Below are 50682 nucleotides of genomic sequence, written 5' to 3' on the forward strand. Positions count from 1 at the left end.
AGGACATCTCATCTGAAGCACAGAGATCTTCAGTGTTTTGGAGAAGGATGCATTAGAGCATTTCATAGATTCATAGATTTCTAGGTTGGAAAAGACCTTAGAGATCATCGAGTAATTTACACCTCATTTCTTTTTGTAGAAGTGTCTGAAATATTTTTGCTGAAATTTCTGATGGCAAAGGGATGGCACAGAGGGTAAATACCCATCAAAGAAAACATCAGCCTCAGCGGTCAACTTATGCCATGTTTTCACAAGCACCTGGAAACTGAATTGACTTAAGGGGACATGTTAAGCAATGTCAGACTAATATATCTACAGCAAAATATACAAGATGGAAAATTCTGGTCTAGAGGAGGTATTGCCTTCTACAGCCAATGTCATCAATAACTAGGAAATGGAGGCGTTTTCAGAAATTTTCTCAAGCAGATGAGGTTAGTTATTGGCTTTGGGAGAGTCCTACAAGAACTGTGGCTTTTCAATGAAAAACTTGTGATGATCATTGGATATTCCCCTCTTCGATCCACTTATTAAAAACATGCAAAAACTGCATAGTAGACTTCAGATATTTAATTATGGGATATTTACTCTCATTTAAATCTAACCTCTTAATATCAGGAAAATCTATGTGGCGCACTCTTGACACAAATGTGTTTGCCACACCACTTTCCAGTGGGCAGAAGATGGGTGGAAGCGGCAAGGGGCCAGCGGCTGCACAGAGCTGATGGGAGCTGGTTTCTACCCGACATGTGGTGTGAGTGGCCTCAGCCTTTGGCTGGGCTGCAACATCAAACTGCCGAGCCCCTGGGCCGCGGAGTCCTGCTAAGTGAAAGCACTTTTTAATGGAGATGTAATGGAACTCGTTAGTGTCTGCTGTTTTATTACGTGGGTTGAAAATTACTTACCAGAGTGAATGCATTCAATCTTCATGCTGATCGTTCATATGCTTTGCCAGAAGGGTCCAAGTGCATTTATCTTAGAGCCAGGGAGCATCTTCCATCTCTTCGGATCACACGGCTGCAGATAGAAAAAGCCTACGGGATTGTCCATGAGCACTCGGTGCATCCTCATCCCCTTGCCCCAGCAGAAGTGAAGAGTTTGCTGCTCTGGCTGCATGTAATGCTTTTGTGCATGATCCCTCTTCCCAGAGCAGGGGCACAAGCTCTGGGGTTAAAAACCCAGAGTAAGGAGAGGTTAAAAGCTGGGTTAAAGAAGGAGACCTTGGAGGAAATATCTCCAGCAGAAACTTGCAGAATGGGTACTTTAGTCTGGTTCTGAGCTAAAGCAGGTTGAAATACCAGTATTTGGGGTAGTAGAACAAAAGGATTGAGGTATTTCTTTTAAAAAGTACTCGAGTCCTTTGTGATGGCCACAATGTGCCACTAGTAGGTGTTTGCTGGTTTTGGGAGGCACCTGCCATGGCAGGGTGACAGGGGCTTGCTGGCAGGGAAACTGTCAGGTTTTCTGAAATTGAAAATGCCCAGTTAGATTTGAGGGTTTTAGCTGGTGGCCTGGAGAGACCTGGGAATGTTTCTGCACCAGCGTGCCACTCTATGACGTTTCTCTTCTAGAAATGAGTTCTGGATGTCCTTTGAAAAGCTTTTTCTCCCATGGATGCCAGAAGTAGCCCTGCAATTTGGTCGGTTGGGCTGCATTTGCAAGTCCCTCAGGAGCAGGACAACTATGACACCTCTCTGGAGCATCTGGGTTGGCTGGAGGGTGGCACTGCAGGGCTGCTGCAGGAGAATTTGCCCAACCTCAAGTGCATCATCCCTGAGAGTGTTCCTGCCTGGCAGGATTCATGGGCAGTAACAACTACATAAATAAGTCAAAGCATATGACTCAGGATAGGAAGTTTGGGCTTTCCTTGGCAAAATCCCCTTTCTCTTTTGCAAAGCATTAAAGGTGCCTGAGCCTTAATATTCTACCGCCTATGTGTAAAGCTTGGGCTTTACTCAGCTCACCAGGGAACAGCACAACCAGCAGTGCTGTCCAGCCATCCAGTCTGGATGTGCTGGGGAATGAGGAGAAGATTCCCTTCAGAAGCACACTCCTGCTCCGAGCTGACGGCGAGGTCAGCACAGCCCCTGGATGCAGGAAAAGAGATGTGACCAAGTGTGCACTACACCTGCTGGTGGGCATTCAGTCCTCAGGACCAGGCTAGAACCAAAAACTTGAGGAAACATGGGTGATGGTGATGGTGATCCCCTGTCCCCAGTCCCTCTGCTACCTGCTGATGTAGCCGCTGTCATTATAAGACCTGTGTTGCCTAGCTGGGCCCAGCTCTGGTTTTCACATTGCTGCTGTCGGGAATGAGGGTGGGAAAGATGTTTCTTTTTTTTTTATTCCTCTTTTTTTTAATGCTAGTTATTTATAAACACAACTCATTCAGGAGAAAAACACTCCAGGTTTGGCCACACATAACCCCAGGAGTGTTGATACTTCCTTAAATACCAGCCAGTTCAGAAACTGTTATCACAAAGGTGTTTATTTAAAGCACCTGAGCTAAAAGCTGAAGTGTATCCATAGCTCTGTGTAAACCAGCAGCCACCTCGCTGGCTTGTTACCGTCCTGCTCTGGGCTTTATGAGGACTGGGCCAAAATGCATTGGGCTGAAGGGGAAGAGCTCAAACTGTCCCGCTCAGGTCACAACCACACGTGGTGCTTGCGTGAACAGAGACAAAATCGGGTAAGTGGGACCCAAGAAAGGGACTGAGCTGCCATCCAAGCAGGATGGTGGAGCCAAAGGGTATATCAGTCACATCGGCTGCTTTGTGCTTCCCCTCCACGCACACCCCTCACTCCAGGCCACCGAATTAAAGCTGTTCCCAAAGGGAGGGTAAGAACCCCAGGTGAGGTCGCTAGCCTGGCAGAAACAAAACTGAGGCTATTCAGGGCCAGGAGAGACCCAGAGATGCTCAGAGAGGTTAACAGCCACCATGAAAGCATCTTTAAACCTCCAGGCCACCATCAAAGCAGCCAGGCATCTGTGATAAATATGCAAGCCACGCTTCAGTCAGGGAGAAATAAGTGAGCTGTTGTACACGGAGCAAGGGAGGTGGGGAGCTCCTGCCCAAATCACTGCTCAGCGGCTGCTGATGCTGGCAGAAGGGTTTCCCCGGAGACTGCTTCCTCGGAGCCTGCGCAGGGCCAGCATAGGGCTGTGAGGCAGCACCCGGAGCCGCTCGGCGTGGTCCAGGCAGGCACAGGGACACATCTCGGGTGAGGGATGAGGCAGAGAATCAGGCCTGGGATAATGGTTAGGTGCTTTTGTTGAATTTGGAGAAAGCAGAGCTGGATTTGTTCCCGGTGAATTGTGCTGCAGAAATGGCGGCGGCTTCTTGGCTGCTTCTCAGCAAGTGCCCGGAGCTGAGGAGCAGAATATCCCTGTGCCACAGATGCTGGGCAGAGCAGGGGAAGATGAGGATGCTGAGGGAGGAGTGGGGTGCATAGAGGTTGCTAAACAGGGCCGGTGTGTTTGCACGAGCTGGAGGTGGTGCACACTGAGCTTCCCTTCACGTGATGGGTGCTTGAGAGCTGACCAGCCAAGCCGATTTGTGCCCATGGCTGATGCAGAAAGGTGGCACATAAGCTTAGCTGCTTGCACAGATACTTCCCTTTCTTTCCCCTCGCCCAAGTGTTTATTCTCTAACATTTAAATCCATCCTGGGCTTTGGCCTGGCTAGCCATGGAGCAAGCATGGACAGTGAGACTCGTCCAGCTCCCTCCTGTCTGGCAGCCCTGGAGCCAGTTTGGCTCTCAGCCACCATGGGCTCCTTCCTGCTCACGTGGCAGGCAGAGCGGCATCCCGAAGGGACCAAACAGCAGGAACACTGCACCCAGGCTAGGGGACGGGACAGGGACCCCGCTGGGCTGCACGTCCCCTGGCTGCAGCCACCATCCTCAGCCAGCGAAGGGCTGCTCTCCCTGCCCAAGGTACCAGTGTATTCCCTCTGGGTGTTCACCCACGCAGCCAGGCCAGCGGCCAGCCCTTCTGGAGTCGAAATCAACTTATATAAGCTTCCTTTTGAGATTTTACCAGCCAAATTCTTAAATATATTTGGGATGTGGCACACGTTGGCAATCCCCAAGGCTGCAGCACATGACAGTGCTCTCTGAGCCAAGAAGTTGGGTACTGAGGGATGCAGAGAGCTGAGATGGCCTCAGCAGAGCAGCCCTGACAGCCTGCAACTCCCTCTGCAGATCTGCCAGACCCTTGATGCTGTTGCCCTTCCGAGTGGAGTGCTGAGCTCATGTTTGTCTCTTCCCCCTCTTCTTTCCTTCTAACAGCTCTGCTGTGAAATCGGCTTTTCATCCTTCACACACCATCAGCAGGGAGCTTCAGTGCCTTGTCACGCTGCCGGGGCTCCTGCAGGGTTTGCACAGACGTCTCATCGGGGACGCAGGACACGCTGGGACTTCCAGAAGGACCTTTTTGGGGAGAAGCGGGGCGGCGTGCTTGCTGTTACACAGAGAAGGCTGGGGGAGCTTGTTATGAATAAAAAAGGCACCGACTAAGGGCCGCTGTGAATTAGACAGGTCAAATGCTAACGGCAGCACAGTGTAGGATTTGTGTGCGCTTCCACACGAGGCTTGGACTCCCCGTCTTGCCAGCTCTAAGAATGAGGGGACAAACACCGAGGACGTTAGTGACGATGATGAGTGAGCAACGCCGCATCAGCTAGAGGTTAACGCAATATTTTAACCATGTCAAATGAAGGTCTGCGGGTTCTGCCGGGCTCAGGACAAAGGAGGGGGGTTTCCCCAGGACACGCACCGAGATCATTCCCGCACCTTCCACCGGAGACGAAACCACTCGCAGCCGTCCGCTCCGCTATCCCCTGCGTGGGTACCCGAGAGCATCCCCATCCCTCGGCTGCCGGTCGAAGCGCGCAGCAACACCCCCGCGGCCGCCGCTGCTCCCCGGTTCACGCGACCGACTGCCCCTCCTCGCGTTCCTGCCGCAGCGGGACCCCGGGCCGCCGCAGGGCCTCTCACAGCCGGCAGGGCCGGGGCGAATCCCGGCGCCGCGGCTCGCCGCCAGCGCGGAAGGACGGGGAAGGGGCCGGTACCCGCTCCGCGCCCGCGCGGCCCCTTTAAGCGCCCCCACCGCGCGGCCGGGCGTTGCATCAGGCACGTGCGCGCCGCCGGCCGGCCCGCGGGGGCGCGCCCCGCCCCGCCCCTCCCCGCCCCTCCCCTCGCCGGCGGCGCGCGCGCGCGGGCCGGGGCGCGCCCCCGCGGCAGTCGCGTGGTCCCCGCGCGTCTCCATATTGCGGCGGCGGTAGCGGGGGGGGGGGGGTGGGGGACGGGCAGCGCGGCGGGGCTCGGGGGCGCCGCGTGCGAGGGGAGTTCCCCGGCGGGGCGGGGGCGCGCAGATGGCGACGCAGGTGGAGGCGCTGCTGCCCGGCGCCCCGCTGCTGCCCGCCGAGGAGCGCGCCCTGGTGCTGAAGCCGCCGCAGGACGGCGGCCGGGAGAAGGGCGAGCCGCCCATGGGCCCCGACGGCGGCCCCGCGGCACCGCGGCCGCCCAACGCCAAGCAGCAGAAGGATGAGAGCAACAACCAGGAGAAGGAGAGCCTGCTGAGGGCGGGCGGTGAGGCGGAGGACGGCGGCGAGGCGGGCGGCGCGGGGCGCCGGGAGTTCATCGAGGCCCCGCCGCCCAAGGTGAACCCCTGGACGAAGAACGCCTCGGCCGCCGTGCCGGCGGTGAACGGGCAGTCGCCTCCAGGTGGGTGCCGGGGAGGCTGGGGGGGGTGTTGGTTGCGCCGCCGACCGCGCCCCGGCCGGCCGCGCCATGCGGCACGGCGTGGGGACGGCGCCGCGCCTGCGGCCTGCCGGAGAGCGGGGCCGCGGCCGACGCGAGGGGTGCGCGGCAGCGTGTGTGAGGATGGGGGTCGCTGGAAGTAGGAAGCGGCGGCGCCGTCTGTGGCCATGAGGTGGGGAGCGCGTGTGCGGGGGAGGGGAGCGCGGCCCGGCCCGGGCAGCGGCCATGAGGCGGGGGCGGGGAGGCGGGGGTCGCTGCGGCCTCGGCGGTGGGCCCGGGCCCGGGGCGGCCGGAGGAGCTCGGCCGCGGCGCGAGGCGGCGGAGGGCGCGAGGCGGCCGGGCCCCGGCGGCGGGCACGCGGCGGCTGCCCCGCTGCCAGCGCTCCCCCCCGACCCCCCCCCGCTCCCAGCATTCCGCCGCAGCGCAGCGCAGGCAACGTGGTCGTTTCCCCGGGCGCCGCCAGCGTGCGACTTCCCCCGGGAGCGCCGCCCGGCCACCGCCCCCGGGGGGACCGTGCCCCTTCCCCGGCCCGCGGCCTGGCGCTGCCCACGTGTGCGGCGGCTCCCCCGGCGCGCAGGCTGCGCCGCCTTTCTCTGCCGACTCATGGCGGCGGGGCCGAGGGCTGCGGCGGGGCCGCCCCGGCACGCTTGCAGCTGTGAATAGAGGCTGTCAGCAGCGAAGCGTGCACGGCAGGGCTTGGGGGGGGGGGGTGTCCCCAAAAGGGGGAAGCGGAGGGACGCGGAGGGGCAGCGTCCAACGGTAGCCACGGGGCGACGCTGTCCAAATCGCGTTCGTAACCTCGTCAGCAAAGGCTGAAACTGCAGAGCACCATTTCGTCGGAAGTTGGGATGGGTGTTCCTGCTACCAGGGAGGGCATCGCTCATACCTGCTTCAGGTGAATCGGTACTAAGAGGAACACACATAAGTTTTCACTAACCGTCTTGTTTGGGAAAGACTCTTAAATTTTCCGGCCTGCCTCTATTAACTCTAAAATTGCACTGTCAGATAGGACATCAGATTCCCAGTTACTGTATGTGCTAGTGTTTTGCAAAAACTGTTACTGCCTAGCGTGATGATTCATCAGAGCTATTGATCTTTCGAAGATGGACAGCTCTGCAATTTCCACCTGGAAAGCTGTCATCTGAATGGGAAGTATAGAGGAGGAGTTAATTGTGCCAGGTAAAAGTCCACGTTCAGATCGTTTGGTGGTTTGTCATTGTGTGCGCCAACATAAGCAAAGCTTAACAAAATCCAGGGCAGCTTTACTGTATTTGCCTCTTGCAGTATGACATAAAACTGGGCACATCGCTCTTTTGTGTGAAAGCTGCACTCCATCATGCTGCCTTGTCAGGTAACAGTCCCTAGAAATAAACGAAAAGATGCTAAACAGCAAGATGGAACGCTGCTGTGTGAGACTCGTGTCTGAGGCATGTCCAGATCCCTTACCAGGCCTGTCCCAAAGGTGAGTGACTCGTCAAAGTGCGCAGGCACGAGGAGGGGACCCTCGCAAATCCTGAAATTATTTTTTGAGGGAGAGAGTGTGTCAGTAGTGTGTCCACCCTATGGTAGGGTAAGGGAGTAATGCTACAACACTCAGAATTTTCTTGGACCCAGCACAGTTGTCCTGTTATTCCCAAATGTGTTTAGCTAATGGAACTGCTTAGTGGTGTGTTTTGGGACACTTGGCAGCAGCGACTGATTCCTGCAATGCCCCAGACGCTGCTGCTTGGCTCTCCTCTCTTGGGGCATTGTTTCTTTTGCTGCCTGTTCGTTAGCAGAAGAGAAAACGTGTAAAATAAACGTGGCTGGCGAGCTCCCAGCAGAGGCAGGCTGGCAGCTGGCCTTTCCTGGTGGCCCTTTGACCAAGTACCTTCTCGTAGAGTTTGCAGGCTCCTGCCTTTGCTGCTTTGGGTGGAGGATTTCTTTTGGCAGATGCTTACAAAAGAAGATCTGGAGCGTGAAAGCTTTTTGTGTGAAAGCCTGTGCTGATGAGGTGAGTTGTTGCAGTGACCTCCAGGAGGATGGCCTGAGGAAAGTGTCTCCTTTGTACACTTGAAGTGGATTGAGAGTTTTTAAACTCTGGAAAGTCACCACTGGGTGTTTTTGTTTTTTTCAGCAGAGCTTAGAGAACCATGGCTCACCACTCAGCAGTGTTTCCTGAGTAGCACTTGAATGCTGGAGATATTAAATGTTTCCAGGCCTGATCCTGCCAAAGGTAGTGAGGAGACCAAGGAGCCTAGTGAGGACAGCTCTGTAAAGATAAAGGGATCCCTCCATGACTTGTTTTACAGGCTTTGAACACCCTAATTTTTTATAATGATGATATTAGTTATAGACCCTTGGAGCAGATTTAATGGACAAGACCTCCTCCTTAGCCGTTCACCCATTCTGAAACGGTCTGTGTTGGAATTGTCAGTTATAAAAGTAAAGGCATTGAGCTCTGGCCCAGAGAAAACAGCCACCTTCAAGATCTTCCTTCTGAATTTCTGCTTTTGATGTTGGAATATGGATAGGGAAGAGCTTAGCAAATCCACCTCTGGTTGTTTTGAGCTGTTTGACATGCTGCAGCTGGCAAAGTTGAATGCATTGGGGGGCTGATGTAGGGATTGAAGAACAGTGTCTCTTTGACTGATTAGGATTTATCTTCAGAAGTTGATGTCTTGCCCACCTGCTGTAGCGTTCGTTTCTACACTTGAGGTTGGCGGTGACGTCTGTAATAGGGTGTTTGGGTTTACGTTCCTGCTTTTGTCTGAAAAGAGGGCTATTGAAGCAAAACCTCTCTTTGCTTCTTAACGCCTCCTCCCAAAAGCACAACGGTGTGGCTGTAAGTGGAGCAACCATTAGATCGAGTTAGACAGCAGCAATACTGCTGATGCTGTAAGCAGAGGCTGAGGCTCAGCTGGAGTGACACACTAGAAAATTTTCCTGGTGTCTCGACAAGATGTGTGTTACGTTTCTATTCGTATTTGTTTCAGAGTCAGGGTACAAGAGAGCAGAGGGGATCCTTTGAGTCCGGAAATAACATGCAGTCCTGTCCTATGTGACAAGGCTTGTACTTGATACTGCTTGCTGCTTGTGAGGGACGCTGGCAGACCTGGTAATGATGCCTCAATTTTACTCTCTAATGATCTAGGAACGAGGTCTGTGTGTCTGTCCCCTCGTTATTATATGTTCTCTTCTTATCATGTAAATAAATACAGCCAGCAGCCTGACTGGCCAAGGCATGACGGTAGCGTGTGTGTCTGCAGTAGGGAAGGAAACATTTTCTGGCAAAAACAGCTTTCCACTTTTGGCTATAAACCAAATTCGAAATATTTTCTTAAATTCTTCTACAGAGGAGAAGCATGGCTTGCAGTTAAGACGGCTCAACCTTCTGGAACATGTTGTACTCCTTTGCTGTGCCCTGCACCAGGGCTGGTGCTGATGCAAGCGTTGGTGCAGGCAGGTGTTAACAGCACCCCATTTTGAAAACCTCCTGGATTTATTTCAAGAAACGTTGCATCAAGGCACTTGGCACTTCTTAATTTTTAAAGCCATTTACATCTTGAAAGTAAGAATGCGCCGGTTTTAGTGACTGGCACTGCAACTGCCGAGCTTCGCCTGCACTAACTTCTGTGCTGGTTTTCGTTGTGGTTGCAAACGCTCAGCCGGGAGAAAGCGGTGTATTTCCTAGTGGAGATGCAGGAATTGTTTTAATTTCTTGAGTAGTGTTTCTTGCTTGCTGTTTGGCAGATGCACTGGGTGGACAAGCAGTACTTTCCAGAAGGCACACCTTAGTTGCTAGCAGCAAGCACCAGAGGTTAGATGGCTATTGTTTAGAGAGAGCATGTGTTGCTTTATGCCAGAGCAGAGGCTGGGTTGGCTACTGGCACTGAGGAGAAGGCAGGGGAAGATTCATTAGCTTCTCACCCCTTGCTGACTAACTCCCCCTAGGGCTTTCCTTGAAACCAGCCTCCAGTGCAGGAGATAAGATGTATGGGAAGCTTATTGTACCTTTGGCATTTCTTTGTGTTCAGAGTAGACGCGTGCATCTGCCTGCGTGGGTATCCAGCTTGGTAGTTCTGCACACACCTATTTCCAAAGCGTTGGGCAATTCTTGCTCTGTCGTGGCACGTAACTGTGGAGCTCTCCTGGCTGTTTGTTGCAACAGAGCTGCGATCGCAGCGGGAGTCCTCCCCCCGTCACTGTCCCGAGTTTCCTCTCTGAAGTACTGTTTTGTTCCGATCCCACAACTCACGTTTGAGTAACTCTTCCCGTCTTGTTGGGGAGGATGAGGGTAACTGGAACTCACTGCTCCAAAAAAACATGAAGCTTAGTGTTTTCCCTCCCCCACATACCTTTGCCCTTCAGCTTTGTGCTGGACCTTTGCCCCGTTCTGCACTGTTTGTTTCGGGAAGACTGGGGAATGCAGCGCAGCTTCCGAGAGCTGACTCACTGGCCCTGGGTGCTGATCTTCAGCGCTTGCTTCTGCTGCGACCTCCAGTTCCAGACTGCCAGGTCTGAGGTGTCACTGGAGGATTCTTACCAACCACCTCCTGACTCTCACAACTCTTCTTTCGAGCTGTTTATTGCCTGTGGTGCCATGAGGATTTCCACTGCAGTTGCATCTGAGATCGCTGGATTGGGCAGCAGAAGGACTTGGGTCAGATGTGAAGGCAAATCAAGTGCAAAAAGCAGGGCTGGGAATGGGGGCACTGGGGCTGCAATGCTCTGCTCTCCTTTCCAAATTATGGCACCTGATCCTTACACTGTGCTTGAATAGTGTGAAATTATCCTCAGGGGAATGCCAAATGCCAGCTTGGATAGAGTTAGGTTGCTCTTTGCATACTTGAAACTAGTTTGTAATGAATCTCCGACACCACCTCAGTGGTAGTGCTTGTTTGGCTAAATAAGGAATGGGCATTTTAGTAGAAAGTTGTGCTGTCTAGACCAGGTTGAATGTTTTAATCCTTGCAGTTGCTATGGCTGCAAACAGCAAGGGTTTAAAAAAGAAAAATCATCTTGATGAAAACTTAAATATATTGGAATACTGCCAGAGGATTGCGGTGTCCTTTATGGTGGTACACCTCTCAGAGGAGCTGTGCTCCTGTCTCAGTAACCAGGTAAATGGAGGTACCGTGGCCTCACTGTAGATCTGGCAGGTAACCGATAGGAGAGTGGGGAAGGCTTTTTGCTCCACTCTTAGCGTAAGTCCGGTTGGGAGTGGTGAGCTTTGTTCATTCCCAACCATGATAATATATTTACATTATAGTCTTCAAAATGTTATTTATCTTCTGGTCATTTTGGCATTGGAACTGTTGCTGACTTCCTACCAAGGGTTTAAGTCTGCATGCTGCTGGCTCTGTCAAATCTCTGGCTTGCCATGCACACAGGGAGCTGGGGGCAAAAGGCAATGCGACCTTGGTGATACCTGCTGGGCTCTCTCATGGTCGTAATGCCATCTAGGTGGAGCTTTGCATGGACAAGAAGAAGTTATCTCTTGGGGTTGGGTCAAGCTCTGGATACTCTGTGTGGATGTGTAGTCTCTGACATGGCCAGCTCTGTGTTTGTCCCTTTCTTTGCTTCAGACTGGGCTTCAGTTGCAAACTCATTCTGCGAGTCCAGATCCTTGTTAGTGATCTCTGAGTGGAGTTGGGACACTTTTCTCTTTGCATTGGAACAATTGGCTAATCTGAACATCTAGTAGGAAACGATAACAGCTGCATGACTTGAGCAGGTCAGGGAAGAGGTAAAAGAAAGGCTTTGAAGAACTTAATGCAGTGCTGTGAGAACTTAAAGCAGCTACTGGTGTATTTAGGCAGCAATAATTGGTGGCCAGAACAAATGGGAACTGACTTTGGCCTTGAATAAATCAAATATCAGACTTTTCAGTGAGGAGAGTCCCAGGTCAGGGTCAGTCTGGATTGCTTGGCTGAAAAGAGAAGTGAGCATGCCTGTGAAGGTCCCACAGCCGGGGAGTAAAAACTTGCTCGAGGCATTTGGTGAAAATAGGTTTGCTGATGGCAATTCTAATACGGTGCAAGATACATGGGTTTTCTGGGAAGAGTTGTGGAAACAGTGGTCCAGTCAAGTGTCAACATGTTTCTAAACAGAGGCTCATCTTGTAATTGCAAGTTTCCAGAATATCCTCCTAACTGAACTTTCCTCTCTCGGAGCACGTGTTTATGCTACAGTTTGGGGGCTTCTGTGGGCAGGCCTGGGTGGATTGCCTTTTCCGAGCAAATAAGCACGTGATGTGTTGAAGCTCTGCCGGTTTCAGTATTGCACTGGGCTGCTGGTGCTGGCTGAGCTGCCGGAGCCATCCTCAGCAAGGCGTCCGGCCCAGCTTCCATGCGACACTTGCTGTGGATATTGCCGGAATCAAGAGCTCTTCCTGCAGCATTAAAGCTACATGTGCTGGGAGATATTCTGCTGTGACATGCAAGGAGAAGGAGGAAGGACTGTAAACTCGCTGATCTAATGCTTGCATTATCAGTGGTTTACCTTCAGTGTCCTTCTGGAGCAAAGCTGACTTAGGAGCAGCAGCTTGCCTTGACGCTTCCATGTGTTGCGGCACTGTATGGGAATGTGCAGCAGGCAGCTTGCTGTGATTGTGATTTTATTTTTATTTTTTTGGTTTTGAGTCATCCAGTTCCTTTACATGGTCACAAATCAGAAGGATTGGTAGAGATCTGTGCTGTGGGTAGCTTGGGGTTGACGGTATGTGGGAGGTGACTGTAGTGGCCTCTGGCTGGGTTGGATGCTCTGGAAGGACGGGTCAGGTGGAAGCTTCTGTTTGCTTTAGAAACGGCCAACGGAGGTGGCTGTTGATGTGACTGAGGTCTGACAGTGTTGCTCAGTCTGGCTCTGGTGACATGATTGGAAAGCTGGGTGGGGGACGGAAATGTTCTGCGTGTCCTTTCCGCTGGGCACTGGTGCAGCCGGAGGGGCTGTGTAAACCTGGGGTGCTGCATGCATGTGGGAGCTCGGTGCTGCTCCGCTCTTCCCTGCCCAGGTATGGGGGTGCAGCCCCAGGGGCTCGGGGGGTGGCGGGAGGAAGCAGAGTCCATCCCGAGCACACTGCTGAGCACGTTTTTCCAGCTGAACGGCAGCGTGTGCCGCGCTCCTGCAGAGTGACTCTGCAGTCTGCAGGGCATGGCTGCGCGCTGGAAGGGATCTGCAGGCAAGAGGGAGGGCGCAGAGGGCTGCTTATCTCTTCTCCTTTCCTGGTAGTCATTTGACTTTTTTGACTTGTCTGCTGGACACGTGCGTGGAGAGAACAGAGGGTTTTCAGGGCCAGATAAGTTAGGTTTTAAGTCTGAAACACTGAGAAAAGAGGTGAGTTTTTGCTGACTAAATATGTGGCGAAACAAGTATGAAATTGGAAAAGCCACAAAAATGAGGAAAAGGTAGAGTTTTGTTGATGGGAAAGTAAGAGAAAAGGGGTGTGTGGAAATTGGTGTCTTACCTGCCTGGTAACTTGCAGGTACTGCCAGAAGGTGGGTACGTTGCTAAATACTTAGCACTGTCTCTAGGCAGATTATTTGTAATGCATGTTCAGCCTTCACACTGAACTCCCTCTGCCTTTTTTTTTTTTTTTTTTAACTTATAACTGTGCTTTTGAAAGCTTCTGGTTGGTGGTGCAAATGAGTGATTATTAATTTACCAAATGTTAGTTATCAAACTATCTGCTTTGCATGCTTACAGATGATGAAGCCAGTGATGGAATGAAATAGTAAGAACTTATGGTTAATAAGCAACACTCAAATGTTCGATAAGGCAACATTCATTTCACTTCAAACTACAGGAAATTCATGTCTTCAGATTCTCCAAGGTCAGATCTTCCGTTTTTCTGTATTAAATGTTGCAAAAGAAGCACTGGATTTATTCCTGCAAGAACTTAGAATTCCCACTACAATAACTTTATACCTTCACTGTAGCCCTTCCAAATAGTCACAAAGTCAGCATAGCTCAGGAGCAAAGTTTGTTCGTGTCAGCATTCCTGGCCTCACAGAATAAGCCTACTGAAAATAAAGACTTGACTATAATGACAAATGGCAATATTCCTGGCTTCATCTAAGCACAAAAAGTGATACTTAAAGGAGTGACTGGAACACTTCACCTACCTGTGTACCTCCAGAGTTGCTCACATTGGCAAGTCACTACAAGGCTGTGCAAGGAGGCAAGTAAAGGGAAAAAAGCAAAGAGTTAAGTGTAAAGAGTGACAGCAGTGCGCATGATGCTGAGAAATTATGTGACTGTAGCAGCTGATACTGAAACGTGGAGAAAAGCATCCTAAAAATGTTGTTGGGAGGTTTTACTCTGACTGAGACAGAAGTGATAGGATATTTGTGTACAAGATCCCACCCAGCAGGACAGAAAAGCAAATCATGGAGGTGTCTCTACCATGTGCTCAGATGACAAAGCATGAGACACTGCTGGCTGTAATCATATCGCTTCCCAACTCCCAGCTAAGCCTGGAGAGCTTAGGGGGAGTAGCTAATATGATCTAACACATCTTCTGAGTGCTCAGAAATCCTTTGCCACTGCAGAGGGTCTTGCACGGAGCTGAACAAAAAGAGGGACTGATTTCCTTTGGCTTCCCAGTCTCAGGAGAACTCTTCTAGCTCCACTCTTTTTTAATTGGAGAGTGGCAGATGTGACACTTGCAGGCTGCGCAGGGGGGAGTTTGCTGTAAGTGACCCATGTTTTTAAAATGTAAGATTCAACCTGTAAGTACAACTGTGAAGATTTGGAAGAGATGTGGCAGATTACAGGCAGAGAACCCTCGACTTCAGTTGGAGCTGAAATCTGGGTTGATCTAATTAACAGCAGAGAAGTGGAACCAAGCAAGGATGGAGTTTGGAAAACGATTGGAAAAGCTGTGTGTTTGATTAAAACCAACCAGATAGCCAGGACCAGAGGGGGGGCAACATCTCAGACTGTGAGTCTGATTTCTAATTCAGTTAAGAGATTTAATTATGTTGTCTTCACTGTGCTGCCTTGTATATCCTACAGACCCCCTGCATGGCCCTCTGCCCACAGCTTGAAGGTGGAGAGCGCTTGCAATTTTCGGTTCCTGGGGTTTTCGCAGGGTTTTATGGCATCTCTGCCTGATGTTACGGGGCATAGCCATTACACTGGTGCTTTTGAGGAGGTGGGAGGGGCATCCTCTTTCATGGAGAGACTGGATTTCTGGCTACACTAGCGAATTCTTCTCTGTAGAGAGAAGGATCTATCTTGCTCGCTGCTTATTGAGCTATTCTTAGGCAAACCTTTGCTGTGGGCTCTGAGACTGCCTGCCATTGATGTGCATGCAGAAAAGCGTGTTGCAGAGCACTGTGCAATAACTCTGTCAGAGGGAAACCCCATCCCGTATTGGTTTGCACAGCCTGGGATTCAATTGGCTTCTGGGCCGCACCGAAATGGTTCCTATATTTCAGCAAGAGAGACACATCAGTTTTACTTGATAATGCCTGAAATTTTGCTACCTGTTCAATATCCAGTAGCTTAAAGAACAATTTGGGAAGAGTGACTGTGGTCGTTGGGCCTAGACTCATGTAGGGTCAGTCTCCTGGAAGGCTGGAGGCTTCCAGCGGTGTCAGTTGAGGCTTACTGGTGATTAGAGGATGTGAGGCAGAGAGCTGGGTCACCAGCTGCTTCACGGGAACAGTAATCGGGCATCTTTAAGGTGCCTTGTGCTTTCTCTGCAGCTTTTTGTCGGGTGTGTGAACAGGAGTGTTAGGACTGATGCTTGAAACGGTGGTGCTTCACTGCTGCTCTGTTTTGGAGATGAGGGGAGAAGGGGTTAATGGGAGAGAACACCCACTGTTTGTTCGCTCCAATGCAAGCACTGATAAGTGGATGGGAGAAAAAAACAGCTGTGACCTTACAGTTATTCCTTGTGTGCCTGCGCATGTGTGAGTGTTGGATTTGCAGGACTGTCTGTTTGGAGAGCTCTCATTTTTTTCTGGTCAGGCTGACCAGAAGCATTCCCCAGAACCCTCTTGGCATCTCTGGTGCTTGGACAAGAGACCTGGACCTGCTTCCAAGCAGATCTTTGAAAGGTGCTTTTGCTGGTCCCAGTGGTGACCCTGTGTTCAGCCAGAGTCGCAGCCCAGCCTGGTCAGCTCTACTGCCCTTCTGTTGAAGAGACTAAATGCCAGCATTAAGGTACTAATTTACTTTAGTATGTGGTGTGAAGTTAAAGCTAGGAAGCTACCGCCGACAGATAATGCTCTGATTTTGGAGTAGGTGATTTTTTTTTTCCAGGGATGGTGTTCTTGCAGTTAGGTGATGCTGGAAATCTTGGTCCCTTTTCACACAAAGTTAGCAGGGGCACCCCAGCTGAGCTTCACCAAAACCATAGTCATTTATACACTGAAAACCTATTTCAAGCATTTATTTCTGTGTGGTTTGTGGGAAATTGATGTCAGAGCTCACACTGGCTGCAGCTCTTCAGGCAGTGTAGGTGATGGGGATGTCTGAGAAGGAACCAAGCCTCTTCTCTGGATGGAGAGCAGAAAACCTTTTACTGAGATCCAGTGGTCTGGATACCCTTGCGGAGAAATGGATTTGGGAGCTGATAAATGCTTCTGTAGCTTTTTATCTTTTTCTTTCATAGACCTAATTGATGTCTTGGGACCTAACCAACATCAGGTTAGGGTTGATCCATCGGGCTTGGATCTCTTACCCATCTCAAGCTTTAGATTCTCTTTGAGGGGGTAACGATACTTATTACAGTAGCTGACCATTGTTAAGAGGCATGAGAGGTGTTTGCCCAGACGAGGCAGCTGGGGAGGGTTGGAAAGATCTTGGGTGGCTGAGAGCCGGACCCTCCCTGAGCCTGCTTGGCAGGTAACAAAGGAGGGGAGCAGGAAGCCAGCAAGATCTCAGGAGGGATGTAATTGGCCATGCTAATCTTTGGGTTTGGGGTTTCTTGCTTTGCTACTTTTTTCTAGCAGACCTCACTGCCTTCTCCATTGAGCGTTGCTTTGAAGAGGCCTGTAACTGTCTCGGGAACCTGTGCAGGCATTGCCTTGGCCTCTGAGAGGGAGCCAGGTGATAGAGATTTGAGCTGAAAAGTTGCCTGCAGATGGAGAAGAGATTTGCGCTGGTCTCTTTGCAGCAGACACTGGACTATGTAATTTGGACCTTTTCCCTGCCTGTGCTGTTTGCACTGGGAGGATTGCAGTCGCAGCCAGAGGAGCAGAACTGAATTGTCCCCGCTGGGCGGCAGGTCAGGTTAGGAGGAGAGATCCCCAGCGATCCTGCTGTCTGCCAGCATCTCCCTTATCCCTCTCCCGGGCAGCCAGTGCAGCCCTGCAGCTTTTGAGGCATCGCGACCGAGTTCTGGTCACGTCTCTGCTGCCGAGTCCATGCGTGACCTTGGAGAGGTTGTTTTTTTGTTGACATCTGAGTCTTTTGTCTGCAAAATGTGGAGAATGATTTAGTTATAACTTCATGGGTCAAAGGCCAGAACAAATCAGCTAGTGTCTTCCCATAGCAGTGGCAGTGTGGATGAGCCCTGTGTTCCGCTGGGAGCGGCCGAGGAGCCATGCTATCATGTATCCTTGTACCTGTGTGTGCAGAGGAGCAGCCCTTGCTCAGCACACCAGTGCAGTGGTACCAGTCAGTGTGCTTTGTTGACTGGTAGGTGACATAAAATGCACTGAGGTAATTTTTCCCCCAGTTTGGAGAGCAGAAGGGTAATTGCAGGTGGGGGTGTGGTGGGTCCAGGCAGCTGGTTCTCACTGGCACTGCCTGCGGCTGTGCTGCCCCTCTCGGCAGTTACGGTTGCGGGTTGGTGTAATAACGAGTCAGCGTTTCTCTTGCATCAGGGCTAAAGAGCTGCTCTTCAGCCGCTGCCTGCTGGGAAGAAGCAGCATCCATGTAGGAAGAGGGGTGCTGGTGGCTGAGGACAGGCAGTGGGTGGTGGAGATCCCTTCCCAACTGTAGCTCCTGAGCAGGGAGAGGGCAGGTTTCCTGTGATAGAGTTTGGATTCAGCCCTGAAGTGTGGCTGGTGGAGGACCTGGTTGGCAGCATGCTTCCACAGTGAGTGGAGGAGCAGTGGAGGGGAGATAGGGCTCATAAATGGGGTAGCCTTTCTGGACCTGTCCCAGATACCTGAACGGCAGCAGTGGCCAGATAAGCCCTGGGGATGGAGTATGTGTGTGGATGCATCAGCTTTTCTCTTTAAATGCCCCATTTTAGCATACGGTTTTCTCTTGTGTTTAAAAATACCATCAGGCAAAAACTGGGATTCTGTACCCACCTCTCAGCACCACCTAAAATAAGGACGGCTGGCCTCAATTTGGTTCTATGTCCTGAGCTTTTTGTGCAGCAACTCTGGGTATTGGTGTTCAGAGCAAGCACCTCTGTACCACGTCTGCACCCTCGTGTGACAGTTCTAAAGGGCTGCTCCACGTCTGGCCCGACATCCTGCCAGCTGCTACACGCACCCTTGACCTCCTCTTGCTTGCTCCTTCCTCCACCCTCCACTTTGCTGATAATAGGGAGATTTTGTGAAACGTGTTTTCTGCTGAGATGTTGTAGGCTGTATGGATACTGTACAGAGCTGAGGAGGATGGTAAAGGGCTTTGGAAGTTCCTCGCTTGGCAGACTGGTGCTATGATGAAGAGATCACTGGTTCCTGTGGTGATTATAATCCCTCTGCTTAAGACACCAAGTCTTTCTAGTTCTGGGCTCATGCTGAGTAACAGAGTGTCTGCATGCAAGAAGGAGAAGGAAATGTGAGACCACAGGGACCAAATTTCACAGATCTTTCTTGCTTGCATCGCGATATTGTTACTTCTTGCTCCTTCCCATTTGGCTGCCTGGGGGCTATTTAGTATTGGCCGAGTGTGGCAGGCGGGATGTGGCTCGGAGGTGTGGTGCAGGCAGGGGCAGAGCTGCCTGGCTCCTACATGGGGAGAGCCTGCTGCTGGGCAGGCGGCCCATCAGACGGTGGAGAATGGCAGAGCATTGTCCTTCGCAGCATCTGGCCTGCATCAGGATACCCAGCGTTGGGGTGCATTTGGAGGGGGGAAAGCAGTGTGGGAGGAATTGGTGGGGCTGGTTTGTTGGCTTCGGCTTTCTATGCTGGGACTTTGCTTGAGCAAAATCACAGCCTGGTCTGTGTGCCAGGGTCCTTCGTATTTGATTGTTAACCTTGGCAGTGGTGGGAAGGGAACTGACCTGGACAGGCAGCCTCAGTCCTGCAGTGTGCTAGATGGGCTCCTTGGAGAGCAGTCCTAGGTTTATCTTTGCCCTGCCAGCCACCCATGTTTCTGCTTCCTTCCTCACCATAGCTTTCCTGGGAAAAGAAAGTGCTGCTTGATTTAGACTTCTCTTGGGCACCTGAGGTGCTGCCCTTAATTGGCAGGCTAATTTCTAATCTAGTCACTTGTGCTTGCAAGGGAAAAAGGTGTCCCAAAGGGTTGTTGTGCCTGGCAGTCCCTGACCAGCCCTGCATCATATGTGTCCTCTCAGCAACCCTGTTTTTCAGAAGAGCAAGTCCTGCAGACTGGTTGCTCTGTGCTTGTTCTCTGCAGTGGGGGAAAGCTGCCTGCAAGCCCAGCGCTCTGGGTCCATGCTCTGGAGAGTCAACTCTACGTTAATCATAGGCGTGATGAGTTGGATGAGCTCAGTCTCTCCCAGAGAAGAGGACTGAGAACTGGAGGCAAGTGTCCTTCCTCGACAGCAGTTGCACTGGGAAGCCTTTCGAGGTGAATGTGAGCAATATCTACCCCTGACCCATCGTGCATGGTCCTTGCCTTCTACTGACCTAAGCACTGAGGAGTTTCCACTGCTTTTCTGATAGCCTGGACCTCTTGTGAATGGCCGGTAGTGCAGATGGCTGGCCAGGCTGAGGCATGTGTTTGATGAAGAGTTGGTTGGACAGCCTAGTAGGAATGTGAACTGGAGAACTGCACCTGGCAGGGGAATAGCAAGGGGAATGGTTGCCAAGGTCTGTAGTTCTTGGCTGGCACAAAGGAATTCCTTTTCTTGGCCATTGTATTATTATTATTATTTATTAAATTTTGGGGTTTGCTAATGGTCATTACAGCTAGCTGATCCAAACAGGTGGGATTTGTTAACCAGTGCTTCTAACTTGTTCCTCTGCAGAGAAGCTGTCTGGAAGTTGCCAAAGTAAGGAAATGCAGAAATTGCCTCTTGTTTGGGACCTGTTAGATCAAGTACAGGGTGTCTACTCACTGTCGTAGGAGTCTGATCCTGTCAGCAACCATAATGGAAATAAAAGATGTTTAGATACATCTGGGTAATGTACTGGTAGAGAGTTGCTGTAGAGTGTGCAGTCTGCAAAGGATCCAAACTGGTGCTTGGAGGATTTTCTGGATATGTTGGTTTTTCCCTGAGAGCATACCTTCAACATGGCCACAGAACATAACTCTGTGTAATGTCAGAGGGGATTTTTTTTTTCCTCACCCTACTTAATTCTTCTGCTCATGCACGGGATGAAAGCATCGCTGCCTGAGAATTCTTTGAACACAGTGCACTGTCAAAGGCAGAGAAATAGGAGCTCTTCGGTAGAGGTGTGTTTTCTGTTTGTGCGTTGGTTGAGCCCGGGCCAGAGAGCATTGCCCTGTCCAAGGGGTAGTCCTTGCTGCAGCTCTTGTGACTTTTCAGCTGAATGTGTATTCTGGGCAGCTGATAAGCAGAAGCCAGGGGCCTGCCCCTGTCCTAGGAGGACCTTGGCTTGCTGGCAGCTTCCCTTCCCCTTCTTCCAAGTTCCTTGAAGAAAACTGTGTATTGCTCTCTCAAAAGTGCTGTTTTCATAGCTTCTTGAGGAGCTTTTGTAAACAGGGTTTCTTTGCACGTGCTGCCCTGTGTGCTTCTTAAAAGAACAAATTTTTCATTCGCTCCTTCCCAGCTACTTCAGTGAAGATCTTCCTCCCAGCAATAAATAAGGTCCATCAGGAGAAGGACCTGTATCTCTAACTGGAAAGAACTTGAGGGGTGGGAAGGTTGAGTAGCCTGTTTCAGGATCTGAGACCCTCCAGACTCCAGCAGCCTTGTTGCAGCGGGCTGTGCTTGCTGGCAGAGGTGCCTGAGATGGGAAGGGAAAGGCGAAGGAGCTCCCCTGGGGTGATGTGTGATGTGCCAAGGCACTGGGCACCCGTTTGGGTGATGGGTGTGTGCTTCTAGCTGCCCGTTCTCTGAAATAGGTACTGTGTTGGAGCTAGGCTCAGCTGTTGATGTCCCTTGTGGCTATGAAAACCAAGAACCATCAGGAAAATGTTCATTTTGCTTTGGCTGCCACCTGGGCTCATTGGCTGGTCACCATGTTAGGTATTCTCTGTGCAGGTTTCTGTTTGATAATGCTAGCCAGGGGGAAGCGTGGGGGTGCCATCAACTAGCTCATCGCGTCAAGCTTTATACATCTCACAAGCTTTTTACTGCTTGCTGCTGTCTGTTAGAAGCCAATATAGCAGGTTATTTATGAGAGCAATACATTCAGGTAAACATAGACTCCTTCAAAATCTTTCTCGCAACAAGTGGTTGAATTGAGGTGGGTTCCAAACTGGATTGATGTTTAACTTGGGATACTAAGAAAATACTTCCTCTGTTTAGCTAAAGCAAACAAATCAAGAGAGAAGGGACCTTTTAAATAGGATTCGCTCTCCAGCTGCAACCGATACTGATTTTTTTCTTTTTTTCTTTTACAGATATATTTCCAACTGATGGCCAGTCTGGTATGTATTAATAAAAAATTGAGTTCTTCAAACCTCCCTCTCCCATGCCTTCCCTGCACTCCTCTTTCTGCAGAGTCAGAGCTAACCAGATTTAGAAGACTGGTACAGGAATATGCAACAGATATTAATTTAAAAACAAAACAAAACCAAAACAAAAAAAAACCCAACACTGAACGAAATTCCAAACCAACTAAATATCCAAACAAAAAACTCCTCCAAAAAACTCACCAAAAAGAAGCCTCTCTAATATTTGGCAATTCCTGTACTACAGTGACATGTTTTATGCTTTCTTGTAGTGATGGGTACAACTGCTGGAAGGTTACTTTCCTCCCGTACATTGTAGCATGACAAATTTGGGTGTCCAGGGTAAAAGACTTTGGGAACTTGGAGAGACTTGATAATCGCACTTAACTGAAAACATTGATGTGTCAAGACGCACGTGCAGCTCAGAATTGCTGCTGTTAGTCTGTATGTTAGTTGCATGCAGCTTGCTGTGTCCATGGCCCTGAAGATGTATATTTGAAATACATGTGCTTGAATTGAACATACTTGGAAAACATGCAGACTTCCCCCTTGGCTTGTTTAGTCCGTGTGTTGCTGCTGAGTATGGTCGTTAATGACAACTGAGATATACACTGCGTTGCCATCAGCGCAAGAGCGACGAAAACTTCCTGGCCTCGGTAGGATGTGCAGCCTCGCCAGTACAGACCTTGCAGAAATGGATTGGGATCTGAGGGAGGGAGACTACTCTAGACATAGGTCCCAAATCAGGAAGGAGATGTAGTTTTTAAAAGCAGGTATTGACAATCTCAATTCTTGCCTGTGCCTTACTACCAGGAACTCTTCATCCACACTGATATTGTTGAAGTGCCAAGAAACTGAAGGCAAGTTTTATGTTTTACCTGGTGATACTGGTCTTACAAGACCAGTCAGTAAGATCCTGTTGTCTCAGAGGCCTTGTGGTGATGTCCCATAGCAAAGGCACTGGGAATGGGGGTCAGTGCCTGGCTTGGCCTTGTATGACCTTGGACACGTCACTATGTTCACCTCCTGCTGGCATCCTGGGCTTTGCACGGGATCACGTTTCCCCAGTTCATGCGATAACGTGAGGATAATTCGCTGCTGGTTGTGCAGGCATTGCGCGATCAGGATTTGGAAATACGGAAGTTGGCTCCATTGTCTTAAAGATTTCAGTAGAAATAACTCACTGGTTTTGAGTGGTCTGGTGTAACATTTGAGACAGTGTAATTTAACTTCATGAACTGAACAGTCAGCTGGAAATAATGTGTGTATGTGTTTCCAGAGCTCTAGCCAACGAGGCTGTGATACATAACTAGATCCACTGGAGCACTGCAGAAGATGCCTGTGTAGGTGTTGGAGAAGTAACCCAAGTAGGAACTGAACGATTTGTACATCTTTCATAATGTTCTTGCTTTCAGAACATGCGTGAGAGTGAAATATTAAGACTGATTTTGAAGGAGCAAAGGTATATTCCCATGTGTTGAGTTCATAAGAGGCTTTTCTCCACCCTGCTGAAGATCTGCCTTCGTCAGGTGTTAGGTTTTGTCTGCCTGTGCTGCAGGCTCGGAGATGTCCTTTGGTTGGCACACCTCTGTCCTCTGCCTTCGAGCTGGTTGAAGGCCTTTGCAGCTGCCTCCGGGGTGGGGCACAAATGTGTGTCTGCAGCAGACGATAGCATTTCATAAGTGTGTGCTACATGTCAATAGTGTTTCAGAAAACATTACCCACAGAGCTTGGGGTTTTTTTACAGTTTTATATTTTTAAGAAGATAAGTGAAAGCTTAATAGGATTCCTCTTAGTGGTAGCTGCACAGGACACTGCACGGTCCTTTCTTGTGCCTTCTCCAGAAAAGTCTTAAAGCTGGTACCATGCTTTTTCTTCCCATGCGCTAAGCTTATCTGAAGCCCTGACATCTCAAAACACAGTGAAGCATGAGTGCAGCGAGCGAAGGCAGGGGTAGCATCGCTGGCAGCGAGCAGAAGGTTTGCCTGGGGCATACCTGCTCCTAGCATCAGAGTTGCTGCGTGCTCCTGAGGCTGTTGGGTTTGACCCCTTCACCTTGCTTTCATTGCTGAGGTTGTTCAACGAGTTAATTTGCTCAAGCCTGTTACTGCAAATCACCAGGACTCCCATATCTATGTCAGTGCCTGTTTTTTAAGGTTAATCTTGTAAGGCCAGGTGGATCTGTATGGCTGGTTTCCTCTGTTGATGAGAAGTCATTGTTCTTCTGCCCAGGGAAGCGGTTAGCCTAGTGATGGAGGATGCTGAGTTGCGGTAACACAGTTGGGACTTGCATGGGTAGGGAGCCTGAGCTGAAAATCAGACATTTCATAGGCACAGCAGCTGCAGTGTGCCCCAAAGCATGTTCCTGCTTGTTAGCGTATGGATGCTGGAGGCGTTCTGCCCTCAGCCTGATGTCACGTGCGAGTGCTATGGAGGTGGAAGGGCAGCAGTGTTGGCATCCCGGTTACCTAACAGTGTTTGGAAATAAAGCTGTTCTCAGAGAGAGGTGACTGCCTTTCCTTCTGTCTAGCACAGCAGTTCCTCGGTCCTGTCGTCTCCTCCATCCAGTGACTAGGATTTGGCAGCTGTGCAGGATGCTTTTCAGAAGAAGCCACTTCAGACCTTGCGATCTGGAGTCCAGGTGGAAAGCTGAGAGGTTTCAACACCCCTGAGAAGATGTGATGTGGTGGCAGAGCAAAAGGACAGACTCTCTCGTACTCCCCACTTCTGCTGTTAGAGGAGGGCTGTGAGGATGTGTCTCCACCTGGACCTCTGTAACGTGTTGGCTGTGGACACCTGACCCCTCAGCAGGGCTGCTGATGCTGTTCACCTCCCAGAACTTGTTGCCGCATGGGGTGGTGAAGTTCACTGCCTGCTATTTAAGGAAATACTATTGCTTATATTAAAGGGATCTCCTGCTAGTTTTCTTTGCTGTTCCTGGTTCCACTTGGTCAGGAGGTGCCTTCTGGCATGGTGCACTGCAGCCAGCTCTCCTCAGCAGTGGAGGATCTCAGACTTTTTAGTCTCAACTCTTAAGGGGCTGCCTCTGAGCAATTGAGTTGCTTTTCTCTGCACGTCTGTAAGAGTGCTGTGCCCTTGTTGAAATGCAGAGACCAGAGCTGACTGCAGGGTGCAGCTGTGGATGCGCTGGTGTTCAACACATTAGCAAGTGATGCTCTGTCTTGGTCTGGCTACTCCTGATGATTTTTTTTTTAAATCTGCTGCTGCACTCTAAGCTGATCATTTTGGAGAGTTGTCAGCAGTGTCCGAGATACCTTTATTGAGTTATAAATGCCGCTTGGAATTAAATGCTGTGAAGTTTTCCATGAGAAGATGTGGGTGATGCTCCCACCACAAGGAAGCGGGTTTTATTCCTTTATAAAGAAAAGGAGGGGAGATAGATCTTTAAATTAGGAAAGAAGGTGCTGTGTTGCACTCTTTTGTAGTCCTCACTCCTCTGGGAAGACTTGCTCTGATTTAGGATGTTTTTACTCTTTTGTGATGTGTATTGAGACAGGGGAGGCAATCACCTGTAGTACTGGCATGACGTGGTTTGGAGAGTGTGGTTTATGCAACAGGATCCATCTGATGGTGCACCCAGGAAGGAAGTTGGCAGCATTTGTTATATCAAAGTTATTTAGAAAAATCTTGAATTTCACTGCATCTGGCTTAAGGTGGAGAGCATAAGTGAGGATGTTGTACCTTGTGCTTGGAGAGCATGCCCTGAAATCACCTGGGCTGAGGTACAGTAATCCTTAAGTAGCAAAAAAGGAGCCTTTCTGCCTGCCTCTCAAAGATTGGAAGGATATTTGGCTGCCTTGTTGCTGTCACGATTTTAGTGCTCTGGATTCACCAATGGGAGGAAGCCCCCATACCTGTGCTTAGTTTAATCCAGGTGGCTATGGAACTGTAGGATTTCTTCAACTCATTTCTAGAGACACATTGCTGAGTGGGTGACCTAGGTCTAGCCTCCCTAAATTCCTGGGAGTGTTTGCTGCACCTGGTCCTACCTCCAAATCGCTATTGCGTTCTGGTGCCCCAAGAGATGGGTCTGGATTTCTGCCAGGTGATTGCTTTGTCTTCCTTGGCCTCACAGGCTGAGCTGCCACTCTATCTCCTTTTGTTCCACCATGTTGAGGAGACAGATTCACAGCTGACCTGGTGCAGGCTTTGAGGGTGAGGTCCAGCAGTCACTTTGCAAGTGGCCACTACACAGGGCACATGCTGGTCCTGCAGATATCCCTCTGCAGAAGTAGCCAAAGCTGGGTACAGGAATCACAGTGGGGAGGAAGTAAGAATGGTGTTATTTAAATTACCTCATGCTCTCCTTTCTAGAAACCTATTCTCTGGCTGTCTTCTTTGAGATGATAGATTTTCCAGAGGCATGTTTTGTGCAGAGTTTGCACCTTTACCTTGTACGACCTGTTGCCCCGCTCCGTGCGTGGGCAGTGGGAGCCACACAGCCCCCTCCTAGACAGGGCGCACGTGTGGAACTGGAGGGTCTCGCAGCAGGCACTTGGCTCTCAATTCCTGTCTCTTGGTTGTTAAATATTTACAGTGAGATGTACCAGATGCTTCCCAGGAAGGGTTTTGTCAGCTTCCAAGTGCCCAGATGCAGCTGCAGAAGAGGATGACAGCCATTAAAGGGATCGCATCAGTGTGATGCCCTGGGTTAGGCAGCGACGCGGTGACCTCTTCTTGCTTGTGCTGTGGGCACTGCTGGTTGTGCTGTCTCATCGGCTGCAGCGGGATGCAGGTGGAGAGCACCCCTCTGCTGACGACAAGAGATTAATGGTATCTGGTCCTCAGGCTTTTTTTTTTTCTTTGAAGCTCTTCCACTGCTGTGGGAGAGGGAGCGGGTGATGCTCTTGGCTTTTGTTGCTGCACACCTTTTTTCTGGGACCTTCTCTCCGCAGTAGTGGCACACTGTGACTGGTACACGGCCGCCTTTGCTCCATCTCCCTTCTCAGCATGTCCATGTCTGTCTCCTTTGCCAAGCTGGCCTGCGGAAAGGGAGGGGTGGGCTGATCCAGGCGAGGCAAACTCTCATTGCCAGCCCTGAGTATTGCCAGCTCTGGGCTTGCAGAGGCTGGCAGCCACAGCGTCGCTGCTGAATGCCACCCCTGAAATGGTCACGCTGTTCAGGTTCCCAGTGTGGATCCTGTTTTCAAGATAAGGTCCGGGACCTTGGGCTGGGCCCTGTTCATTGCTCTTGGTGCTTATCAACTTTCGCCACTGACAAGGTGACCTGCTGCACAGTGCCGAGGATGGAGCGAAAGTGCCCCTGGCCCGAGCTGTGCCCTGGTCTGGGCCCCCCAGGGCAGCCCATGCATGTGCCACACCGGGCTCACTCCTGTGCCAATGTCCCCATCTTGATATTACAAATCCTGGTTGGATGAGGGACTTTCCGGGTACCGTGGAGGTAGGATCTCCGGAGGTTGGCAGGTTGGCTTTTCCAAGGGGGGGCCAGGGAGGGACAGGCTCGCTAGGTCATCGTTTTTCCAACTAAATATAGTTGCCTGTGCTTTCATAAGGCCGGGATTTTTGTGTCACGTGACTGTCTTATCCCTCCTGGACGGCAGTCGGTCAGAGTAGGGGATCGTGTGTCTGAATGGGTAATAATTAACTGTTAACTAGCTTTTCATTAGAGCCTGGCAGAGCGGTGCAGCACAGGTAAACGGGAGCTGAGGAAGCTGCTCCTGGTCCCTCCTGGAGGGTGGACACCCCTCTTTAATTTACAAATCAGTTGCCCCAAAAGGTGAGTGGGTTGGGGATTTTTTGCTGTGTTTTGTCGCGAGTCCTGCCATGCGTTGTGTGTCTGTCCTTGCCCTCCTGTAGTTCCTGCTCGTATCACCCCTCCCTCTCCCCCACCACTGATTTCTTAGGTCATGAACTATCAGCTGGTCTCCGAACCGTCTTGGAGGAAAGCCTGACCCTCCGGCTGCTCCAGAATTTGGCCTGCCTGTGTGCCCCTGGGCCCCTGCAGCCTTGCCCCAGGCACGCTTCGCTCCCCGTGCCGAGGTGTCCTTGCTGTGTCTGCAGCCCTGAGCGGCAGCTGGATCAACTTGTGCCTTTTCTCAGGGCCCCAGCCTGCCCGTGACAGACTGACACGGTGTTTGCCAGGGAGCACCACTGGCTTTTCCAGCCCCTCTCTCTAAACCATTTAACCTGACGGAGTGTTTGCAGGTGTCCTGGGAGGCTTTTCTCTCTTCCATGATGGCAGAGGAATTGCTGGCTATGCTTTCTGCTAGCTGGAGACTTGTCTGCACCAGACAAGCTGGGTCAGGCACTGGTGCTGGAGTAGCCTCTCCGCAGGGGTGTTGGGGGGGTGATAGGTCCCTTTTTCCCTGCTCAGGGAGAGCATGGTGGCTCAGCAACTGTGGGGGCCTGAGCCAGCCTGGCTCCCTCGTTTTGACAGTTTCTCTAGTCCCATCAGCTGGGTGACCTTGGCTGTGTCCCCAGTGCAATGTCTGCTGAGGTCTGCAAACCACCAGCTTTCCCAGCAGACACCCCTTAGTTTAGGGCTCGATTTTCCTTAGAAAACTGAGGAGGTTCCTGTGCCATCTTATTCTGCATGAGCCTGGCATCTCGGGGATCAGTGCAGTGGTGTGAGCATGGATCATGTGTCAAGAGTTTCCTAGAAATCCTCTTCAGGGAAGAGCGTTGCTTGAAAAGGCAGTGGAAGGATGTCAGTCACCCTTGAGAGAGTTCATCTGCTACCTTTAATAGTAGCTGTCTGTGCCAGGAAGAGCCCACCTCGCTCTCTCTGATGCTGTTAATGTTAGAAATGCCTGTCGGCGTTTCTTAACCTGCTCCTTCTGGAGTGTAGCTTGGCCACGCATTGGAAGAATTTCTATCTTGGATTGGGAGCTGCAGGGAGGATGGTTATGCATCTCTTTGGTAAGTCCAAACCCTTCTGCCCCTCATCTGCCCTGGAAATTAAAGTCAGACCCTGCAGATAACTTGTGTGTGCAAAGCTTGTAACGGTTCACATGCATTTAAAAAGCAATACTGTTCCTCAGCTCCCTGTGACCAGTGCGGTGGTAATGTCTGGTGCTCCTGCTTGCTCCGAAGGTCTCTGTGCAGGTCTGTGCTGCCTGTAGGGTGCTGTCAGCAGAGAGACGGGCTCTGCAAGTGTCTCGAGCTACTTTACCTCCCCCTGCTCCAGGGCTGTCTTGTGAGTATCAGCTGAGGGATGTGAGGGCTTGCGGAACTGGAAATAGAACTCGGGTGCCCACACCAGCAGCCCGTCACGGCACTGCCCAACATACTGTGTTGAACCTGCCTGCACCCCTGGCCTGTCTTCTGCACTTTTCCAGGCAAGCTCTCGAGCTCTTGGAGCTTGCCTAGGACACACAGGTGGGAGTGTTCTCATGCTCTCTGCAGAGCTGTCAGATGCCCTTTTTGAAGTTATTTTTAGTGAGTGATCTTTGCAGAAGTTGCAGAGCTTACATTGCAGAGAAGTGTAGGCAGCTCCTTGCTTCCTTTGCTGTTACAGTAGGGCTTGTAAGGTGGAGCTGTCTGCCGAGGAGCTGAGAATATTGCTTGGAAGGCTTTGAGCCATGGTGCCTGCAGCTTGTCTCTTGCTTCTGCTGAACAGGCTTCCCACATGCTTTACAAACCTCAATCCTGCTCAGCCATACAGCTTAAGGATCCGGTCTTCTGCTTGGTCCTGACCTTGCCCATTCTCCAGCAGTTTCTCGTGTATGCATAAGAAACTTCTGATATTGCAGAGGCATTGCAAATGCTCCTCTTACCTTTGTAGATAAGGCTGTGCTGCCAGATGGGAGCCGTGAGACCATGTGCTGCAAGGGACAGGGGCAACTGTGGTTCCCTGCAGTCCCCAGGAGCGGGTGGGAGCCCCTGTTGTGGAGACACTACTCCTTTATTGCTGGAAGATGTCCTTGTGATAGTGTCTCATTTAAAGCATCTCATTTAAAGCTGTTTGAGAACTCCATCCCAGTGATCCCTTGATTTCCCCCTCCCTGCGTGCACATCCGGCCACAACTGTGATTTGGTGGGAGGTAGAACCATAAAATTCTGCAAACCAAGAGGAGGTGCCCACTTTGCTCTGACCCTTGCGGTTTTGTGTACCTTATGCTGTCCTCAGCAAAACATGAGCATGCCAAGCAGTCAGTGCTATAAATCCCAGGCTTTTATGCTTGTGCATAGAGCAGCAGAGGCATACGTTTCCCATCTCAGTTAGACATTAGCTCTGACATGTGGTTGAGGCTGGTGCTTGGGGCTGGGAGCAGCTCCTTGGGAGGACGGGAGAGGTGGAAGCTGCTACTTGGTCTCTGGGGGTGTCTGCACCTCTCTCTGCACAGAGGGATGTTACCCAATGGCTCCCTGGGGAGAACAAGGTCCCCTCTGCTCTCTTGTGCTGAGCGTTCCCATCCGCCCATGCTTCCCAGCCCCATTACAGGGATGATGTGTTCCCCACTGCTGCTGTCTTGCTGATGAAGAAACGGGTGCAGCAACCCTGAGTGGTGGACAGAAAGCATTTGCCTGTCCCTCAGGGCTTTCTCTGCCTTTGTAACTTCAGGCTCTCTGTGGGATGGGCTCTCAACAAGAAAAACCTTCAGCACTGCCTGCAGCAGGCAGGCTGCTATCAGGAGGGGGGAAGGCTGTCGTTGACTTGGATCACATCTGGCCTGCAGGACTGATCCTGCAAATGTCTCTGGAGAAGGCATGGTGTTGGTGGGCACGAAGCTTACCAGCTGTGTCTTCTGATGGCTCAGTCAGGCTCAAATTCCAAGTCATGGAGTTTGAGTACATGGGCAGTGATGGGTGCCATGGGAGAACCTCTGAATCAATGCATTGCCCCTGCTGCTGTGTGGATCAGGCTGCCCTGGGAGAGAGCTTGCTTGAGACCTGGAGGAAGGACAGAGATAGGGTTGATGCCATGAGTTTCCTACATTGGCAAGGTGGGGACAACGCCTTCATGCCATTGTTCTCTCTTGGCTCCCTGGGTCTCCTTTGGGACCAGCAAGGGGATTCTTGCAGCCACGGTGGGGTCCTGGCAGGCTTGGCTGTGGCTGCTGGCTTTTGCTGGGTCCCTCTTTCTGGTGGGAATTGGTTTGCAGGTCAGTGCTGTCCCACCATGTCCTGTGCATTGTACCCCCCAGAAGAGACTCTCTTGCCCTCCTGTAAAGACTCTGAAGGAGCTAGCTGCCTCTGGGGGAAACAGCTAATCCTTGGGCTGATTATCACTGCCTGGACAATGAGCATGTATGTACAAATAGTGTGAGCAGGTAGTAGTCCTCTTAGGTGTAAGCTGTCTAAGGGTTTCTATCTTTACTCTTCTCAGAAGTTGTCATACCTGGGTGTCCTTTGGTTTCTCAGGAGGTTAATGGAATACCTCTTCCTTGCTGTGTCATTTTGGCTGGGCCATCATTCCTCCTCTTGCTTACAGCCTGCTCAGGGCTCAGCTTGCGCTTGCCCATGCCGCGCTTGCCCATGCCACGCTTGCTCTTTCTCACCTGGAGACCTCAAAGAAGCATTGCTGGTGCAGCTGTCCCCTAGTACTGAGTGTGGGCTGTGGTCCTCGTGTGCACCAGGACCATCCCAAGGAGTCCGGGAGGAGGGAGGGTCGTTCGGAGCCTGAGTGGTGAAGTGGATCCTGTGTGACTGCTGGGCGCATGGCCGGCTGTCCTGCGTGGCACCCTCAGGCTCCTGCCAGGGCTCTGGGGGATACCAGTTTGGCTCTCCAGCCCCAGCAGGACCTGCGACACAGAGCATGCGCCCCTGCCTTGGCCTCACCAGCACAAAGTCCACACTCTTGGCTTCCAAACCACCTTCATCAGCAGTTTCTCCTAGGTGCCAGACTGTGGGCTGGAGCGGCTCAGGGGCAGGCCGGCTCCTTTCTGTTGGCTTGGCTGCCAGGGAAGGAAGGGTGTGCTGTGTCAGGGCCGGAGCACAGGCTGGAACTGAGTGCTCTGCATTCCTGCAGGGAGCCTGGGCTGCCCTCAGAGGCTGTCTCAGCTGGTGCTGGGGTGCTCTGAGCTCTTGTCTACATTGGACAAGTGGTACACCAGGAGCAGGCATTACAGCTTTCTTGCTAGAGGTGTTTCTGCAGTAAAACACCAGGTCTCTACCCAGCCCTGCAGATTTATTCTACCTCTTCCTCTGCCTTCTCTAAAAATCCATTTCAAGCTGCACTGGATGTAAGACAAGGCAGGGAACCAGGCTGCAGACACTGGGTTTGATTTTCCCAGGTAAGGTAGTAAATATGTCTCCTAGGCTGAGCGCAGTGGTCCTAGGGCACGTGTCCCTCTCTCTGGGGCTGCTGTCACTCTGGCTGTCTGGTCCTTGTACAACGTTCTTCTCCTTCCAGGTATGAGGCATTTGCTCACCTGGATGCCCCTGTGAGCTTCCTGCCTCCAGGGCTTCTGTGCCACAGTGAGCCATGGGCTGGAAGGAAGCTTTGCCTTTCTTGATGTTTGCCAGGTGTGTCGGAGAGCAAGCGCCAAAAGCCAGGGAACACTTTGGCTGTGCCTTGGCCATGGAAGGAGTTTGCAGCACTGAAATTGGGGCTGGGGTGCTCCCACCTGTGCCTCGTCTCCTCAGCTGTTAACAACCTCCTCTTGGCTGGGCAACCCCACGGGCAAACGGTCTGGTTCTGGCTGCAGGCAGCAGATCAAAACTCGAGACCTGCTTTTCTGTTCCTGGCTGTGCCAGCATCTGCTCTGTGGCCGCAGGCAAAGCTGCTCCTTCCTTCCCTGCTCCCTGTCTGCTTGCCAGTCTCACACCACTAAAGCCCCAGCTCCCGCTGCAGCTGTTTTGTCTGTCCCCTTGCACAAAGGGGCCATTTTTTGTAGGCAGGCAAGACCAGTGGTGCTAGTGCAACTGAAAATTACTTGCTGCCACCAAATAAATGCAAAAGGAGGTTTGTGAAACGCCAAGAGGTCCAAGACATCTGTCTCAGCTATCAACGGGGGCAGTATCCAGTATCCCTTGCTAGCACTGCGTGTCTTGAGCTCCTCGGTGGGCGTGAGCAACACCCACTTGCTCCCTGTTTCCCAGGTCAGTGCAGTGACGAAGGGTGGCGGGGTTTTCCTGCAGCAGCTGTGGCAGGGAATCTTTTCAGCTGTGCATCACGAGATGTGTTGCTGTCCTTGTAGGAAGGCTTTATTCTGAATTCTCAGCACCTGGATTAGCCTAAATATGTTTTGAGTGGGTTGGGTTTGGGTTTGGTTTTTTAAACACTTGGGTTTGCTTGGAGTCTCTGCAAGGGAACATGAAGAGCGGTTTTGGTTTTGATGTCCAGGAGCTTGACTATGGAATGGTTTATGGGCTGGAGCTGGGGCCGTTGGCTAGCCTGGCGTGCCCTGGAGCATGCCGGGCTTGTACAGCTTCTGCTTGCCATGGCTCTTGGCTCTGCAGATGGTGTGTCTGTCCACTAGTGCAGTCACACGCCCTCCGACTCCTGCTGAGTCTGAGCTGTCTCCACCATGACTTGCAGATCTCGACTCTGTCCCCTGCCGCCGTGCGGGCCTGGCTGTGCTGCGCTCCCTGGAGCAGCCTCCCTGCCAGGCTGCAGCACTTTGCTTTGTGTTTTGTCTTCCGCAGCACTCTGCAAATGCTAATTAGTCTTCTCAGCACCTCAGCTAGATAAGGGATCCCTGTTCCTATCTCGCAGATAAGGAAAGCAGCAGAACTTGTTTCAAACAATCTCCTCCCTCCACAAAGATAATGGAGTCTGTGACACCCACACCTGCAGCCTGTGCCCCTGTGTCCTCTTTCACTAGAGGTTGTGAGGAGACTTCTCTTTGGTCCCCAAAAAAGCACAAGAGTATCTATGGCCGTGAGGCTCCCGAGCCGAAGCAGCTGGAGAAAAGGGCTGGATGCCATTGCTGCACACCCTGGGGCTGCAGCGCAGTGGGAGCAGGTGCTGGGGTGGGATGCTCACAGGGAGAGGGAGCCCTGCCCTACCCCTGCCAGGGAGATCGGTGCCTAATCAGGCTGCAGAGCAAGTTCAGTTATTTTTTTCTGCAGTGCCAGGCATGTCAGTGCTGTTGGAGCAGGCAGGGGTATTCTGTACCTGTGGAAAACTGGGCTCACTGCAGGTTTGTGCTGTAGCACTTGGTGCCTTTTGAAGCTATATTTAGTTGGTGACATCTGTGGGCGTTGAGTGGAGGATTTTAGGGGCTGTTCTGAAAGCACTTGCCCTTCCTGCGCTGCAGGGAATTTTAAAAGCCTCATGGCAAGCTTCGTGCCACGGAACTGGGATTCTCAATGAGGTGCACATGGAATAAATGAGGGACACATGGGACTGCTGCTGCTCTTGGGGGAGGCAGTGCAGGTGGGCTGGGACATCCTGGGGGGAAAGGGAGGATTTGAGGATCCAGCTTGAGAGCTTGGTCTCTCCCAGGGTGGAATCCCCACGCAGAAGCCTTAGGGGAGAGAACCAAGGAGGGGGAGCACATGTCACTCTGTCGTGCCGTGTCTGACTCTGCCGTATTGATGCTTCAAAGCGTCCAGCTTTCAGCAAGGCTGAGCCAGCAGCATGAATCACAGGTTTTGAGGCTAGGAAGGGGACTGGTTTTGATCATCCAGGCAAAGTTGTCCTGCCTTACACAGGAGATCAAAGCCAGCTTTGAGTGGAGCTGGGCCGGCTATTCAGGGTGTTTCCCAGGGCATCCACAGATAGACTGCCTTTCCTCAGGGCTATTCTCTTCACCTCCCTCCAACCCTCACCCCCCACCCTGGTCTGAGGTGCTTTTTTTTAAACAACTCCAGCAGAGTCAGCAGACATGCTTGCTAGCACCTGGCACAGGCTGCCCCTCAAGGCAGGGGCAGATGGGCTCTCCTTGCCCTGTGGAGTGCTGCTGTTGGGGAGGAGACCCTCATACCTGGTCCTTGCGGGGCTGGTTTGTGTTCAGCAGCGGTGCGCTGCTCTGTTGGTCTCTGTGCATGCTGTGTGTGAGTCTGCTCCTGATCCAGAGACCTTGCAGCTAAGCCTGAGAGGGAGAAAACAAGTTGAATTTCTTCTGCTTGTAAGGAGGTGGTGTGTGAGCAGGAGCCAAGACAGGTTATGGTGGGGCTGAGGTCTTGACTTGCTGCACGTCTTGTGTGAGGTCCGTGGTGGTGTGAACTCCAGCAGTTGCACTCTGATACCTTAAAACACCCCAGGGGCACTCAGGTGCCTAAATACTTTTGGCTGTAGTGGGATTTAGGCACTTCCCAGGTCTGGCTCCTTCTCTCTGTACATTCCCTCTCGTGAACCTGCTGCTCTGTGCTGGGATGCACTGGAGATCAAAGCACAAGACGAGCAGCACCCATGTGCCGCAGACTGTGCATCCCTCCGTCAGAGCCCTGCTCTGCTCCCTGGGGAGGGCCGGCCACATTGGTGCGGTGATGGGCCTTGCCTGTTCAAAGCCATATTTGTTTTGCTGTGTATGACAGCAGATCGAGTTCTGCTGGCGCTTCGCAGACTGAACTGAACTCCTGGCCACCCCTCTTCCGTGGCTGGCAAGGCCAAGAGGGGAGAGCTGAGCTAAGTCAGGGAGTGCCTTTCTGCAGCAGGACAGGATTAAAGCTCCACTTCTTGGCCACCTGGATTGATCAGGAGTTTTCTGATCTTGATGAGGCCCTTCTGAGACTCAAGTCAGAAGCTGGCTCTGTTTTCTGTTCACCTTTTGCTCTTAGCCCTCCTTTGCTGAAGGGGCAGCTAGCTTGCTTCCCACCTGCTTCCCTCCAGAGCTAATGCTTCTACAACCCTAGGCTGTGTTTTAACAATTTTGTTCTCTTCCTCGTCCTCTTGCAGAACATACAACTCCTGCGAAAGTGGTGAGGGCTGCCAACCCGAGACAGCGGAAAGGAAGCAAGGTAAGGCTGTGCCTGCTGTCCCCCTCGCTGGCCTCCAGCTTCTGGTGCAGTTGTCAGTGCTGCATGAGCATCCTGAGGGTCTGGCGAGCAGACTGCTTCCTTTGCAAGCCTGATTGTGGAGAGATTGACATGCTGACCTGGCTGGTTGCAAAAATGTGGAGGAGAACATACTGATTGTCCAGTGTTTTAGTGGTCTTGTGTGCTGCTTGGAGTGGTTTTCTGCCCAGCTAGGCCAGAGGAGACAAACTCGCCTCCCCTCTTGCAGAGAGGCACTTGGAGCGCAGTCCTGGATGTGGAAAGCCTCTCCCCCCACCCTGAGAACACTCCAAGTCCCTTGTGGGCTTAGCCAGTGCCCTGCTTTGCAGTGCAGACAGGGCGGTGGTGTGATAGAGTGGTGTGTCCGCAGGTCCTTTCTTCCCTGTGCAATCTGTTCTTTCCTGGCACACAGAGAGCCAGGGTAATTGATTTCAAACAAAGCAACTCTTTCGGAGGAACCAGGGCAATCTGTTACAAGAGATCGACATGTGATGTAGGGACAGTTGCTTCTGAGGATGTTTCTTGCAGCTGGGGCACAGCTAAGGACACGCACTGTTGGTGTTGGCTCCCAGCAGACAGTGAAGACACATCTGAAACTTCATGTGACTTTTCTTATCTGTTCCATCTCATGGAGACGAGGGCCCTGGGGATGGAAGGTGCTCCTGTCTGAGAAACAGGCATGGCCCTGGACTGGAAGTGGTTTTTCCAGGAAACCTGCCTCCTGGGGAGAGGAGCATGGCACCTGAATGTGGAGATACAGTCTCCTGAGGGACTCGGTGACTCCAAATTAATTTAGAAATAATAACCCCACAAGCGCAAGGAGAAGTTTCTGTGCCCAGATAAGCTCAGTGCCCAGCCATGATTCACTGTGTACCTGAGCAGCTGTTCGGGTCCTTTCTTTCCTCTCTGTCCTGCCGGTCCTCTGAAACCTGGGAGAGAGAGAAATGGTGGTAGTGACCAGGTCATTTATTCAGCAGAGAAGGGACTAATGGTCCCTGTGTGGCCATGGAGTGTGTGGAAGGAGAGAGGTCCCATGACCATTGCATACCTGCTTGAATTTTCCCCCCAGTTCTACTACGTGGTCCCTCACTTTGTTGTTGCCAGCACTTGGTTGCTCTTGGGCACTCCAGCAGAGCCATGCCTGGCTGTAACCTGCCACTAGGTGGAGGCAGCTTCTTTAATGGGATGTAGTTGCTTCAGGTGGATTTAGGATGCTGAAAGCTCTGTGCTTTCCCTGTCCAAGGGGCGGTGCCTATGATGAGTGAGTTACTGTGACCAACTTGGTGCCAAATGCTGCCGCTGGGGTAAAATGTTTGGTGCGAGTTTACAGGGCTGGTGGCAGCCTCATTACAATCCCTGATAGACATAAACTTACCTGCAGTTATTTGGGATTAATTTGAGGGCCCTGCTTGGGTGGGGAGAGGGGCTGTGTATGTGGAGTTTGAGTGTCACCCCAAACCTCCTGGGGACGCCGATCTGCAGGACGCCGGTGGGTGGTGGCTGTAACAGTGTGGCTGGAAGGGCTTCTGGCTGCTGATGCGGGAAACAGTACCTGCAGCTTGTGCACTAATGAGACCTTTCTCTTTGGATACAAGGTTGGTGACTTCGGTGATGCCACAAATTGGCCGACACCTGGAGAAATAGCCCACAAGAGCGTCCAGGTGAGAAGGCAAAATCACTCCGGTGAGCAAAACAAGGCCCTTGCAGACCTCCCCATCCCTCTGGAAGCGCTGGCTGAGCCAGGACATTTGGGGTGCTGAGTGTCAGTGTGGAGGCAGCCAGGAATAGCATGCAGGGGATTTCCTTTTAGGGCTGCCCTGTGCATTGAGCTCCCTCTCTCAGTGCTATTCTGGGAGCCTGGAGCTCAGTCTAAAGCCCTGGGCTGAGTGAAGTAGGTAGAGCAGCTTCCAGACCTGCTCCCCTCAAGGCTGGTCAGTGCAAGAAGGGGCCTGGGTGAAAGCCAGGACTTCACAGGAGAAACTGAAAACACGTGTGAGAAAGGGCTGATGTGCCCGAGGGGCACGGCCTTCCTCCTGCTACAGACGTGGGAGTTGTTGAAACCTTTCTGTTTTTGAATGCTGCTTTGCCAGCTCCTGGATGGCTGTCAGGGCATGAGAGTCACTTGCCCTTTTGCCATTGGGGCAGTCCGGTCCCTTCTAGGACATCTCCATCCAGGAGCACCACATCTTCCTGGCAGTCCATATCAGTAACTTCTGTGCCTCGAGTTTGTATCTCTCAGCTTGAGCACTTCCCAGCATCTGTAGAGGCCCTTGCCTGCTCAGCTGAGTTTCCCCAGGAACAGGACAGCTCTGGGAGTAGGGATGCTCCCAGCCTAGGGCAAGGTCCTCCTATTCCTACTGGGACAGCTGGAACCTGCCTCCAGCTCTTCATTTCTCCCACCTCTCACATCTTTCCTGCACTGGTGTGTCTCCAGCAGCCGCACAAAGCACCATCCCTCCGGAAACTGCCTGTCAAGAAAGACATGAAAGAGCAGGAGAAGGGGGATGGGAGTGACGGCAAAGAGAGCCTGAAAACCAAATCAGATGAGTCCGGGGAGGAGAAGAATGGCGACGATGACAACCAGAAGTCAGCCCAGAAGAAGAAAGGTAAGGCAGGACCTGACAGGGACAGTACTCCAGGCTCAGCCTGTCTCCTTCTCTACGACCCACAGCCAGGTGGATGTGTCCACCGCCTTGCCTGGGGGCCTTGCTGTGGGACGTGGTCTCAGTGCAGAGACAGCTGTGGTGACAAGGTGTTTGCAGGCTTCAGTGACGTTCTGGTGGGGGTAGGTGGAGCAGTGGTGTCTTGTGTGTCTGTCTAGAGAGCATGGCAGTAGTCTGCTCTCTCACATGCACTCTTTGGTGGCACAGAAAAGCCTCTGACTGTGGCTGCATCAGCCATGGTTGACATGTGGGCTCCGTCTGCTTGAGCCTTGGCAGGCAGAAAGGGGCAGAGGAAGGACAAGTGCCGTGAAGGAGCAGGGGAGTTTTATGTCATGTCCCTCCATGACCAAGAGTCCTGATCAGAGCCTTTCCACATCCAGCAAGTCCTGAAGGGATGTTTGAGAACAGGGTTGGTCCAGAAGGTCCCCCTGCTTTCTCTCCTCCATGTGTGGGGACTGTGTGGCAAGAACGGGCTGCGGGGGAGGAAGCAGATGCTCTCTGAACCTGTGTCACACCCAAACCCTGTCCTTTTGCAGGCAACAAACACAAGTGGGTCCCTTTGCAGATAGACATGAAGTCAGAGGTGCCTAGGGACAAAACGGCTTCTCGGAACAACCGGCAAAACGAGCAGCACAGGCACCCCTCCAACAACCGCAGCGAGCTGAAAGGTGGGGGCTCGGGCTGGGGACCTGCTATCCCTGCCCTGGCTGTGGGGCAGAGCAAGCCCTGATGCCCAGGCACAGCACAGGGCAGTGGGCATGCTTCCTGTCTTCAAAGGGCTCCGGTGCAGAGGGCTTGCTCCAGGGAGGTGCTTTCATCCTGTAACACTCCTCCTGCCTCTCTTTCCCTGTCTGCTGCAGGCTGGCACCCGGACAACAAGCACGAGCGCAGCTGGCAGGACCATGACGAAACCTCCAGCGTGAAGAGTGAGGGAGGAGCCGTGCGAGGGGCCTTCCGGGGCCGTGGCCGGGGCCGCGGCAGAGGCCGGGGCCGTGGCAGAGGAGGTGAAGACTGTATGTGTGCTCTTGTGACAGCAGGGAGAGAACAGGGCACATGCCGAAGTGTGCAGGGCTCTGTGTGTGTGTGAGACCTGGGGCTCCAGAGCAGGCTGGGGAGGGCAGAGCATTGTAGGGATACAGGGAAATACTGTGGCAGGTCATTGCAGCTGATACGTTGAGCTGCTTTTAATAAAAACAAATTATTTTAATAAAGGCAGATGTCTTTCTGCTACTCAGGACAAGCTCTTCCGCCTGTTTTCTGCCTCTTACAGTATCCCTGCGTGCAGCGCAGGCGTTGAAGCATGCTGATACTCTGTGTAGGCTTTGTCATGTTGACAGCTAAGCAGGAGTCTTGGCTTGGATGAGGAAGAGCATCTGCGCTGGCATTTGACAGGACAGTGTCTGTGCTAATCCTGACACAGCTTCAGTGTAGGGCCTTCATGTGTCACCTGGGCTGCCCCTTTGCTTCTGAGTAAGAGGGCTCCTGGCCTCTGTTTGGCTTGGTGTGTTGAGGCTTTGCTGGGATCCCTTCTGCATGAAAGGCTCAGAGCAGGAGGATGAGGGATGTGGATCAGTGGGCTGCCATGGGAGCCCCAGGAACAGTGCAGAGGGAGCTATTTGTTCATGAGTTCGGCCCCATCTGGCAGCACAGCCCGTCTAGCAGATCTCAGGGGCTCTGTGCTGACCCTTACTGATGTCCCACAGGGCACTTTGACTACCAGTATGGGTACCGGAAATTCGAGGGCTCGGATGGTTCCCGCACCCAGAAGTATGCTAGCAACATCACTTACTACTTTGACAACATCAGCAGCGCCGAGCTCTACAGTGTGGACCAGGAACTGCTCAAAGACTACATCAAGCGGCAGATGTAAGCACCACCTCTTCTCCTTGTCTGAGTGTTGGTGGTGGGATGTTCACAGATGCCCTCTCTGGTGGCTGTGTAGCTCATCCTGTGGGTAGGGTTAGAGCCAAGGTGTGTTGACTCTGTGCCACGCATCTTACAGCACCCGCTTGCCTCAAGTCTGGGCTCCCTGGGCTGCCTCTCTTCAGCCTCCCAGTAGCAGAAGTGGGAGAGGGGACAGAGGGAAGATTATTTCCTTGAGGATGCCCAGAGGAAAGTGTCTTGGAGCTTCGTCTCACTGTTGTGTTGTCTATACAGAGAATATTACTTTAGCGTGGACAACCTGGAGCGAGACTTCTTCCTGCGTCGCAAGATGGATTCAGATGGATTCCTTCCCATCACCTTGATTGCCAGCTTCCACCGGGTGCAGGCACTGACCACTGACATCAGCCTCATCATCAAGGTGAGGGCAAGGAAAGATGAATTTTCCATATTATTCTTCTCACCACCCCTATCTGAGGCCTGCTTTCTAGATGGGCTATGGGTGAGGTGCAGGTGGAGCCTTCCCATGTCCCTGAGTTGCTTCGTCCTCCTAGAGAGGAAGGGCTGGGGCTGAGCTGTTCAACGTGCCAAGACAGGGCCCTAAGTTAACTGAGTATCACTTGGTTCCAGGCTCTGAAGGACAGCAAGGTGGTGGAAATTGTGGATGAGAAGATCAGGAGAAAAGAGCAGCCAGAAAAATGGGCTCTGCCTGGCCCTCCTATGGCAGACTACGCACAAACAGACTTCTCACAGTTCATCAACTGCCCTGAGTTTGTGCCCCGGCAAAGCTTCCAGAAAGAGACAGGTGAGCACGGTGGGAATGTGGAAGGATGTGTTGTGGGATGCAGTGTTGATACTGCAACAGGACTGAGACCCTGAGAGTCAGGAGTGTTCCCCAGGGCAAGGCTCTGCTGTTTCCTTTCTGCTTGGTGGTGGGAGCTGGTGTGGTCTCTGTCTTCAGACCCATAGAGCGCTGCTGCCTCTGTACGTGGGGAATATGAGAGAGACTGAGTTGGCTTTTCTCTGCAGGGCTGAAGGGATTCAGGGAAGGTCAGTCTTGCTGGAAGTCTGTTGGCTGTGCCTGGAAATACTGTACCACTGCTGGGCAGAGCAGAGGACACTCATGAACCCAACTTTTCCTTAATGGGTTTGGCACAAATAGGGCAGCAGGCATGGAGCTGTCAACTGAGCGCTGGGGAAGGATCTGCTGTCCTTCGTGGGCTGCCCCATCCTTTTGCCACTCAATCCCGTGGAGGGTGGCCCAGGGCTAGGTCTGAGAGGCCAAGTGTAGGATCTTCTTGGTGCTGTTGTGAGAGTTTTGGCAGGAGAAGATCTGTTACTACTGGCTCCAGGCTGTCTTGGAAAAGTTTCCCTGAGAGCAGCAGTCACCACCTGCTTTGGGGCTCTGCGTGTCTGGGATACTGTCACCTGTGGAGGAGCTCTGTGGCCACCACTGGCATCACAGCCTTAACTGGACACTTACCCCACTTCCTGAGCACTTCTGGGCAATGTGCTTGTAAGCCTTGGCCACTGGATGCTAGCTAGTCTCGCAAGCTGTGCCATGCTGCCAAAATAACTCCCTTTTTCATCAGGTGCTTTTACGTACACAACCCTCCAGGCTCCCTCCCTCCCTCCCTCTAAAGCACCCTGTGACCCTTGTTGACTCTAGAGTCCGCTCCTGGCTCCCCACGTCCCGCCAGCCCAGTCCCCACCAAAACTGAGGAGGTCAGTAACCTGAAGACGATGCCCAAGGGCCTGTCCGCAAGTCTGCCAGACTTGGATTCAGAAACGTGGATTGAAGTGAAGAAGAGGCCTCGCCCCTCTCCAGCCAGGCCCAAGGTAGGTGGTAATGTAGGAGCTGTTAAGGTGGGTTGTCTGGGTGACTTGAATCATAAGTAGGCAGGTTTCAGATCAAATAAGATCTGTTGGTCATGGGAATGATATCCTAGTCTCTCTTGGCCCCATCTGAACCCCTTTGGAGCTACTTCTCAGTGGTGTAAATAAGGGGTTCTCCCCAGATGGACAGCTTCTGGCTGTGGGTAAGGAAACATGGGGCAAAGATTAGTGCTCTTGTAGAGCTCGAAATTCCTGACTTCAGGTGTCATACTCTGCTGTGTTGGGGATAAATATAGCTCTGTAACATGCTTGGGTCTCCAAGCAGTAGGCATGTGCTGTTATGTGGTCTATGCCCTGTGACACCCTTGGCCCTCTACTGTAGAAACCAGAGGAATCAAAGACACCACAGAAGCAGAAGGACCAAGATGAACCCGAGGAGCTAGACTTCCTCTTTGATGAGGAGATGGAGCAGATGGATGGCCGCAAGAACACCTTCACTGACTGGTCAGATGAAGATTCGGATTACGAGATCGACGATCGGGACGTGAACAAGATTCTCATCGTGACACAGACGCCTCCTTACCTGCGCCGACATCCTGGTGGGGACCGGACTGGCAACCACACATCCAGGGCTAAAATGAGCTCAGAGCTTGCCAAGGTGATCAATGATGGGCTGTACTACTATGAGCAGGACCTGTGGACAGAGCAGTTTGAGCCGGAGTATTCGCAGATCAAGGTGAGAGCAGCTGATCCAAGAAGGGAGTGCATGTGGGCGCGGGGCTTCTCACAGGGAGCTTTGTGTGTAGCAGACGGGTGCCTTGGTGGGGTGAGGTGGAAAGGGTGGTACAGCAGATTACAGCCCACTCATGGGGTAGAGCTAATCCAAGATTAGTCCTCTTGTTGAGCTCAGAATTCCGGACCCTCAGTGCCATGCTCTGCTGTGTTGGTGATAAACACACCTCTGTAATGTTGGCATAAGGCTGCAGCCAGGTAAACAAAGTGCTGGTAATGAGATGACCTGGAACATGGGGTACGTTGCTCCGCTGTCTGACAAGGTCTTGGCAGGCAGTGCCATGTCTGTGGAGGGAACTGGCTATCTCTGCATTGTCCATAGTGCCCAGGGGCTCCCTGGCACGGTCCCTTGGAGATTGCACTTATGTGGGACATGTTCATTGATGACCAGGCTGCACTCGGTGTGTGCTCTTCTCTGCTTTGCTGCCAGTTTGCATAGAATTGGGCTTTTTATAGAAAGCCCATCTGCCACTTTGAAACATTTGAGTCCCAACTTGGTGACTCTAATGGTTGAGCACTTGCCTAGGCTTGTTCAGCAACTGAAGTTATTTTGGCTGCAAGATGGGATGGCCCAGTGGAGCAACCAGCTGGGCTCAGTGTTCTCATGTGTGGTACCTGGCACATTGCTGAAGCAGTGCTGTTCTTGGAGGTGGCAGAAGCTTGAGGGCGTGGGGAGAGCAGATAACAGAGGGACAGTGTGTGCTGGGCTAATGGGCCCTTAAAATACATGGGAGCATGGTGCCCCACTGCTGGATGGCTTTAAGGATGCAAGGAGGTGGTGGGGAAGCGATGGAGTCCTGACTGACGCAGGCTGGTAAAAGCCTGATAGAAGCAAGCGGTGGTTAGTGGAGCTGCCTTCTAGGATCCCTGAAAGCTTGGGAGCAGCAAGTGGCTCAGATCTGGCCCATGCAGGGCCCTGTTTTCTGTCTGCTGCATCTCCCCTTCCTGCCTCTGTGCAGCATGTCACCCTTCTGGGCAGAGGCCCCGTGGCTGCACTTGGAGCCCAATATTGTGGCTGTCACACAAGGAGAGCAGTGGTCACAATGAGTTGATGGGGTGAGGGCAGAAGAGGGCAGGCGGTTGCTTCATCATCTTCCTCTTCCAATGCAGCAAGAAGTGGAGAACTTCAAGAAGGTGAATATGATCAGCAGGGAGCAGTTCGACACCCTGACCCCAGAGCCCCCTGTGGATCCAAACCAGGAAGTCCCTCCTGGTCCCCCCAGGTTCCAGCAAGGTAAGAGGCAGGGATCACGAATGGGTGGAATGGGATTTGTCACAGTTCTTTCTGGTGAAACGTCCTCAGAGCTTGGGTAGCAGCTGGGAAGAAGGAATTTGGGCCATAGGCGTGTGGGATTATCCTTCACAGAGCAATGGTCTTCTCCTAGTTGAATGTTTTGAGGCTTCAGAATAGGAGGACCAAAAGCAGAGTCACAGTTGAGCGAGGAAAGTTTGGTAGACTTTGATGTAGCCTAGACTTTGATGTATGTCTTTAGATGTAACTTTCTGCTCAGACCCTCTCTGAGTACCTGGAAGGCAGCTGTCTGCTGGGACTTGCTTGCCTGTGCATGGCAACTGGTGCCCTGTTTTTCTCCTGGGAATGGGGGATTCGTCTCTGCTGTTAGCCACTGGGAAGCGGATACCTCGTGGGATCCCTGGAAACTCAGTCTTTGGACCTGCTGCTAGGTTTGGGCTGTCTGGCCAGGCTGGTGACGTGACGGATTTGAAGCTACATAGGGCTGGGATGTGTTCTTGCACTTCTGCCTCTGCTGCTTCCCATCTGTCAGATGAGTGTCCCTTGGCTGTAGTGATGCTCTTGTGCTTAGAGCTCAGCTTGACCCGGGATGGGGGCTTTCTCTCTGCAGTACCTACAGATGCTTTGGCTAACAAGTTGTTTGGAGTCCCTGAGCCTTCAACTATCGCCCGGTCTTTGCCTACAACTGTACCAGAATCACCCAACTACCGCAACGCCAGGACCCCCCGGACCCCTCGCACGCCTCAGCTGAAGGACCCGACGCAGACACCCCGATTTTACCCGGTGGTGAAAGAGGGCAGGACGATAGATGCCAAGGTGGGACCAGGGCTGGGGTGCAGGATGGGAGCTGGATTTTCCCAGCTGGGGCCTGGAGAAGGGGACACGTCCCTTACACACCATGTCTTGCAGACTCCGCGGAAGAGGAAGACGAGGCACAGTTCAAACCCCCCGATGGAGTGCCACGTGGGATGGGTGATGGACTCTCGGGAGCACAGGCCCCGAACTGCTTCCATCAGGTACCAGACATGAGAAGCCAGAAATGGGAAAGGGAGTTTGTGTGGGAAGGAAGGGGATAAGGCAATGTCTGATCTTGCAGAGGAGGCCGCCTGTTAAGTGGCTGCAGACAGGGCTGGGACCTAACTTGTTCCCCCTGGAAGGAACTGAAGCTTTGGAATAACAAGATGAGACTTAGCTGGGAACATTTGTTCCCTTCCTAGTAGGATACCCCCTGGCTCAGGTCCCAGACCCAGAGTAGATAGTCACAGGGCATCAGTGGGACCAACAGATAAGTGGAGGGTGAGACACAGGGTGGAACATGACCCGATTCTGCTGTCAGCATTGACGGGAGTCTCTCACGCTCAGCTCCAGCCCCTCTGAGGGGACTCCGGCTGTCGGAAGCTACGGCTGCACCCCACAGTCCCTGCCCAAGTTTCAGCATCCTTCGCATGAGCTGCTCAAGGAGAACGGCTTCACACAACACGTCTACCACAAGTACCGTCGGCGCTGCCTTAACGGTAGGGGTGCCTGCGCTGCGGGGCATGGGATGGGGCAGAGCATGCTCTGCTGCATCGGGGGGGCTGGGTATGGTGGCAGAGCACACACGTGGAGATAAACAGGGTCCTACAGGACAGCCTTGCTGGTAGCTGATGTTTCCCCACAGCCTGTGGCGAGCATGGGCTGTGGCTCAGGGTGTCCAGCACTGAGGATGGGTATAGTTACAGGGCCCTCCTGTGCAGAGCTGGCTCCCTGGGAGAGGATCTGCCTTGTAATCAGCCCCTCTCCCCGAAACAGAGCGGAAACGACTGGGCATTGGTCAGTCCCAGGAGATGAACACGCTCTTCCGGTTCTGGTCCTTCTTCCTCCGAGATCACTTCAACAAGAAAATGTATGAGGAGTTCAAGCAACTGGCTGTGGAGGATGGGAAGGAGGGATACAGGTAGGTCAGGAGTGGCAGAGTGGCCTTTCCTGGGAGGGGAACGAGGGAAGAAAGGTTTGGCCTTTTGCAGGGCTCACACCAGAACCAAGGCAGCATCTCTACCTTGCTTGAAGGAGGGACCAGGGCCACCCTCAGTCACCTCCTGCTGTTGATACGCAGCAGGGCTCTTGCCTCAAGAGCCTCTCTGCCCGAGCGTTGTGTGCATCAGCGTCCAAGCACCATGTGCTGCTCTGTTCCCAGGTACGGTCTGGAGTGCCTTTTCAGATACTACAGCTATGGGCTGGAGAAGAAATTCCGGCCAGACATATTTAAGGACTTTCAAGAAGAGACGATCAAAGATTACGAAGCTGGTAGGTGTTTCTTTTGGGTTCCCGTTGGCAGCGATGTAACCCAGCTGCATGGCTGCCCCTGGGCCTCTTCCTATGACTTTGGGGAAGCTGTATAGTGCTCTGTGTTAATGTGTGCAACAGGGACCAGCTGATGTCCTGTTCTCTCGCTTAATGGGAGAGGGTTGAGTGGACGCTCACCAGCCTGAAGACTGCTGAGGGGATGGAGGGGGACGGTGGGAAGCTGTAGCTCTCCCAAAACGTTTCTCTAGAGGCACCAGTTTCTCTAGGATTTCCTAAGGCCTTGCAGTGGCTGAGCCTTGTCACCACCAGGTCAGCTGAGCCTGGGGGCATCCCCTGTCAAGAGGGCTACCCAGTACTGATGTGGGTTGTTTCCCTCCAGGTTCTCCATCTTGCTTCGGTTATGCCCACCAGTGGGACAGGAGGGTCTTTGGGGCAAGCAGTGGGGAAGCCTGGAGGAAAGGGTTCTGACATCTGGTTTGATTTTTGTCCTGCTGACATCTGGTTTGGTTTTCCCCACCTCCAGGACAGCTCTATGGGCTGGAGAAGTTCTGGGCCTTTTTAAAGTATTCCAAAGCCAAAAATCTGGACATTAACAGCAAACTGCAAGAATACCTCAGCAAGTTCAAGCGCCTCGAGGACTTCCGAGTGGATGTGAGTAGATACAATGCCTGCACCACACTGATGGCCCCTGCAAACACCCCTTGGCCCCCTCAAAGGACAGAGGGTTTTGGGGGCTGGTCCCCAAGCAGTGCCAGGCAGGGGAAGTCGGTGACACCTAGTGTCATGCCCTGTCATTGCAGCTGGGCCATCAACAAACTGCAGGGTTTGAATGTTGCAAATCGACTTCAGAGCAGTTCTCAGGGGAATTGGACGAGTCCATCTTCCCTGACGAGCTGAGGAGGGAGGAGGAAAGTGAGCCTTGATGGCTTGAGTGGAGCCAGCATTGTATGGAGCTTTGGCTCTCGGACTTCTGAACTGTGCTCTTGTGTGGGAAGGAGGTGCCTAAGAGCAAGGTGTCACCCTTGTGCTTGATTGGCAGTCAGTCAGTCTGTCTGTTAGCAAATCTGGCAGTGATAGATTTGGAGAGGAGAGCGGCTGTGTGCCTGGGACGCGTATGTGTGTTCCTTGTGGGTCAGGGAGAGAGGTTGCAACTGGAGATTTGCAGGAAGGCCGTTCTCTGATCCAGGGGGAGGGCATTTGGAGGAGGCTGTGCTGATACCGGGGTGCTTCTCTTCCAGCCACCCATGGGGGAGGAAGGTGGACACAAGAGATACGCTACGACGTCAGGGGGAGATGGCAGGAAGCGCTATCCATCCCAGTCTTCCAGCAAAACGGTCAGCCAGTGCCCATCCAGCCAAGCCCACACTTCGCCCAGCCAGCCTGCACAAGAGGATGCCAAAAACCTGAGCCAGCAATCCCCTGCGCCGTCAGCTGCAGAATCGCAGACAGTGGGGAAGTAGAGGCTGCAGCGTCTGCTTCCTGCCAGGGGGTGGGGTGGGTTGGTGGGGGACTGGCTTGGAGAAGGGGAGACGTGAGGGGGTGGGACAGGAAGGGAGCTGGCAGGTGGGTGCCCAGGAATAGGCTGCTTGGGAGAAACTTCAACGCACACAATTTTTTCTCTTGTGGCTGGAAAGCAAAGACGATCTGCATCTAAACCACCATTTTGCTATTACAACCCTGACCAGAGCCAGACCAAGTCCCAGCAGACCCACTTTTTGCTTTCATTTCCCTCCCCTCCTGTGCACACACTCATGTCTTAGTGTCTCTTCAAAAAGAAAAATGTTCTGGCTGGGTTGGAAAGGGGAGATTTTTTTTTATTATTATATATATATATCAAGTTTTAAATTATTGCTAGAAGTTTGTCTGGATTTACCAAAACAAGTCTGCTCTGTGCGGCCCCAACGACTCCCCTCTATGTCCCCTCTCGGATCGCAGGGCAGCCCGCTCAGGAAGCTCGGAGGAGCGAGGTTCCCTGATGGGGGACCGAAGCCGCAGCGTATCGTGATGCTGCGGAGCCTCTGATCTCCATGACCTGGCTGATGTCTCCCATTCCACGTACAGTGGTGCTTCTCCTGCCATGACAGGAGCGTCGCCCTGTTTGTCCTCCCGGTCCCTCCTCCCCAGCGTCTTCACTTCCAACCTTCCCGAGGGTCTGGCTCTCCCTCCACCCGCTTCTCCCTTCCATCACGGACAATTTGGAAGTCAACCAAAGGACCTTTGCCAAGGATAGGTTTGTTCTGACTCCTTCCTGCGAGGATGGCTGGTGGGAGGCCAGCAGGCACCTGGACTCAAGCCTGCGTGGACGGTGCACCCGCTGCCCCAGAACACCCATCACATGCAAAGACAGGACTTTGCTGAAGGAGGTTTTCTCTTCCTTTTCCCTTGGAAAAATGAAACAACAGAAAAACCACAAACCCTTCTTAAAACAACAACAAAAAAAACTCTTTAAAAGACATATCTTCCTTTGCTTTCTTCCTTGGAAATATTATTGAAGAAAAAACAAACAAAAAAAAAACACAAAAAAAAAACAAACAAAAAAAAAGTTGCCTTATGGTGGAGCTGGACTGGGGAGGCTCGTTGGCTTCCTGCACCCTGGGGCACACTGGGCTTTCGGCCTCTCTGCCCTAGAGACTCCTCACGGCATTGCTGCCGAGCTGATCTTCCCCGCGGCCTTTCCTCTGACCCTGCAGCTCGCTCGGATGCCTCCCCTCGTCACGGAGAACCCCTGCCAGCCTTGATTCTTGTGGAGGAAGGTGCTGAGGGCAGTCAAATCCAAGACTTGTGCTCACATAGTAGTTGAAGCCACTACGTTGTGTATATTCCATTGTAGCATCCTCCCTGCGACAGCGACTGTACGTGCTTATAGCCTCACTCGGACCCCCCGTGCGCTCTCCGAGCAGGCTGGGATGGGAGGTCAGTCTGCTTCGCTCTGTGCCCCCGCATGTTGGGGCATGAGCAGAGAGATCTGTCACAGCAGCTGGAGGGACTGGTCCTTGCTGTGAGCGAGGGAGAGGGCTGGCATGTCCCTGGTGCCGCTTGGTGCTGTGACGAGGGAGCAATGCGGCGACGGGGAGCCTGTCTGCTGTCTTGAGGCTGCTGGTGGAACTCGTGCTGGGGGCAAGCAGGAGACCTGCCCAGCAAAGGTGGACTTTCACCTGCGTTTTCTTGTGCATTGTGTCTTGGCGGGCAGCTGTGTGGGTTCTCCTGCTCAGGGCAGCATCCCTGTGCATCTCCAAGGGCTGAGATAACAGCGTGCTGCTCCTTGCACAGCTGCTGCAAAGGGATGGCTGCGGAGCTGCTGTGGCATTTACTCGGCTCCTCTGCCCAGCGCCAGGTGGGCCTCAGCAGGCAAACCCTCCCCAGGCTTGTGAGCTGCATTCCCTCCCAAGCACGTGGCCATGTGTCCGAGGGCTGAGATCCGCTCCCGGGGCCCAGAAGTAGTGCTGGAAAGTCATGCTCCCACTGTAAGGACAGAAGCTCCTTTTCAGCCAGAGCTGATTGCCTTGCTGCTGCTGTGCTCTGTCTCCTCGGCGGGGATGCCTGCTTTGCAGCTGGCTTGGTTGTGGCTCTGGCACCCCATCCTCTTGAGCTGGAAAGCGTGCTCCTGTGCACAGTGTGGAGCAGACGCTGCGATGGGCTAATCAAAGACGCAGCTAATGGTGTTACCCTCTCTGCAAAATGGTAAGCTGGTAACGAACAGCATTTTCCCAAAGTATCCGGTTGAATCCAGTGCTGTTGTCTCACAGCTGGGAGGAGGAGTCATCTCTCCAGGGCTGTAGGGCTGGTGGATGAGAGCAGCCAGGAGCTAAGAGCAAAGATCAAGAGGGCAAGGTGTCTTCCAGCAGTGGCTGTGGATGCTCATGGAGCCTTGGCTGAAGATACCACCTTCCCAAACCGACACCGCGTCGAGGATGCTGCTTTAGTGGGGGGGAGGAGGAGGTGGTGGGCTGGTCCGCATGGAGCAGCTTTGGGAACTGCTGCTAGAATGGAAAGCACAGCTGGGTTTGAGGGAGGCCAGGTAGCTGCTACTTCGCTGTTTCCTGGTGGTGTGATCCTGCCCTGCTCCATCTGCCCCTGCAGCATCATCCTGCGCTTGGTACTGCTCACAGGCGCGACGCTGGCACGCCAGCCTGCCCGGGGCCGGGGCTCGCTCCGTTAACGGCAGCGGTGCTGCGGGGGGTACCCAGTGAGATGGTCAAGTAACGCTGTACAGCTCCGTGGCAGTGACTGTTATCTTGCGATTTCCCCTCTCTCATGAGCTGGAGTCAGATCTCTGAGGTGATGGATGCAGACGGGTTTGCCCCTCCCTGGGGAAGGGGGAGCCTCGGAGGCTGGAGATGGGGGTCGATCAAGGACATTGGACATGCGTTGCTGGTGGTTGGCAAGTGGAAGCGGGTCTGGATGTGCCGCGGGTGGTCCTTGCTGCTGTGTCCCTGTGCTCCTCTCGTCCGTGCATGTTCTCATTTGAAGCCAATTGTCTGCGTTTAGTAACAAGTGAAGTAGGACATGAGAAGGAACAAGCTCCTGCTGTGGAGTTGTTGCTTGTGGAGCAGACTGTGGAATTGCTTGGGTCATAGAAGAGGTGAGAAATTTCCCAAAATCTGAATTGATTTAAAGTTATTTTCT

At 52.5% G+C, this 50682-nt stretch overlaps 1 protein-coding gene across 2 annotated transcripts; it reads left to right on the forward strand.

The window, feature by feature from the left end:
* Window positions 1-5372: 5372 nt before the first annotated feature.
* LARP1 (La ribonucleoprotein 1, translational regulator) lies at window positions 5373-47534 on the forward strand. Of its 2 annotated transcripts, none has more exons than XM_086621498.1 (20): window positions 5373-5724; window positions 21430-21456; window positions 35249-35310; window positions 36942-37007; window positions 37781-37952; window positions 38546-38677; window positions 38870-39022; window positions 39713-39875; window positions 40167-40311; window positions 40521-40695; window positions 41560-41729; window positions 42109-42462; window positions 43629-43752; window positions 44381-44586; window positions 44680-44786; window positions 45133-45284; window positions 45562-45706; window positions 45947-46056; window positions 46580-46707; window positions 47295-47534. In XM_086621498.1, exons 1-20 carry the CDS (start codon window positions 5373-5375, stop codon window positions 47514-47516), a joined length of 3165 nt encoding a protein of 1054 aa, XP_086477624.1. In that variant the 3' UTR covers window positions 47517-47534. The 2 variants fall into 2 exon arrangements, with proteins under 2 accessions (XP_086477624.1, XP_086477623.1); XM_086621497.1 differs by having other exon boundaries at window positions 38870-39013.
* Window positions 47535-50682: the final 3148 nt, after the last annotated feature.

This window comes from Tauraco erythrolophus, chromosome 16 (assembly GCF_009769465.1).
Source record: "Tauraco erythrolophus isolate bTauEry1 chromosome 16, bTauEry1.pri, whole genome shotgun sequence".
Taxonomy (NCBI): domain Eukaryota; kingdom Metazoa; phylum Chordata; class Aves; order Musophagiformes; family Musophagidae; genus Tauraco; species Tauraco erythrolophus.

Excerpts from the sequence above, each read along its gene's own strand:
- LARP1 (XM_086621498.1), top strand. The coding sequence starts at position 5,373 with ATGGCGACGCAGGTGGAGGCGCTGCTGCCCGGCGCCCCGCTGCTGCCC. Across the intron at positions 39,876-40,166 it reads GACTACATCAAGCGGCAGAT|AGAATATTACTTTAGCGTGG; the intron begins GTAAGCACCACC and ends TTGTCTATACAG. Across the intron at positions 40,312-40,520 it reads ACATCAGCCTCATCATCAAG|GCTCTGAAGGACAGCAAGGT; the intron begins GTGAGGGCAAGG and ends ACTTGGTTCCAG.